At 42.8% G+C, this 72089-nt stretch overlaps 1 protein-coding gene and 1 non-coding gene across 3 annotated transcripts; both read right to left on the bottom strand.

Annotated features, from left to right (window-relative positions):
- Window positions 1–13174: 13174 nt before the first annotated feature.
- tmf1 (TATA element modulatory factor 1) lies at window positions 13175–65989 on the bottom strand. 2 transcript variants are annotated; one of them, XM_086001469.1, is made up of 17 exons: window positions 65555–65987; window positions 57635–58962; window positions 55773–55876; window positions 54521–54647; window positions 52224–52329; window positions 48145–48287; window positions 47576–47742; window positions 46627–46783; window positions 45126–45218; window positions 42205–42361; window positions 36840–37032; window positions 29511–29580; window positions 29336–29428; window positions 29016–29135; window positions 26152–26304; window positions 19397–19522; window positions 13175–15610 (listed from the first exon to the last, which is right to left on the bottom strand). In XM_086001469.1, the coding sequence occupies exons 1-17, from the start codon at window positions 65697–65699 to the stop codon at window positions 15467–15469; spliced, it is 3426 nt and encodes a 1141-aa protein (XP_085857595.1). In that variant the 5' UTR covers window positions 65700–65987; the 3' UTR covers window positions 13175–15466. The 2 variants fall into 2 exon arrangements, with proteins under 2 accessions (XP_085857595.1, XP_085857596.1); XM_086001470.1 differs by lacking the exon at window positions 19397–19522 and having other exon boundaries at window positions 65555–65989.
- Window positions 19958–20098, bottom strand: LOC147111025 (U4 spliceosomal RNA). The gene has a single exon (XR_015080130.1). It is a non-coding gene; the product is annotated as a U4 spliceosomal RNA (small nuclear RNA).
- Window positions 65990–72089: the final 6100 nt, after the last annotated feature.

Here is a 72089-nt window from a genome sequence, read left to right as displayed (position 1 = left end):
TAGTGTTTTGCTCTTCTGGAAAGCTCGACTACATTCGTCACTCCACTTCCATGGCACCCCAGTTTGCAGTAGGGTGTTCAGTGGGTGTAGTATTGTAGACAAATTTGGCAAGAACTTATGGTAGTATTTTACCAGCCCAAGGAACGACCTCAGTTGTGACACATTTTCCGGTGCTGGAGCCTTGACTGCTGCCTCAATCTTCTCTGGGGACTTATGTAACCCCTCTTTATCGATAACGTGGCCACAATACGAGATCTGTTTTCTAAAAAACTCGCATTTGGGGCAGTTAGCTCGGAGTCCATATTCCTGCAATCTAGTGAGCACCTGCTCCAGATTGGCAAGGTGATCACTGTCATTTTCGCCCGTGACCAGGATGTCACCCAAATAACACTGGGTCCCTGGGATCCCTTGCAGGACTTGTTCCATTGCCCTCTGCCAAATAGCCGGAGCTGATGCTACCCCGAATACCAGCCGGTTGTATTGGTAGAGACCTTTATGGGTGTTGATTGTGAGGTATTTTTTTGATGCTTCTTCTACCTCCATTTGCAGATACGCCTGGGCCAGATCAATCTTAGTGAAGCGTTTCCCTCCAGATAGCGAGGCGAAAATATCTTCAATCCGCGGAAGTGGATATTGTACGGTGTGAAGGACCGGGTTCACTGTTACCTTAAAGTCCCCACAGATGCGAACCTTCCTTGGTTCCCCAGGCGTGCTGCTCAACGACTTTTTCATCACAGGGACGATGGGTGTAGCCCACTCGCTCCAGTCTACCTTGGACAGGACACCTGAACGTTCCAGACTCTCCAGCTCTGCTTCGACGGCTGGGCGGATCGCCTTAAAAAAATTTGGGGCTTGCGTTTTCTTCCATTTTAATCGTCGCTGTCATGCCTTTTAGTGTTCCAAGTCCTTGCTGGAACACTTCTTTCGCGTCCACACTCTTGGCCTGAACACTTCCCTCTGCAACTGGACCCTGGACTTCCTAACAAACAGACCCCAGTCTGTCAAATTAGGTAACCACACCTCCACCCCCCCCCCACCCTGACCCTGAACACGGGGGCCCCACAAGGATGTGTGCTGAGCCCCCTCATCTACTCCCTCTTCACCCACGACTGTGTGGCTGTTCATGGTTCCAACACCATCAAGTTTGCGGATGATACCACGGTAGTAGGCCAGATCACCAACAACGATGAGTCAGCCTACAGGGAGGAGGTCCAGCATCTCGTGAAGTGGTGCACCGATAACAACTTGGCCCTTAACATCAAGAAAACCAAAGAAATCATTGTGGACTTCAGGAAGTCTAAAGGCGGAAGTCACACCCCCATCCACATCAATGGGGCTGTGGTGGAAAGGGTGGACAGCTTTAAGTTCCTCGGAGTCCACATCACGGAAGACCTCTCCTGGTCCCTCAATACCTCCTCTCTGGTGAAGAAGGCCCAGCAGCGCCTATATTTCCTAAGGAGGCTGAAGGGATGTAACCTGTCACCCTTGATCCTCTCTAACTTTTACCGCTGCACAATAGAGAGCATCCTGACAAACTGTATCACAGTATGGTATGGCAGCTGTAGCTACTATGACCGGAAAGCCCTGCAGCGGGTAGTCAAAACTGCCCAACGCATTACTGGCACCCGGCTACCGACCATAGAGCACATATACCAGAAACGCTGTTTACGGAGGTCACGGTCCATCATCAAAGACCCTACCCACCCCAGCCACAGTCTGTTCGCCCTCCTGCCATCTGGGAGACGCTACAGATGCATTCGCACCCGTACGACCAGATTTAGGAACAGCTTCTTTCCCAGGGCTGTCATCCTACTGAACTCCACAAATAAACTCTAAAGCCTGCACATCTGCCAATGCACTTTATTATGGTTATGTTTATGTTAATGTATTACAAGCCAAATGAATGTTGAATGTTTAAATGTCTTAATCTAAATGTACACTCTCGGGAGCCGCAAGCCTACATTTCGTTGTACTGCACTTGTGCACTAACAATGACAATAAAGTTGATTATGATTATGTCAGTTAGGATCTTTGACAGTCGCCCAGGTGTGACGTCGTCATCCTTTTTGTCAGCCACAGTCAGTGCCTGTATGGAATGCCAATCCAGTTGTATTTTCCGGATCCATTCACGTCCCAGTAATGGTGGTCCTACATCTTGCAATACATACAGGTCTAGTTTTGGTGTTTCCTTACCATTATATATAACGGTCACCCTTATTTTTCCTTTGGGGTAGACTTTTTGCCCCGTGTACGTCTTCAAAATAATTTTTGTGTCTCTCAAGGGTATGTGTGAGAATAGCCGCTCGTAGTCCCGTCGGTTTATGACTGTTAGGGCTGATCCTGTGTCCAATTCCATCTTTACCTGGACTCCTGCTATCTTGAGAGTGACCCAAATGGTTCGGTGATCCTCCGTTGTGATCACATTATGTAGTTTCAGACAACTCAGTTCCCTGCTTTCGGAGTCGTTATCACTCTTTTGTTCGTCTGAACTATTCTCCGTCATCTTATGTACCTTCTTGTACTTTCCTTTGGTAGGTTTCTTATTGCTGGTTTTCTTTCCCGACCTGCAGACTTATGCTATGTGTCCTACTTTTCCACACTGTCTGCACACTTTGTCTTTGAACCAGCAATCATTCTGGTCGTGTGTTGTTCTGCCGCAGCGATAGCACTTCTCTGTTCCATATGACATTTCGTTTGTGCCATATTCTTGCGGTCTCTGTTGTATCTCTGCAGCGCCCCATGCTGCTGCGTCATATGATACCGCAATGCTGAAAGCCTTTTCCAGCGTAAGGTCCTTTTCAGATAAAAGCCGTTTCTGGGTTCCTTAAGGTATCTGCCAGTCCCGCTCCAAACTGGCAGTGTTTCGATAGTTTGCGCAGTTCTGTTAAATAATCAGCATTGCTTTCATCCTTATGCTGGTTCCGTTTGTGAAACTTGAATCTTTCTGCTATCAGCAGCGGTGTGGGGTTTAAATGTTCCTGTAGTATCGTTACTATGTCTTCAAAACTCTTTTCCATTGGCTTCGTTGGGGTTACTAGATTTCGTAATAAACCATACGTCTTTGCACCCATTAAATTTAACAATACCGACGCTTTCTTGTCATCTGACATCTCATTTGCCTTGCAGTACACCTCTATTCGTTCGACATATGTAGTCCAATCTTCGACTTCATTGTCAAATGCGGTGATACTGCCACTCTTCGGCATTTTGGGTGTGGTTTAAAATGGCGTCTCCCAATGGCTTAAAATGGCGTCTCCCGCGCTTTCCTTCCTCCCCCGCTGCTGCCAACGCCGCTCCCGGTGGTTCTCGTGGCAATGGTGGCGCCCTGTAGGTTTCGCGCGCTTCTCCTGCGCTGCTGCCAACGCCGCTCTCGGCGGTCCTCGTGGCAATGGCGGCGCCTCACGGGTTTCTGCGTGTCTCTCTCTCCCTCTCTCCGATGCTGCTCGGCCCCTGAACACCGGCTGCGCCCTGTGCGCTCTGCCCTCTCTCTCTCTCTCCCCCGTCGACGCTGCTCGGCCCTTTGCTGTGCCGCTCGGTCGGGCTCTAGCCCGCCGCTGTCCGGGAAGGGTCTGCGCACTACCTGTTGCCAGCCCATTTCGCTGGACCGCCTCGACAGCCTCCCCCGCAATTCTCGAGTCTCTGCTGGATGACTGGGCAGTCGCCCGTGGTCGACGCCCGAGTCTCTGGCCTTGACCTCCAATCCACTGATCTCCAGGAACGAATCCCCGGGAGGTGATGCAGAGTTGCAGGTAGGTTCGAACTTGCCTTGTCGCCAATGTTGTGTCCGGGTATAATAAGACACAGAATGCAGGAGAAACAGTACAACAGGTGTTTACTCAACGTGGCTCACAGTGGACCTGATCTGTACAGATTACTACTCAGTGTTATATACAGGTGTGGTCACTGCCGGTACTGCAGTATACATGAGCTGTAAAAGATAGTTCCCCTTAAAGGTATGTGCATTACAGTATGCATGGAATTCTAATGAAAATTTTACACCCAAGATTTATCCAGTGAAGTTCTGGCAAAGCAGTCACTGGCCAAGAAAACAGCAAATGAGCAATGGCAGGTGTTCAAGGTGGAGATAGTTCAGAAACAAACCAAGCGATTCCCATAAGGAGGAAAGATAGGCCATCCAAAGCTAGAGCTCCCTGGATGACAGCGGAAATAGAGATTAAAATAAAGGTTTATGACAAATGTCAGGTACAGAATACAGTAGAAAACCTGGCAGAATACAGAGTATACAGGGGTAAATTGAAAAACAATATAAGAATGGCAATGAGAGAATATGAGAAAAGATTAGCAGGTAACATAAATTGGAACCCAAAAATTGACTTTGGTGAACCTTCTCTGTATCCAGGTCTCCTTTAGGTGGAAAGTCTAACCATAAATATCTTAAGCTACCATAAAGAGAATCCCACTTAAGGACTTAACCAAAGGTCAATTTAGTTACATAGGCCCCTTTCTAAAGTGTGACTTAAGTAGACCAACATGTCTCAGAAAGGTGTGACTGTCTTTTTAGCAAGAAAGCATGCTATACTGATAACATAGTCATGAAGACTATGTTAGACAATGCCCTCAATCATAAGGCTGTCTGTTTCTTAGTTCTTATCACCCAAGGTCCATGTTTGCTTGACCCAAGGAATTTTAAGTCCTTCTTTGCTTGGGCAATGCCACCTGTTTCTATATGAACTGCCATGTTGTCTGAATGCTAAAAATTACAAAGAATTTAACTCCTTTGGCTGGACTACAACTATTCTACAGGACTGAATTAATAACCTTCCAATTGACACAATTTAAAAATAATTTCACTTCAACATCGTCTAATTGACGACAGTTCAATATGTGTCATCCTTTAAAATCAAAATCAACAAATAGGTGGTCCAGGTGCACATGACTCCATCATAGAAAAATATCAAATACAACAGAAAATGTTTTAAGACTGGATTGGAATAAAATACAGTAATATATCAAATACAGCAGAATTTTTTTTAATAAAAGACTGGATTGGAATAAAATACAGTAATATAATACTATATTAATGTGATGTGTAAAACCTGAAGTGATCCAATCCAGGTTATTAAAATGACAGGGCTCCCTACCCTCTACCTGATCTTGCACATACTATTCCTGCTAAATAGAATGTACTGTACTGTAACATTGAATATAATTAAGATCCCCCACAATGGTTATCCAACTTCATTGCAACAGTTATTATTTCTTAAACCACACTAACATTATTGCAACCATCATTATTAAAACCATAACTCAAACTTTATGCTACATCTAAAAAGCAACAGAAGCCCACATGTTGCTCTGTTTAACCATTTACATTGTTACACTCATTCTGGTGTTTCCCATAGTCTTCAGTCCTTGCTGAGTGAAATCCAGGAGGCCACATGAGCCAAAATAAAAACGACTCTGCCCAGTGCCTACTCAACCTTCTACGAGGAATACATGCAGTACACAGGCTGGCAGATTGATGCTCAGTGAAAAGATTTAATCCCCTTACTATGACACAACCCAACCCTTCTAATTCACAACAAAAATTATTTTTAATTTTGTTTGTTGTTGTTTCCATTTCTAAATATCTTTTCCCATTTTTAATTGTTGCTCTAATGGATAGTAAGGATCCTAAGTAGAATTTCTTTAGGCAGCCTGTTTTCCAGTGAACATTTAGCATAATTCACAATTAGGCTCATAACAGTTCTCTTGAAGAAAAAAAGGTGTTTTAAAAAGTGTATTTCAGAGATCTTAAAAAGTGAATAATTTGCAGCACAGCAAAAGCCAATAAAAATCTCCAAAATATTTTTCTATAAGCATTGTACAAACTAGTTAAGACATGAATAGTGCAAACCACAAAAGGTTGTTGGCTGAACAACCGACTTATTATAAATAATAACCGGGTAGTAAGAGGAGGGGTGGGGCCGATTAGGGACCAAAAAGGAGACTGCGCGTGGAGGCAGAGGGCATGGCTGAGGTACTAAATGAGTACTTTGCATCTGTCTTCACTAAGGAAGAAGATTATGCCAAAATCATAGTGAAAGAGGAGACAGTGGAGATACTGGATGAGATAAAAATTGATAAAGAGGTACTAGAAAGGCTGGCTGTACTTAAAGTTGGTAAGTCACCAGGACCGGATGGGACGCATCCAAGGATGCTGAGGGAAGTTAAGGAGGAAATCGCGGAGGTACTGGCCGTAATCTTCCAATCCTCCTTAGATACGGGGGTAGTGCCAGAGGACTGGAGAATTGCAAATAGAAGCATAGAAGATAGGAGCAGGAGTAGGCCATTCGGCCCCTCGAGCCAGCTCCGCTATTCAATGCGATCATGGCTGATCATCCAAATTCAGTACCCTGTCACTGCTTTCCCCCATATCCCTTGATCCCTTTAGCCTTAAGAAATATATCCAACTCCTTCTTGAATATATTTAATGAATTGGCCTCTACTGCCTTCTGTGGTAGAGAATTCCACAGGTTCACCACTCTCTGGGTGAAGAAATTCCTCCTCATCTCTGTCCTAAATGGCTTACCCCTTATCTTTAGACTGTGACCCCTGGTTCTGGACTCCCCCGCCATCGGGAACATCCTTCCTGCATCTAGTCTGTCTAGTCCTGTTAGAATTTTATAAGTTTCAATGAGATCCCCTCTCATTCTTCTAAACTCCAGTGAATATAAGCCCAATCGACCCAATCTCTCCTCATACGTCATTCCTGCCATCCCAGATATCAGCCTGGTGAATCTTCGCTGCACTCTCTCCATGGCAAGAACATCCTTCCTCAGATAAGGCGACCAAAACTGCACACAATACTCAAGATGTGGTCTCACCAAGGCCCTGTACAACTGCAGCAAGATATCCTTGTTCCTGTACTCAAACCCTCTCACTACAAAGGCCAACACACCATTTGCCTTCTTAACCGCCTGCTGAACCTGCATGCTTACCTTGTGACTGGTGCAGAAGGACGTCCAGGTCTCGTTGCACTTCCCCTTCTCCCAATCTATTGCCATTCAAATAATAATCTGCCTTCTTGTTTTTGACACCAAAGTGGATAACCTCGCATTTATCCATGTTATATTGCATCTGCCATGCTTCTGCCCAATCACCCAACCTGTCCAAATCAGACTGGAGTTTCTCGGCATCCTCCTCACAGCACACACGCCCACCCAGCTTTGTGTCGTCTGCAAACTTGGAGATATTACATCTAGTTCCCTCATCCAGGTCATTAATATATATTGTGAATAGCTGGGGTCCAAGGACCGATCCCTGTGGTACCCCACTAGTCACTGCCTGCCACTTGGAAAAAGAGCCGTTTATTCCAACTCTTTGCTTTCTGTCTGCCAACCAGTTCTCTATCCAAGTCAATACCTTGCCCCCAATCCCATGTGCCTTAACTTTACACGCTAATCTCTTATGCAGGACCTTATCGAAAGCCTTTTGAAAGTCCAAATACACCACATCCACTGGTTCTCCCTTATCTATTTTACCAGTTACATCCCCAAAAAATTCCAGTAGATTAGTCAAGCACGATTTACCTTTTATAAATCCATGTTGACTTTGTCTGATCCGGTCACTGTTTTCCAAGTGCTCTGCTATTACATCTTTTATAATGGACTCTAGCATTTTCCCCACCACCGATGTCAGGCTTACTGGTCTGTAATTCCCCGTTTTCTTTCTACCGCCTTTTTTGAACCGTGGGGTAACATTAGCTACCCGTCAATCCATGGGTACTGTTCCAGAGTCTATCGAATTTTGGAAGATGACCAGCAATGCATCTATTATTTCTAGGGCCACTTCCTTAAGTACCCAAGGATGTAGATTATCAGGCCCTGGGGATTTATCGGCCTTCAATCCCATCAATTTCTCTAACACCATTTCCCTACAAATACTGATTTCTATCAGTTCCTGCCTTTCATTAGACCCTATGTTCCCCGACATCTCTGGGAGGTTATTTGTGTCCTCCTTTGTGAAGACAGAACCAAAGTATGTATTTAATTGGTCTGCCATTTCTTTGTTCCCCATTATAACTTTCCCTGATTCTGACTGCAAGGGACCTACGCTTGACTTCACCAATCTTTTTCTCTTCACATATCTATAAAAGCTTTTACAGTCAGTTTCTATGTTCACTGCAAGCTTACTCTCATACTCTATTTTCCCCCTCTTAATTAATCTCTTTGTCCTCCTTTGTTGAATCCTAATCTGCTCCCAATCCTCAGGTTTACTGCTTTTTCTGGCCAATTTATATTTGGATCTCTTTGGATCTTATGCTATCCCTAATTTCCCTTGTTAGTCACGGTTGAGTCACCTTTTTTGTTATATTTTTATGCCAAACTGGGATGAACAAATTCTGTAGTTCATCCATGCGATCTTTGAATGTTTGCCATTGCCTATCCACCGTCAACCCTTTGAGTGACATTCCCAATCAATCCTACCCAACTTGCGCCTCATACCATCGTAGTTTCCTTTATTTAAATTCAGGACTCTAGTCTCTGAGTCAACTACTTCACTCTCCATCTTAATGAAGAATTCTATCATATTATGATCGCTCCGACCCAGGGGGCCTCGCACAAGATTGCTAATTAATCCTTTCTCATTACATAATACCCAGTCTAAGATGGCCTGATCTCCAGTTGGTTCCTTGACATATTGGTCCAGGAAACCATCCCATATACACTCCAGGAATTCCTCCTCCACAGTATTGTTACTAATTTGGTTAGTCCAATCTATATGTAGATTAAAGTCACCCATGATAACTGCTGTGCCCTTATTGCACGCTTCTCTAATTTCCCTTTTAATGCCATCCCCGACCTCCACATTACTTGTTTGGAGGTCTATATACCACTCCCACTAACGTTTTCTGCCCCTTGGTATTTCTCAGTTCTACCGATACAGATTCCACATCATCAGAGCTAATGTCCTTCCTTACAATTGTGTTAATCCCCTCTTTAACCAGCAATGCTACCCCACCTCCTTTTTCTTTTTGCCTATCTTTCCTGAATATTGAATACCCCTGGATGTTGAGTTCCCAGCCTTGGCCACCCTGGAGCCATGTTTCCGTAATCCCAATCATATCATATTCATTTACCTCTATTTGCGCAGCTAATTCATCCACCTTATTACAAATGCTCCTCGCATTCAGACACAAAGCCTTCAGGCTTGTTTTTTTTAATGCTCTTAGATCTTTTAGAATTATTATTTACTGTGGCCATGTATGATTTAAACCCTTGATTTCTCTGTCTGCCACTTTTGTTTTTCTCCTTCCTGTCTTTTGCTTTTATCCTGGTTTCCCTTTCCTCTGTCTCCCTGCTCCGGTTCCCAACCCTCTGCCATTTTAGTTTAAACCCTCCCCCAGAGCACTAGCAAACACTCCCACTAGGACATCGGTCCCGGCCCTGCCCAGGTGCAAAGCGTCCATTTTGTACTGGTCCCACCTCCCCCAGAACCAGTTCCAATGTCCCAGGAATTTGAATCGCTCCCCCTTGCACCATTCCTCTAGCCACGTAATCATCTGAAATATCCTTCTATTTCTACGCTGACTAGCACGTGGCACTGGTAGCAATCCTGAGATTACTACCTTTGAGGTTCTATTTTTTCATTTACCTCCTAACTCCCTGTATTCAGCTTTTAATAATAATAATAATAATTCAACTTTATTGTCATTGTACAATGCACAAGTACATGAACAACGAAATGTGATCTTGCAAGCTCCCATGAGTCCAGTACAAATAACATTAACATTAAACGTAAATAGCACCGTCCTGGGAGAAGCAAAGCCGCTGCGTCTGTGCGCGCCGCCATTCCATTTCCACCATTCCTCCTGTCCGACAATCTTCAGCCCAACGCCCGGGCCTGCTCACCAGCCGCCCCTCCCGTGACCTTCTCACCAACCGCCCCTCCTCGGGGCTCCTTCCGTGACCTTCTGCACCTAGTCTTCCCTGATGGTCACCCCTCCAGGTACTAACCAGGCCTGGCTCTGCTTAGTTTCCAAGCCTTGCCAGTGACCCTGTCCCTAGTCCCAGGAACGGGACCACATCCCGGTTTTTACCTATATCGTTGGTACCTATATGCACCATGGCAACTGGCTGTTCACCCTCCCCTTCCAAAATGTTCTGCAGCCGCTCTGAGACATCCTTGGCCCTTGCACCAGGGAGGCAACACACCATCCTGGAGTCTCGTTTGCGGCCGCAGAAACGCCTATCTATTTCCCTTACAATAGAATCCCCTATCACTATAGCTCTCCCACTCTTTTTCCTCCCGTCCTGTGCAGCAGAACCACCCCTGGTGCCAGGAAGTTGGCTGCTGCTGCCTTCCCCTGGTAAGCCGTTCCCCCCCCCAATCAGTATCCAAAGTGGTATATCTGTTTGAGAGGGGGATGGCCACAGGGGACTCCTGCACCACTTGCCTGCGCCTACTACTCTGCCTGTTGGTCACCCATTGCCTTTCTGCCTGTGCAACCTTTGCCTGCGGTGTGACCAATTGCTTAAACATGATATCAACGATGTCCTCAGCATCGCAAATGGTCCAGTATGTATCCAATCGCAGCTCCAGCGCCGCAATGCAGTCTGCCAGTAGCTGCAGCTAGATACACTTCCTGCACACATGGTTGTCAGGGACACAGGAAGTGTCTGAGTTCCCATCGCGCAGGAGGAGCATACCACGGGGCCGAGCTCTCCTGCCATGACTTACCCTTTAATTAATTCAAAATAAATCAAATCAATCCCACCAATTAAACTACAGTTAAATGATATATTTAAGGGCCTTGGTTTACAAACAGTCCCCGCTACACCACAGAGAGCTTAGAAACTATAAACCACAGAGTTTAAGTTTAAAAAAGAGAGAAATACCAACCAATCACTTACCTGCTTTCTGGTGACGTCACACTTAGATTACTTTTTACTTCTCTCCCTCCCTCCGAGCTCGGCGATTGGTAAGCCTACCTGCGCTCTGCCGCCTCACCCAGGTCCGCCGCCGCTGTGGGGCCTACCTGCGCTCTGCCGCCACCGCCTCACCCAGATCTGCCGCCGCTGTGGGGCCTACCTGCGCTCTGCCACCTCACCCAGGTCCGCCGCCGCTGTGGGGCCTACCTGTGCTCTGCCGCCACTTCTTGTAGCCACTCCTCTGCCGCCGCCACCGCCTCACCCAGGTCCACCGCTGCTGTGGGGCCTACCTGCGCCGCCGCCGCTGTGGGGCCTACCTGCGCTCTGCCGCCGCTTCTTGTAGCCGCTCCTCTGCCACCACCGCCTCACCCAGGTCCGCCGCCGCTGTTACACACTTGTTCAAAAAAGGGGGCAAGAATAAGCCCAGCAACTACAGGCCAGTCAGTTTAACCTCAGTAGTGGGGAAGCTTTTAGAAACGATAATCAGGGACAAAGTTAATAATCACTTGGGCAAGTGTGGATTAATTAAGGAAAGCCAGCACGGATTTGTTAAAGGCAAATCAGGTTTAACCAACTTGATCGAGTTTTTTGATGCAGTAACAGAGAGGATTGATGAGGGCAATGCAGTTGATGTGGTGTACATAGACTTCCAAAAGGCGTTTGATAAAGTGCCACATAATCGGCTTGCCAGCAAAGTTGAAGCCCATGGAATAAAATGGACAGTGGCAGAATGGATACAAAATTGGCTAAGTGACAGGAAACAGAGAGTAGTGGTGAACGGTTCTGACAAAGGGTCATCGACCTGAAACGTTAACTCTGTTTCTCTCTCCACAGATGCTGCCTGACCTGCTGAGTATTTCCAGCATCCGCAGTATTTTGCTTTTGTAGTGATGAACAATTGTTTTTCGGACTTGAGGAAAGTAGGATGTTCCCCAGGGGTCGGTTCTAGGACCACTGCTTTTCTTGATATATATTAATGACTTGGACTTGGGTGTACAGGGCACAATTTCAAAATTTGCAGATGACACAAAACCTGGAAGTATAGTGAACAGTGAGGAGAATAGTGATAGACTTCAAGAAGACATAGATAGGATGGTGAAATGAGTGGATATGTGGCTAATGAAATTTAATGCAGAAAAGTGCGAAGTGATACATTTTGGTAGGAAGAACGAGGAGAGGCAATGTAAACTAAAGGGTACAATTCTAAAGGGGATGCATGAACAGAGAGACCTGAGGGTATATGTGCATAAATCGTTGAAGGTGGCAGCGCAGGTTGAGAAAGTGGTTAAAAAAGCATACGGGATCCTGGGCTTCATAAAAAGCAGCATAGGGTACAAAAGCAAGGAAGTTATGATGAACCTTTATAAAACACTGGTTCGGCTTCAACTGGAGTATTGTGTCCAATTCTGGGCACCGCACTTTAGGAAGGATGTGAAGGCCTTAGAGAGGGTGCAGAAAAAATTTACGAGAATTATTCCAGGGATGAGGAACTTCAGTTACGTGCATAGACTAGAGAAGCTGGGGTTGTTCTCCTTAGAGCAGAGAAGGTTGAGAGATTTGATAGAGATTTTCAAAATCATGATGGGTCTAGACAGAGTAGATAGAAACTGTTCTCATTGGCGGAAAGGCCGAGAACCAGAGGACACAGATTTAAGTTGATTGGCAAAAGAACAAAAGGAGACATGAGGAAAAACCTTTTTACGCAGCGAGTGGTTAGGATCTGGAATGCACTGCCTGAAAGGGTGGCGGAGGCAGACTCAATCATGGCTTTCAAAAGGGAATTGGATAAGTACCTGAAGGAAAAAAAAATTGCAGGACTACGGGGAAAGGGTGGGGGAGTGGGACTAGCTGAAGTGCTCTTGCAGAGTGCCGGCACGGGCTCTACTGGTCGAATGGCCTCCTTCTGTGCTGTAACCATTCTATGGTTCAGAGCCTAATTAGCCATATTTCATACCTCACCTGCGCAAGTGGAAGTTGGCCAAGCATTAAACCATAATTTTCGCTCGGAATCATTATTACACATATTACTATACCATAGGTAGCAATTGTGTACGTGAACTACAGACAGAATTGACATACATATGCTCTCTCTGTATCCTGTAAGTTGATGGCACCATTATTCAAGGATCATATGATCTAACACCAGTCCAGCTGGTTATCATCATAGGAAAACTTATTATGGACATATTAAACCAGGAACTTGAGGAAAATCTTTATGAAAAGGTCAGTGGAGGAAGTTTAAAAAAAAACTTTTGAAAAGCAATACAAATGCGAGAGGAAACACATACAAGAAATGGTCATTGTAAATAAAAATTGTTATGTGATTTATTCAATACCATCAATGATAAGGACATGAGAAATTGAAATTATGTGATACAGCAATATGATGTGGTTGGAGGAAAACATTTCACTGTCCTACTAACACCAAATATTCAGCAAAATAAATTGTACATACCAGCAAAGCAGGAAAATTACCAAATCACTTGAATCTACAGAAATAAAACCCTTCCCAAGTAACAGGATGGTTATCCTTTTAAATACTTCAGTTCCTAACTAACTCAAAATATACATGCTGTAATTTCTACCATACAACACCTTTCGAATGTCTATTTGGTGACATTTCAATGCTGAATATTGTAAACTACAAGGGAAATGGCCAAATATTTCTATGTTAACAGTATTTAACAATACCCTAGGAATAAATCAAAAATAAAATGTACTCAACATTTGTAGTTTTGTACATTTGGTAATTTTGCAGCAGAAAATTGCTACCGTAGTCATCTGAAACTTAAAATAGAAACGTATTCATATTGGGTCATCCATAGTACAGTAGTAGTAAATACTGTATCACCAAACATTCTGTCATTCATAATTGAACATTGCAAACACATATCTATGAGATAAATATACAAGTCAGTTGAACTGAAGTCAAAAATTATATCAAGATATGAACATAACATTGATAGTTCCCATTGCACAAGTCATATACATTGAGCTCCTTCATAATAAGCAAATAGTGGAAATCCCCCAAATTTTGCAGGTTCAATCTTCCTGAAGTTCAGACACTTGCTCTTTAGCATTTCACCAATGCACAATAACTAGAAAGAATTCCAGGATCAGATCAGAACACTGATGCTCTACTAATCCTACCAATCAGTAAAATGAATGTTCTTTAGAGCCAATCAACTTTGATATCAGACAATAAATGTGTTAGCACTTTGCTGTGCATAGATGCTGAAGGGTGGAACGTTGGTTTTGCCCATGATTTCCTTACATGGTCGCAGTTTTGGTGTTTGATAGGTACCAATTTGAGGCTAAATATTTCACAACGAGGAATGAGGAGGAAAACAAATGGAGCAAATTACCTGTCTTGCATCACATTCTGTCATAGCAGCTGGATCATAACAGCATTGACAGAAACCAGGAACAGGTTGCCTGCTTGCCTGACTTACTGGTCAGGAAATATGCATAGTGACAATAAAGTTACATTTATTTTGTACCCATTTTTAAAACTATATTAATAAGAACAAACTTATCCTCTTTAGGTTCCAGCCTGGAGGAAGACATGTAGCTGATGATTTTTCAGGTAATACACCAAATGAAAAATCAAAAGTTCATCCGTACCATAATCATAGTAAAAGACAGCAAATCAGTTAAGATACTTTATTAACCCAAGTCCCATCAGTGTTACACAAAGTAAATTATTTACATTTTAAATTTACAGTTGGAAAGTATAATAGCACAGATTATGGATTCAAGTTATAGAAAATTAGTTTAAATAAAGCATTTTTAACTTACTTTCAATGCACAGAATATAGCACCAAGAAAGATCTATTAATGTTATTATGTGCTTGTCGTACACAGAAGATGCCACTATTAGTCTTTTTCAAATTGTGTACTGAAATAAGTGCAACTATTAGCAAAAGTAGACCAATATGCAAGTTCTTCTTTTAGCCAATTATTAACAGCAAGGCAGCATCTTGTATTGTTATAAACTGCATTTTGTTTAAATGCCCATACTGAGTAATTCTGAAATCTTTGCATTTAGAGTTTATAAAGAGTGAATAAAATGCAACATACTTCAGTCTGAACTTCTTTCCAATTTACTTCTGTAAAGCAATTATCAGAGTGCCATGCAGTGTATGGGTATTTGATTTACTGAAACACTTTAGTTCTCTAGCAGACAATGTTCTGTGCAACTTAAAAGCTACTACTTTTGAGTTTGACAACAAAATTGGTCCATCTTGTATTCAGAAATACAGTTCTGCCCAGAAGACTGCATTTTTCAGAAAGTTAGATTTTCATCCTAAGGGTCAACTGTAAACCCATAATATTGCACCTGAATTCTACACTTCATACTATGTACTTCTATTACACCATCAGTAATTTTTTCAACACCGATAGATTATCATACTGTACAGTTTTTCCTCTAAGGCAACAACAGATGATTAACAAAAAGCACTAAAGAATACAGTATATATTTACAATCATACATTCACGCTTTATGCCAAATATTTGTCAGCAGTATTGCATTTCACATTAAGGGAAACTTGAAAAAAATTGAAGTGCCAAGTTTACTAAAATAAAGCAAATCAGGTGAGCCTCTGCTTTAATAATTCATCTATCTGGGTCTTGTACATGTTTTTTACATCTTCCAAGTCCAGTCGCAGTTCCTCGGCTTCCTCCGCCTTTTCACCATACATCTGCAGGATGGTGTTGTAGCGCTGATCAATATCCTGAAAAGCAAATTATATTAGCTTGGTCAGAAACTAGCATAATCTCAGTACAAGCACATTTATTCTGAATTTTACAACTTTTGTTTCTTTCAAAAAATCATAACAAAAATGTGTCTGTCTAGGCAAAATTTTATATCAACAGTTTTAAAATCATCCAGCATGCAACAGAACCCTAGTCATAACCCAAGTTGACCAAAAAGTACATTTTGTAGGCTACATGGCAATGTCATGTAACTATGTATAAAACACAACTTCAGAGTACTACAATTCTGAAATACTTGTATTTAAAATGAATACTCACAGCTAAATGTACATTATACAATTTCTACAATTTTCAGTAGTTCTGTGAAAGTCTATTAGCTATCTCATCAAAGTAGTTAATGTTCACAAAATATTACGGTGCCCACAATCATGGCAGCAGCCAAAGGAGAAGGTAAATGGGGGCCAATAAGTACTTTAAATATAAAAAGTTACAAAATAACTCTCCTACTTTGGTAGAAAACATCTGTAGGTTATTCATTTGTTCTTCCATAGTGGAAGACCCAACAGTTTTTGCTCTGTAGATTCAACAGGAGGAATTTAGCTGATACCAGCAAATGGCTTCATGGAACATGCTGATCAGAATCCTGTCCTGTTCTGGATGTGAATGGATGCAAGCCAGGAATCTTATGCAACAGTCACGTTCTGCAATTTTCTGGCTTGAATGGGAATGGACAAGATCACAAGATAAATACAAATGGGGGAGGCCATTTGGCTCCTCTTAGTTCACCATCCACAAAGAACTACATTGCAGCATCCAATTGTTTCATAAATAGTTCCAGGATTTTTACCTCCAGTACTTCCTCCGAAAATCCATTCCATATCTTATCTTTCAAAAGGGAGTTGGATAAGTATCCGAAGGGGAAAAAAAATGCACGGCTATGGGGAAAGGGCAGGGGAGTGGGACTAGCCGAGAGTCGGCACAGGCCTGACAGGCCGAATGGCCTTCTTCCGTGCTGTAACCATTCTATGATTCTGTGAGAAAGCAGCTAAAAAGGCTTACGGGATCCTGGGCTTCATAAATAGTGGTATAGAGTACAAAAAAGTGTGGAAATTATGATGAACCTGTATAAAACACTGGTTCGGCCCCAACTAGAGTAGTGTGTCCAATTCTGGGCACCACACTTTAGAAAGGATGTGAAGGCCTTAGAGAGGGTGCAGAAAAGATTTACGAGAATGATTCCAGGAATGAGGGACTTCAGTTATGTTGATAGACTGGAGAAGCTAAGGTTGTTCTCCTTGCAGCAGAGAAGATTGAGAGGAGATTTGATAAAAGTGTTCAAAATCATGAGGGATTTGGACAGGGTAGATAGAGAGAAATTGTTCCCATTAGCGGAATGGTCGAGAACCAGAGGACACAGATTTAAGGTGATTGGCAAAAGAACCAAAGGGGACATAAGAAAAAACTTTTTTACACAGTGAGTGGTTAAGATCTGGAATTCACTGCCTGAAAGGGTGGTGGAGGCAGACTCAATCTTATCTTTCAAAAGGGAGTTGGATACGTATCTGAAGGAAAAAAAATTGTAGGGCTACAGGGAAAGGGCGGGGGAGTGGGACTAGCTGAGAGCCAGCATGGGCTTGATGGGCCAAATGGCCTTCCATGATCAGCCATGATCTCATTAAATGGTGGAACAGGCTCGAGGGGCCAAATGACCTACTCCTGCTCCTATCTTCTATGTTTCTTCCGCGCTGTAACCATTCTATGATTTATTGATCACTCTTTATATGAAGAATAATTATCTGATATTGGTCCCAAATTTGTCTTCTACTAGTTTAAACCTGTGTCATTTTGCCTGACTTCTCACAATTTAGTTTGAAGTAATTTTCTGGATTGACATTTTTCATACTATTTTACTATCTTATATACCTCACTTGATCACTTCTCAGGTTCCTCCTTTCAAGACTGTAAAGTCCAGGATTCTGCCATCTTTCTGCTTAAGTCAGACCTCTAACACTGAGGATCAACTTTGTTGCTCTTCTCTGCACTACCTCCAGTGTTTGAATGTCTCCCCTGTGTCTCGGCAGCCAAACCTAGACACAGTACTCAAGGCATGGTCTGACCAGAGCGCTATACAATTTGATCATGACTTCTTTTGACATGTACTCTACCATTTTGGATATATAGTTCAGCATTCTATTAGTTTTGTTGATTGCTGCTCTACAGTGGTTGGCCATGCTGAGTGTTGAGTCAACTAAGATTCCCATTTCTCTTTCAACTTCATCCCTAGTTATTTCAACACCATTCATGAAGTATGTATGTTGCTCATTTTTCTTTCTACATGTGCAGTACTTTATACTTGTCTGCATTAAATTATTTGTTCTTGTAGGAATGTCTAGTTCCTATCAAAAGACTGAGGTCCACTCAGGCGATCAAATAAACGAGGTTGAATGAAAACTAACAGAGTTTAACGGATAATTACAGGAGAACATCGAATATAGGTCTAGTCAGTTCGGAGGCTCCACGAGGACTGCTTGGGCGGTCCCGTGGCTGACGTCATGACGTCATCACGTTTTTCCTGCCGGTGGGGGATCACGTGATGAACGGCGTGACGTCATCGCGTTTACCCACGCTATTAAAGTGATCACGCTCTGTACATGTAAACAGTGAAAACAAAGATACAGACTCAGGCTGTAGCTAACATATTATTAAAGGGAATTATATACAATTGATCAGAGTCCCTTAGTGGCTCCGCCACATTCTAATCATTTTTTGTAACTTCTGAGCTGCCTTCTCTGAATCCACTGCCCCTTGTAGTTTGATAGTGAAAATTTGGCCAATTTGCAGTGAGTTTCTGAATCCAAGTCATTGACATAAATTAGAAACAGACATGGGTCTTGATACTGCTACCTGGGGCATCCTATTCAGCACTTCTCCCTTCACTCCCCAACATAACTCCTCTAACAATTATCCTTTGTTTTCTACCCTTCAGCCAATTTCTTATCCATTCCCAAGATATGCCCTGAATCCCCACAATTTTGAGCTTAATTAATGGCTTTTAATCTATGAGTAGTTCTGTAAGGAATCATTCCAACATGTAAGCGTTCAACTGCAGACTGTGATGATATGAACTGGTAGGAACCAGAGGGTAAAATAAACTCAAATTTAAAATATATCTTTAAAAAAGATACATACACCTAGATTTTGGGGTGGAGGGTAGAAGAAATAATACTTGAATACTCTTACCTTCTTCTTTTAAGTGCACAGCATGAATCAAGTACAAATTTCAAAGAAGAAGCCTCACTGTAAAGTTAGTGGCTCAGGTTTGTCCCTCTGCAAATTATTTTTCTTTCTTTTGCCGATGATGTCCTCCTTCTATCCCATTTCCCTCTATTGTGCCAAAGGAATTGAGTCCTTGCTGGGATACATTCCAGGGTTCCAGGCGCCCTGCAGTATCTCACCCAGGTAATTAATATTCATGAGTGAACCGTGGCAGTGAGAATCAGAAAGCTTTTCAGAGATTGCACCACAGAAAAGTCTGACACTGTATTCACCCAAGGTCCACACACATGCACTTCCACATTAGGTCCCTGCAGTGACCAGGGGTGGGAATTCACAAGAGTTTTCCTTATCACATTCCAGAAGCATGAAACCAGTTGCACTCCACCACCATGAAAGAGATATGCTAATTCAGTAGAGGCGAGTGAAGGAACTCAAGACCTTCTAAACTGTATGACTCAGCAACTCACTGAATACAATACAGGTGCTATTACAACTTTTTTTTTATGCAATAAATAAATAGTACGCACCCTAAGCTGTACACGTAACTTGGGAATTTCATTTACTTTCTCTTCTAGTTCATCATTCTGTGTAGTTAAATTGACAAGTTCCTCAGCCATGATAGCTCGAGTCTTTTCGAGGCTGGAGATTTCAAGCTGCAAAAGAAGATAAAAGACTAATTTAATTTATTTGTAAATTTCTTACTTGGGGACAAAAATGATCAAAACAGATTACTTTAATTATAAAATTTGGCTTTTGCAGTCTACAAAACAAGAGATGCAAGTGTCTCTCTTGCTCACTCTCAACAGATCAGTTTCTTTAGCCAATTGAAAAAGTGGGGTTAATTTTTTTAAAAATTGGACCACAGAACAACAGAAATTACCGGTAAATAAAATTGAATCCTCATTAAACCTCAGAGACAACGATACTGCCACTGCGCAATACAAGACCAGAAAAACAGAGCAACTCTGAAAGGCAAATGCAGTGGCTAAAGCATATGGAACACCATGAAATACTGAAATACAGCTCCACCTAAAGAAGCAGAAAATGTGGAGTGTACTTTTTCAACTGTCTTTAAAAGTGGAAAACCGTCTCCGCAGAGACAATCAAAAATTGCCAATGCTGACTATATTTCAAGTCATCACAGCAGGGTATTGGGAAAAGTTTTCAAAAAGCAATAATCGAACCTCGGTTAAACCTCATTGACAACGATACTGCCACTGCGCAAAGCTAAATGGATTCTGCCTGACGAGCCAGTGTATCTCACCTTGATTCCCTTCACACTGATAGTGAGTTAGCTTAAATCATTTCAAAAGAACTTTTTGTGCTTTAATCAGGATTCAAACCATTACCCTAAGTTAAATCAACAAAGAAAAGCAATTTGGCGGCAAAATGTTGAAAGAGAAGCCAAAGCATTCTGGGATGCAAATATACGGAGTGCTGTCATTGAGCACTATCAAATAGAATGCACGCATAATATTGGCATATAAATACCTAGTGCGGCTCAGCATGGAAAGATCTGTTTTTTTGGCAATTGAAAAGCAGGGTTTAATTCAAGAATAATTTTGGAGCAAAATCTACAAGAAATAATCTATTGAAAAAACTGCAATGCAAAAAACCAAGGTAAATTTTGCAAAGACCAGTCAAAGCCAGTTTTCATTTTTAACATTGCTGAAACTCAGGAAAACAAGCAAGAGATTTAAAAAACAGTAGTCAAAGTAACTGACAACCCAGAACCAGGTGCACAGATCAGGGGCACTACTTTTATGGGGCTCACCATGAACGTCTCACTAGATACTTAGTTCATCTTACAAGAACAAGTCCAAGAAGCTATTCTCATTCTTGTGGTTCCAGACACATACTTTCCACTATGAAGATGCAGTGATAGAAATTTTTGGTGTTTCCGGAGAGAGGAAGAGTTGTAATCATGCTTTTGGTGCGCGACTTGAGTAAACCTTTGGTTAACGATCTTTAGCCTAGAAATTCAGTGGGCTGCGCCACCAGTTAGCGCCTAAAGAGGGCGCTCAGTGGCTTTAGCGCCACTGGCCACGCCTCCCGCGATATTTAGCTGGGGCGCTAATGGTGGCGTTAGCCTGTTGCGCTGCGCCGCCACCGATGACGTCATCGGTGTGCGCAGCGCCCCGCTACCGCCCCGATCGCGATATTTGGCAGCGACCGCCTCTGTAACGCCGCTCGCTAATCGCGCCCGGTTCACGGGGCCTACCTGTGTTGGCAGTGGCGCAAATTAAGGTGGAGGTGCGGGACGGCCGTTTTTTTCAGCGGCAGCCTGCCAGCACCTCCGTCCCCGGCCTCCTGTTCTCCCCCCGCGGCATTGCCGGCTGTTTTCCGAGAGCCCGGCACTTCTCCTCGGTGCCGGGCTCTTTTGCCGGCACTCGCGATCGCTCATTGCGCTGGTGCAGGCCCCTCCCCCTTAAGAATGGGAGGAAGGCCTGCAGTACCGCAGCGCGCCGTGCCGCAGCGCTACACGCTGCGGCATGTTGCGATGCGATATTCAGTTTCAGCGCCCTAAGAGGGACGCGGAGCGCCTCAAGCCTCGCCCCGTGTCCCTCTTGGGGCGCTCAAGCTGAATTTCCGGCGATCGCTGCTGCTCCGATCGCAGCGCAAAATCTGGCGCCCAGGCGAGCTTGGCGCCCCGTTTGCGGCTCCACCCAATTTCTCCCCCTTTGTCTTCAAGGCACTGTCGCTGAGCTTAATGCATCAGTATATTCTGGGCATTCCTAACTGGGAATGAAAGAGCATTGCCAGAATACCCTTTCAGTCTCTACAACCTCTTCAATATGGCTTTTCTCTCTCTGGTTCCCCAAACCAATAAGCTTCTTTCTTTCCCGCTATCTCTTCAAAAGGGACACTTTTTCTACCCTGGCTGTTGTTGTGCATCTCTTGCTGACCCTTCAACAGACTTTCTTCCTCCACTACCCACCTCCTGCCTTTTCAACAGGGTCAACTCTCCCTGGCCCCAACAAATTCTCTCCATCTCTCAAAGCACAAAACAGTTGATCCCTCAATTGTTTATGCAGTCAAAATGTTGTTGCAGTTTGAAGTAACCTGATGTCTGACATAACGTCACTTGTGTGAATCGAGTGTTGGTAACGTGAAGCCATCTTAGTTGTCAAACATCGTCTTCATATACATTGTTAATTTTGGTCCCTTTTCCCCTCTCCACCCTCTGCTTTCTGAACAGAGTTTTTATGTTGGTGAAATTTGACGAATAACAGAACACCAAATTCAGATGAATCTTGCAGCACAGAAATACAGTGCTGAACATACTGTTCCATCTCCTGTTGTCTGTCCCACATGCTGAGTTAGAGTCAAGAGAGTGCAAGAGTCACAGGGGGAAAAATTGGGTATCGCCCATGTTGGGGCATTAATATTGGCCGGGCGCAAATTTTAGCACCCAGCGCTAATTATCACCTCCGACTGCAAAATTCGTCTCGATCACCCCTGGAGGTGATTTGAGCGCTAAATTAGGCGCTACACACCTCTGTTAACGCGCAAACGTCAGGAAGTGAGGCGCTACCTCAGAACACCACTGAAGCTCAGGCGATGCCAGTTACCATGGAAGCCAGACACACTGGCGCCGTCCAGTTCTTAAACAGGAGGGGCCATCTTGCTGGCTAGCCACACCCTGCTCATTGCAGCCTTGTATCTTAGCCTGGAGAGACCTCAAAAGCAATTGTGTTGGAAGCACTAATGGATAGGCCCAGGGAAAGAGATCAGCGCTTAGGAACCTCAAAAGTGGTGCTGAGGGCCAAAACTCTTTAGACAGCGTTAAAACCAAAAATTTTGCCGACAAGAAAAGGCAGGAAGCGCCCGCCTTTAAATTGTGCTCAACCCAGCCCCTTTCTGACTTGAAAACGTTCCTCTCTACCTGTCGTTCCTAGCTACAGGCGCTAAGGCTGGGGGCACGACTCAATATCCAGTCCGGAGCGCTACACACTCGACTGATGTCACGATCTGTGGGCGCAGGAGATCGAGGCGGTAGTGTTTAGCGCCGCCACAAAACGACTGGTCAATTTTGCGTGCGGCGCTAAAATCGCCGCACTCAGGCGGTAAGTTCCTAGCGCCCCCCGGAGGGGCTAACGGGAGGCACTAACCAACCGAATTTTTCCCCCACATAGTCATAGGGCTGCATTTTGACAGCCCTGGGGAGGTGGGACTGCCGGGAAAATGGCACAATTTGGGGGCGGGTGCCATCTTGCCAGGAGGCAGGTAGCCGTCCCGCGCCAGGTCCCGTCTCATTGGAGGCGGGAAGGAATTACAGCCACTTAACTGCCTGTTAACAGGTAGTTTACAAGCAGATAAGAGGATTATCTCCATTTTGCCCACACAAGTGAGGGCTTCCCAAAGGCTCCGAAACCCACCAGGGTCAGCGAGGCGAGTAGTGGGTCTGCGGGGGTCAGAGGGGGACAAAAGTGCGCTGTGAAGGTAAGTGATGGGTGCAAGTGCGGAGAGGTGAGTATCTGAGGTAAGTGGAAACTGTTAAAAAAAAGTGTATTTACCTTTGTTTCTTCCTGCAGGCTTCAATCGGTGGGTATGCGGAGAGTCTCGCACCTCCGCGGTAGAGATGACAGATGGCCGTTGCATTCTCCAATGCAACAACCATCTAATTTCTGCAAAAGAAAGAGGTTTGATGAGGTCTTAAATTCAAGAACTCATCAAACTACAGAGAATGTCAGTGTCTGACAGCTGCACAGAGCTATCAAACGATGACAATTCATCTGTCAAAGATGAAACGTCATACGTTGACGATCTCTGTAACTGGTTTTCCCTTAATTGGCCTGCTAAGCCCGCTGGGCGAGTTTAACAAGGTCAATCAAGGGAAAATTGTGTGGGTTGGCCAGACGTTGATGGAGGCGGGACTGAAACCTGACAAGTGGGAATCCCACCTCCAAAAGCTCCCCATTGGTAAAATCAAGCTCCAACATCATAACGGCACAGAAGGAGGCCAGTCGGCCCATCGAGTCCGTGTCGGCTCTCTGTAGGGCAATCCAGTCAGTCCCATTCCCCCGTTCTATCCACGTAGCCTTGCAAGTTTATTTCCTTCAAGTATCTATCCAGTCTCCCCTTGAAAACATTGAGTGTCTCCGCTTCCACCACTTCCGTCGGCAGCGAGTTCCAGGTCACCACTCGCTGCGTAATAAAGTTTTTCATCACGTCCCCCCTGTATCTCTTGCCCAAAACTTTAAATCTGTGTCCCCTAGTCCTTGTACCATCAACTAGTGGGAACAGCCTTTCCCCATCTAGCCTATCCAAACCCGTCATAATCTTGTACACCTCTATCAAATCACCCCTTAACCTCCTTTGCTCTAATGAAAACAAATCCAGCTTCTCCAACCTGTCCTTGTAACGAAGATCCCCAACCCCAGAACCATTCTGGTAAATCTCCTCTGCACCCTCTCAGGGGCCTTCACATCCTTCCTAAAGTGTGGTGACCAGAACTGGGTGCAATATTCTAGTTGTGGCCTAACCAGCGCTTTATAAATGTTCAGCATATCTTCTCTACTTTTGTACTCAATACCTCTATTTATGAAGCCCAAGATCCCATATGCTTTGCTAACCACTCTCTCAATATGTCCTGCCACCTTCAGGGACCTATGCACATTAACTCCCAGGTCCCTCAGTCCCTGCACACTCTTCAAAAATGTGCCATTAACTGTATATTGCCTCTCCCTGTTCCTTCTGCCAAAATGCATCACCTCACTTCTCTGTATTAAATTCCATTTGCCACTTGTTTGCCCATTCTGCTAGCCTTTCTATGTCCTGTTGCAGTTGACTGGTATCATCCTCACTATTTGCAACACCCCCAAGTTTGGTGTCATTGGCAAACTTAGAAATTCTACTCTGTATTCCAGGTCATTTATATATATCAAAAAAAGCAGTGGCCCCAGCACTGACCCTTGGGGAACACCACTGTCTACCATCCTCCAGTCTGAAAAACAGCCATTTACCACAACTTGCTGTTTTCTGTCTTTAAGCCAATTCCTTATCCAAGCTGCCACTGACCCACCTATTCCATGAGCCTCAATTTTGTTAACCGGCCTTTTATGTGGCATTTTGTCAAACGCCTTCCTAAAATCCATGTAGACAACATCCATTGCATTCCCTTCATCAATCCTCCCTGTTACTTCATCAAAAAATTCAATTAGATTAGTCAAACACGATCTGCCTTTTAAAAATCCGTGTTGGCTCTCCTTAATTAACTTAAACCTCTCCAAGTGCCCGTTAATTTTTTCCTTGATTATTGTTTCTAAAACGTTACCCACCACTGATGTTAAACTGGCCAGCCTGTAGTTACTAGGATTGTCCTTACACCCGTTCTTGAACAATGGTATCACATTTGCCACTTTTCAATCCTCAGGCACCTCCCCCGCATCTAGGGAAGATTGGAAAATTATGGCAAGCCCTTCCGCTATCTCCTCCCCCAATTCCCTTAGTAACCTGGGATGCAAGCCATCTAGACCAGGCGACTTATCCACTTTAAGCAAATCCAGCCTTTCTAGTACATCCTGTCTATCAATTTTCACCCCTTCCATTGCTTCTACCTTTTCCACTTCTACTGATATTTTGTCAGCATCCACCTCCTTAGTAAACACCGATACAAAGTACTCATTGAGTATTCTAGCCTTGCCCTTTGCCTCTAAGCATATATCACCTTCTTTATCTCTAATAGGCCCCACCCCACCTCTTACTACCCGCTTACTGTTTACATGCCGGTAGAAGATTTTTGGGTTCCCTTTTATGTTAACCGTCATTCTACTCTCATATTCTCTCTTTGCCAATCTTATTTTCATCTTCACTTCCCCACTCAACTTATTGTATTTGGTCTGGTTCTCCCTTGAAGAATTCACCTGACATGCATCATACACCCTCTTTTTTTGTTTCATCATCTTCTTTATTTCCCTCGTCAACCAAGGAGCCCTTGCTTTGGTTCCCTTACCCTTCCCTCTTGTTGGAATGTACCTAGCCTGTACTTGGAACACCTCCTCTTTAAATATCACCCATTGTTCCGTTACAGTTTTTCCTGTCAGTCTTTGGTTCCATTTTACCCTGGCTAGATCCTTTTGCATCCCATTGAAGTTAGCCCTATTCCAGTTTAGAAGTTCCACTCTAGGTTGTTCCTTGCTCCTCTCCATTGCTAATGATGTATCAAAGTAAAATTCAACATAGATTTTGCGAGAGCGCAGTCAAAATGTTCCAAATTTAGATGCAATAGTCTATTAACCACTTTATTTCTTCCTGCATTAATCACTTTACAGATACCCACCTGCAACTGTGCAATTTCTCCTTCTCTTTGCTTTAGCTGAGACTGTAGATTTTCAAAGATGCTTGATCCTGCTCCCATTCTAAGGACTTCATATAAGTTGTTACCACTAGCTGACGTAGTCATTGGTGCAAACGAATGCTCAAATAAGTCATCCTGTAAAATGTACGTGACAAGTTACTATTCAAATTCTTTGTTAAGTGTTGTTACTCGATTAGGTTTTCAGCAGAGACTGTATTCTATGATAGTTCAGTATCAAAACATTTTGATTTGTACTTACTTCTAATTCATTGTTGTTCAAAGAATGGATTTTTGAACGGTCTATTTTTTGGGCACTTTTACACTAAAAGTTTAAAGTAGGCATTTATAAATGGATCTTATATATTCAAGAAACATGTTACTTACACCCTTTATTCATTGTGGAGTTATATCATCCCTCACTCTATTCTCAACTAAAATTAAAATGCAGCTCAAAATGCTTTTTTGCTCTTTCTTTAGCAATGCTCTCCTTTCCTTCCGTCATTCTGTCATTACTTAATTCCATTTTCCTTTCACTATTTCTCCTTTCTTTTGGTTTCTTTTCTCTTCCACTTTGTTGCTTTCATGTAGACACTATGCCTGAGAATCTCTCAGATTAATTCCCAAAATTGCTCGACAGCCCACTGAAGCAATAGAAATGGACCTAAAGCTCCAGGCCACCTGAATGGCTCCAGAAGATGTTTAATGCTGGTAATGCCCACCCTGCCGACGAGAGCATTTGACAACCCCATGAGAGACATAGCATGCTGACCAGAAGCTTCCCTCTGTCTCCCTGTTGAGAGGATTTACTGGCCCTGGATGAGGCAGAGTTCAAAAGAGAGGGCAACCCCTCTCACCAGAGAGAGATTATTTTCCCTCAGCTAAAGAAAAAGTGGTCCTAAGGCAACCATCTACTTTAAGAATGGAACAGACAGCCACAAGAATGTCGGGATGCTGGCACCTCATTGCCGATGAGAGGGTTGGAAGGGAAGCCTGAAGTATCCCCGGCTGGACTCCCCCAATCCACCATCCATTTACACGGAGCTTGATGCCCCCCTCCAACTAAATGAGAATGCCGGGCCCCCTTCTCTGCTGAGGTACTTTGCTGGCCCTCCTAACCACCCCCATACTTAGAGTTCGCCAGCATTTCCCACTTCCCGACCCTGCTTGGATATTTTGACAGCCTCTTCCCTCAGCCACCACACCTCCTGAAAGAGTTTGTTGGTGCCGAGGTACATCGGAACAGGAGTAGGCCATTCAGCCCCTCGAGCCTGTTCCGCCATTCAATTAGATCATGGCTGATCTGTATCCTAACCCCATTTACCCCCCCAGCTCCATATCCCTTAATACCCTTAGCTAGCAAAAATCTATCGATTTCAGATTTAATTTTAAAATAATTAATTAAACTAGCTACTGTTTCTTGAGGAAAACAATTCCACACTTCTACCACCCTTTGTGCGAAGAAGTATTTCTTAACTTCTCTCCTGAATGGCCTGGCTCTGATTTTAAGGTTATGTCCCCTTGTCCTCGACTCCCCCATCAGCAGGTAAAGTTTCTCTCTATTTACCCTATCAATTCCTTTCAAAATCCTAAAAAACCTCAATCAAATCACAGTTAAATGTGTCAGCTGTGGCTCAGTTGGTAGCACCCTCGCCTCTGAGTCAGAAGGTTGTAGGTTCAAGTCCCACTCCATGGACTTGGAACACATAAAGCTAGACTGACACTCCAGTGCAGTGCTGAGGGAGTGCTGCACTGTTGGAGGTGCCGTCTTTCGAATGAGACGTTAAACCCAGGCCCTGTCTGCTCTCTCAGGTGGACGTAAAAGATCCCATGGCACTCTTTCGAAGAAGAGCAGGGTAGTTATCCCTGGTGTCCTGGCCAATATTTATCCCTCAACCAACATAACAAAAACAGATTATCAGGTCATTATCACATTGCTGTTTGTGGGACCTTGCTGTGCGCAAATTGGCTGCCGTGTTTCCCACATTACAACAGTGACTCCACTTCAAAAGTACTTAATTGACTGTAAAGCGCTTTGAGATGTCTGGTGATCGTGAAAGGCGCTATATAAATGCAAGTCTTTTTTTCTTTTCTTGGAGCCCTGGTAACATTCTGGTGAATCTGCGCTCACTCCTTCCAGGGTCAATATATCCTTTCTAAGGTGCTGTGCCCAGAACTGTACACAGTACTTAAGGTGTAGTCTAACCAGGGTTTTGGAAAGCTGTAGCAAAACTTCTTCCACTTTATATTCTAGCCCTCTAGTTATAAAGGCTAACATTCCATTAGCCTTTTTGGTTATTTTTTGTACCTGACCACTACATTATAGTGATCTGTGTACATGGACCCCTTAATCTCTTTGGACCAGCACTGTTCCTAGCTTTTCATCATGTAAAAAATACATAGATCTATCCTTTTTTGGTCCAAAATGGATGACCTCACAATTACCTGCAAGGAAATCCATCTGCCAAAGTTTTGCCCACTCACTTAATCTCTCAACATCTCTTTGTAATTTTATGCTCCCGCCCACACTACTTAGTATACCACCTATCAGTATGTCATCAGAAAACTTGGATATATGGCTCTCTATTGTGTTATCTAAGTCATTAATAAATATAGTGAATAGTTGAGGTCCTAGCACAGATCCTTGTGGGACACCACGAGTCACCTCCTTCTAATTTGAGTACATATCCATTATATCTACTCTCTGTCTTCTACTGCCTAACCAGGCCAGTAATTTGCCTTCAATTCCAGGTAGCTTCTCCTCTTTGCTCCCCTGTCCCCTTCCCAGTCACTTATCACTCCTGACCTACCTCCCACAAGAACATTGCTGTAACATCACATATTCCTACCTGTGAATGAATGGAGGCCTGCAAGGATGCCATCTCAGCACCGCTGACAGAACTGGATCGAGAGAGTGTTGGAGTGCTTGACACTGGCTCCAGCGTCTGATTAGTAAACAACTTCCGCTCCTTTGGAAGAAACATACAACTAGTGAAACTGCAATAAAATACACATAAAACGTGAAAAACATTGAAATTCATATAAGGTCCAAGCACTTCTAATTCATGTCAATAAGTGCAATACCAAGTAAATTCACAGCATCCAATTATCGATTAGATATACCAAATGTTCATTCTGATCGGGAATTAAAAAGGGTTCAGTTAAATACCTTCTCTTTTAATGCGTCTTGTGCAAGAATTGCTTTTTTTCTTTCCTGGTCAACTTTCAACTTCTCCATTTCCAACTGATTAGTCAAGATGGTCTAATATGAGAAAATATCATGAAAAGGATTGAGAGACTCTGATCCAGCTAACTAATCAAACTGATTGCAGTTTTGTTGTTACCTTTTCTTTCTTGGCTTCTTCAAGGGCCTTAGTGTATTCGGTCTTCAGATTGTCAAACACCACATGATGCCTGAAATTAACAAGCACATATTTTCTAGCAATGCTAAGTATACATGTGAATATCTAGTGAAATAAAGCATTGTCTATTTAGACTTTATATCTGTGCAAAATCTTTAATTTTCTAATTTGGAACCATATCTATCTATATCTTTCTTTATGTCTCATTAAAGATCTTACACCTGCAAGCACTTCCTGTCTACAAAACCTGACTTCCTGTTGTCACATTTTTGTATCAACTTTTTATAATTTCCTATGTCCACATTTATAATGGAGTTTGCCTGTGCAAATTCATCACCCTGTAATTATACAATCTGACAATCAGGTAGCATTTCCCCATCACTCAAAATGATTTCTGAAAAACTTTGATCCATGTCCAAAATCATCATCTTCTTAGGCAGTCCCTCGGAACCGAGGATGACTTGCTTCCACATTAAAAATGAGTTCGCAGGTGGCTGATGAGTCCAATGTGGGACCTACAGTCTCTGTCACATGTGGGGCAGGCGGTGGTTGAAGGGGCGGGTGGGTGGGGTGCTTGGGTTCACGTGCGCTCCTTGCGCTGCCTGCACTTGGCTTCCACTTGCTCCCGGCGAAGAGACTCGAGGTGTTCGGCGCCTTCCCAGATGCTTCTCCTCCACTTTGTGCGGTCTTGGGCCAGGGATTCCCTGGTGTCGGTGGGGATGTTACACTTTTTTAAGGAGGCTTTGAGGGTGTCCTTGAAGTGCTTCCTCTGCCCACCTGGGGCTCTCTTACCGTGCCGGAGTGCCGAGTAGAGCGCTTGTTTTGGGAGTCTCGTATCAGGCATGCGGACAATGTGACCCGTCCATCGGAGCTGATCGAGTGAGGTCAAAGCTTCGATGCTGGGGATGTTGGCCTGAGCAAGAACACTGACGTTGGTGCGCCTATCCTGCCAATGGATTTGCAGGATCTTGCGGAAGCAGTGTTGGTGGTACCTCTCCAGTGCTTTGAGGTGCCTGCTGTACACGGTCCATGTCTCTGAGGCATACAGCAGGGCGGGTATCACTGCTGCTCTGTAGACCATGAGTTTAGTGCCGGGTTTGAGGTCCTGGTCTTCAAACACTCTCTTTCTCAGGCGACCGAAGGCTGCACTGGCACACTGAAGGCGGTGTTGGACTTCGTCGTTGACGTGTGCCCTTGTTGACAGTAGGCTCCCGAGCTATGGAAAGTGGTCCATGTTGTCCAAGGCCTTGTCGTGGATTTTGATAATCGGGGGGCAGTACTGTGTGGCAGGGGCAGGTTGGTAGAGGACCTTTGTCTTACGGATGTTTAGTGTAAGGCCCATGCTCTTGTACGCTTCGGTGAAGGTATTGACGATGGTTTGGAGTTCGACCTCCGAGTGAGCGCAGACGCAAGCGTCGTCTGCATACTGTAATTCGACGACAGAGGATGGGACGACCTTGGATCTGGACTGGAGGCGATGGAGGTTGAACAGTTTCTCGTTTGTTCTGTAAATTAGCTCCACTCCAGTGGGGAGCTTACTGAGGGTGAGATGGAGCACTGCAGCAAGAAACTTTGATCCATGTCCAAAATAAGGGTTAAAACAAAAGTTAAATAAACAAATGTTGCTTATCTCACAACAACATATTTGAATGTATCTGCTAGATTGACGTTTGTGCCTTTTAATGCCTACATTAAAGATTTTACTTCAAGATCTCAGCCTCTCACAAAACCTGGGCTCGGACTTATTATTTTTGTCCAGAGTCCTGATGACATGAGCTGAATTTAGATTGTGCAATCTGACCACAGTCAGTGTACCTAATTTCTCAAGATGCTAAGTCAGCAGTACTGAAGGAATATTTTTCTTATAATTCTAGCAATTTCATAGAATCATAGAATGGTTACAGCACAGAAGGAGGTCATTTGGCCCGTCAAGCCCGTGCCGGCTCACTGCAAGAGCACTTCAGCTAGTCCCACTCCACCACCCTTTCCCCGTAGCCCTGTAAATACTTATCCAATTCCCTTTTGAAAGCCACATTTGAATCTGCCTCCACCACCCTCTCAGGCAGTGCATTCCAGATCCTAACCACTCGCTGCGTAAAAAAGTTTTTCCTCATGTCGCCTTTGGTTCTTCTGCCAATCACCTTAAATCTGTGTCCTCTGGTTCTCGGCCCTTCCGCCAATGGAAACAGTTTCTCTCTATCTACTCTGTCTGGACCCCTCATGATTTTGAACACCTCTATCAAATCTCCTCTCAAACTTCTCTGCTCCAAGGAGAACAACCAAAGCTTCTCCAGTCTATCCACGTAACTGAAATCCCTCATCGCTGGAATCATTCTTGTAAATCTTTTCTGCACCCTCTCTAAGGCCTTCACATCCTTCCTAAAGTGCGGTGCCCAGAATTGGACACAATACACCAGTTGAGGCTGAACCAGTGTTTTATAAAGGTTCATCATAACTTCCTTGCTTTTGTACTCTATGCCTCTATTTATGAAGCCCAGGATCCAATATGCTTTTTTAACCACTTTCTCAAACTGCCCTGCCATCTTCAACGATTTATGCACATATACCCCCAGGTCTCTCTGTTCATACACCCCCTTTAGAATTGTACCCTTTAATTTATATTGCCTCTCCTCGTTCTTCCTACTAAAATGTATCACTTCGCTCTTTTCTGCGTTAAATTTCATCTGGCTCATGTCCGCCCATTCCACCAGCCTGTCTATGTCCTCTTGAAGTCTATCACTATCCTCCTCACTGTTCACTATACTTCCAAGTTTTGTGCCATCTGCAAATTTTGAAATTGTACCCCGTACACCCAAGTCCAAGTCATTTCTTCTCAGTTAGAACGTAAATTTCAAAAGCTTCATCGGGTAAAATTTAATTGAGTAATTTTCTATTTTTTTTTCTAAAGTGGATGCAAGTGTTTGAGAGAGTGAACTGATAGCTTACTGATTAAGCTGAGAAGAGAGAGAAAGCAATACAGTGAGAAAGCATGTCCGTCTTCAAGTTAATTCATTTTTAAAAAAACATTTGAACTCTGAAGCCAACTAATTATCTCCACTATGTTTTGTTGACTTATTGCTAACATCTGTGAGAAACAAAGACATGGACAGACAAGTGATTTTCCTCACTTTAATTTTTTTCAAAGGTTGAATTTTTGAAGCAAACAGATAAGAAGGAAGTAGAAAGGGCAAAGGGAGAAGGGAAACAGGTTTTTGGCGTAGGTAATTTGGCTTTTCGCCACCCACCTTTGGGGAGAAAGTGGCAGTGGATGGAGGAGTAAGGGTGAGATGAGTCAGAAGGGATGAAGTAGTGTCACTGAGGGCCATATTTTACCCGCAAACCCCACTCAAATGCATCCTGCAGCTATTGTTGTTTCTTTTCCCCAACACAGTGAGCTATGCCACTCACCACCTCCCACCTAAAAGAAAAAAAATGAAAAAAGCAGAAGCGGACAGAAAGAGCAACACAAAGACAGCAGAGACAGGTAAGAAAGTGACCAAATTCTCCGACTTACTGTACACAACGCCAAAGTAGATGGATTAGTAATATATTAAACATCTTACGTCTGCATTCACTTCCTGACAAATTTTTCCATGAAATTTTTATGTCCACATTCATTGAAGGTAACTGTCTATAAAAACCGGTCATGTTGTGCTTATACCCTCCTGCCAGTGGTGGTGCTATAGTGCCTAATTTTTGCATTTTCCAGCTCCTCAGCCTGTACTGCACGGATGGGCTTCAATTTAATGCCTCATCCAAAAGATGACACCTCCAACGATGTAGCACTCTTTTAGTATCAGCCTAGACTGGAGTATCAAAGCTTTTGTCTTCATGACCACATAGGTGAATTACCAGGGAGCCTTGGGGACTACATGTGGAAGTTTAAGTCTATGTTCCTATTATTTTACATACCTTTTATGTTGCAGATCTTGACATTCTGATTTAGGGTTTATCTACCACTGAGATAACACTAAAAGCAGCCATTCCAAACTTCTAGGCCCACAAAATTCAAATAGGGCAAACTAGTGAATAAGCAATACAAGTACAAAGGGACTGGGTTGTGAAGATTGAATTTCCCTGGGATTGGGGATTTTATTCCGTTGAAAAGCCACAGGTTGGCCTCCCCTATGTTAAATGCTTAAGTCCTAGAGTGTAGAAACTTTATATTCACCATTAGGAAAACATCATTTTGAATGTATAAATTAATATTTTTTGTTGTAAAACATGCATTACCCGGAGTAAAACAGTCAGAAGTACATCATACATCAACCAAAAACACATCATATTAGAGCCAAGTGTTCAGCATGTATAATCTCTAGAGATTATTGGAAACATCTCTAAGGATCAGTTCCCATGTTCCATATCAAATATTTAAAATGATCCTGGAAAGAAAGGGTTATGTATTATTGAAGCTTTTCTGCACTTTGAAGAGACATGGGAATGTATGAATTACTAAGGAGATCCAACAGATGGCACTGTACTGTGTAAAACAGAGGCTGTTTATTCAAGACTAACCTAAAGGGGTCAGTAATGAGATGCAAGTTTGTCCAATATTGTATAAACCCATATACATCATTTTTGTTTCATATACATCACTTAATAATGCAATTATGAAATAACAATGATCAGGAGTGGAACTCTTGTCAATTTTAGTCCATCTAACCCGAGGAGATTGAGGCCAATTTAAGTGCCCCAACGCCACCCAGTTGCGATCAGCTAATTCAACATAGATCAAAACTGAGATCTGTATGATGTATAATTCAGCTACTCATTGGATAAACTCTCAGCCATTGGGGAGCAACAAAAGAACTTCCATCAAAATCATTCTCTAAAAGTCACTGCCTAGTAATTTGGAAAGTGAGTAACTTTCACATGTTTCTAAAAAGTGTGGTCTGGCAACCTTCAAACTAAAATATTTACACATTATTCGTAATCCTTACCAGTACTATTTCCCTATGAGATATCCTGTTTTAAAAGGCTTCCTTCCTCAACCACCTTCACCACTGCTCCTTTCCTTTCTTTGCCTTATAAACTGACTCACTCATGACTTAATCATTCAATAGTTACTCCTCCTTACTTATTGAAAATGGAGTTGTGCTTCACTGCTATACCCTCTCTGTATTTTTAAAAAAATGAATCAATGTTAAAGGTAGAATGTAATTCTGACTTAATTATTGCCATGGACTCATAAGAGTCCTTTAGTAGCCCTGATGTCATATCATGTGGTATTTGATATTGCTACTGGTGTGACACAAATGTCACAAGAACTCAAGGCATATTCAACAATGATTCATCTTTATACCATTAAGGATAGCACGTTTTGGATGTACAATAAATATCATGATAGACAACATGAAGAGTGCTGTGCTAAATATATACTAGATTCCAGAAACATGGCTTGGTAGTTTACATCTTTCATAAAAAGTGCAACTCAGAAATTAGACATGGCTATCTCTTTTAGGAGCTCACTACAAATGCTCACTGTTAGATGTGTCAAAGGCCATGAATATTGGAGGGGTGGTGGGTTGCATACTAGAGACATACAGGAAACTCTTTTTTATCCGGCACCAACGGGACCGGCGTGTTGCCGGTTGATCAAAAAGTCCGGATTACAGAGAGGTATAGTTACCAAGGTACGAGAGCCCCGTACATGGCCACAGGTGCAGGAGCCCCGGTTACACGGCACTTGTGCAGGAGTCCCGGTTACACGGCCACAGATCCAGGAGTCCCTGTTGCACGGCCACAGGTGCAGGAACCCCAGTTACACGGCCACAGATCCAGGAACCCCGGTTACACGGCCACTAATATATAGTAAAACTTACCTGAACCTACTCCTGCATTTTGCCGGTTAACAGAGATTTCCGGATATTTTAGGTGCCGGTTAAAAGAGTTTCCTGTACTTGTAAGTTGCACTGTGTATGCTTCACAAATCAAATGCTGTCCCTTTCTTGGTGTCCCTTGTCCCAAACTTGGTTCAGTTTGAGAAACTATTTCTGGGATGGGGGGAAAAATGGGACGAGAATGCATATCCTTTATTAGGCCAAATTACTGTTGATAGCTCTTGTGGAAAATATGACCACAATAAAACTTACAGCTTAAGGCAAGCCCCACAATCCAATTTATATGCTATTCAGTATTCTGCAATACATATTCTAAGATGGACAGAATCCTACTCCCATTAATGGCAGATTATATGGATATATCTATATCTCTCTAACTATACACCTATTTTTTTTTAATTAGTATACAGGATCCCACTTTATAGCAATTCTTGTGCTTAGGTCCATGGCACAGGGATTAAACAAATAACATTTTAATAAAGTTCTTCTCAAAACTAGGAATTTTTCTAATAAATACAATATTTTAATGAAACTCTTAAATAAATCCAGAAATTTTCCCCAAAATGTTACCCAATAGTAGATAGCCAAGTATTTAATAACATTGGGGTTATTGCAGCCACAATATAGAAAGCAGCCTAGTTTTCCTTGTATTTTATCTTATCCTCAACATAAAAGGGGTAAGTAAAAATGTATTAATGGGACATTTATTAAACTTATTAAAATTGCTGCACATTAATTCTTAAGCGTGGAATGACATCTAGCAGTGCATATACATAGATCTTTAAAACTGGAAGCACAGGTAGAAAAGACTGTAAAAGGCAAATTGAATTCTGCATTATATATTCAGAAGCATTGACTATAACAGCAAATGATGCTGAATTTGTACAAGACTTTGGTTACACCACTGTTGGAGTATTACATGGCTTCTGGGCACCCCATTACGGAATGAATTTTCAAGCCTTTTAAAGGGTACAATGAAGATTAATTAGAATGATGCCGGGAGCAAGAGGTTATAGTTATGAGGGCTAATTCAGTGATCCACACTCCCAGTGGGGAGCTGCACTCACAGGGAGCACAGCTTCCCCACTAAGAGCATCGAATTAACCCAATGAAAAAAAGACTTGAAAAACTGGGGCTTTTTTTTCCCCAGTGGAAGAGACAGTGATTTTCAAAATGATGAATGTTTTTGGGTAATAGTGAAAAACTGTTTACACTGATTTGTGATATTGGTAACAAGGGGTCCATCACTAAAAGGGGAAGTTAGAAAAACTTTTTTGAAAGGATTATTAGAACATGGAATGCCTTACCAAAATTGCTACTAAGGCCAAGACCATCACATTATTTAAAAGGAAATCATTTGAAATATTAAAGGATTCCATTTGATGGCTCCAGGTTAGATTGACAAATGGCCTCTTTCTATGTCGTAATTTCTACAATTGTAAATTAGCCACAAAATTTTCAATTTACTCACCTGTTGCTTTCATCTTCAGTCTTCTCAAGCCTGACTCTCTCGGACTCCAATTGAGCTTGCAGCCTGCTCTTCTCCTGACGCAACAAGCTGTTTTGTGAATCCAATGAGGAGACTTGGGTTCTAAGAATAAGAAGCTCTTCTGAGATTGACCGTTCCTTTTCCACAGCAGCAGCAAGCTGGGCATGACCATCAGCTAACAGAGAAAAATTAAGATTTTTTGTGAAAAAAACCCAATGACCATGGATGAACAGTTCTTGGATTTCAATTTGCTGCCCGTTTGACAAGTAAGCACATACAAACTGCTAGATATTTCAATATATCTTTATAACAACATTTCTTGTGTCTGTCATATAGATTGTGGCCACTGAATCTGTCATCATGACCATCAAGTCTGCGTGTCAATTTTCTTCACCTTCACTGCTTACATCTTTGTGTTTAATAGTTTTTTAAAATTTGTTTTATGGAATCTGGCTGGCAAGACCAGCATTTATTGCCCATCCCTAATTGCCCTTGAAAGGGTGGTGGTGAGCCACCTTCTTGAACTGCTTCAGTCCGTGTGGTGAAGGTACTCCCACAATACTGTTACGTAGGGAGTTCCAGGATTTTGACCCAGCGACGATGAAGGATCGACGATATACATCTATGTCAGGATGGTGTGTGACTTGGAGGGGAACTTGGAGGTGGTGGTGTTCCCATGCACCTGCTGCCCTTGACCTTCTAGGTGGAAGAGGTCACGGGTTTGGGAGGTGCTGCCGGAGAAGTCTTGGCGAGTTGCTGCAGTGCATCTTGTAGATGGTACACACTGCAGCCACAGTACACCGGTGGTGGAGAGAGTGAATGTTTAAGGTGGTGGATGGGGTGCCAATCAAGCAGGTTGCTTTGTCCTAGATGGTATTGAGCTTCTTGATTGTTGTTGGAGCTGCACTCATCCAGGCAAGTGGAGAGTATTTCATCACACACCTTACTTGTGCCTTGTAGATGGTAGAAAGGCTTTGGGGAGTCAAGAGGTGAGACACTCGCCGCAGAATACCTAGCCTCTGACCTGCTCTTGTTGCCACAGTGTTTATGTGGCTGGTCCAGTTAAGTTTCTGATCAATGGTGACCCCCAGGATGATGGGGGATTCGATGGTAATGCCATTGAATGTCAAGGCGAGGTGGTTAGACTCTCGCTTGTTGGAGATAGTCATTGCCTGGCACTTCTGTGGCGTGAATGTTACCTGCCACTTATCAGCCCAAGCCTGAACGTCGTCCAGGTCTTGTTGCATGCGGGCATGGACTGCTTCATTATCTGAGGAGTTGTGAATGGCACTGAACACTGTGCAGTTCAGCGAACATCCCCATTTCTGACCTTATGTCAGAGGGAAATAACTGCCAGTGAATGGAGCAACAGCTGGATTCAACAGCATGAACTCTGCTCACAAACATTTTAAATATTCTTATTTCAAATTAGGCTTCCAAATGTTTAACGTGTTGATAAGTAGAATGCATTTTTAAAAACATGCGGTTTCTTGAGAAAATGAAGTAAGACTGCACAAATGGAGCCAGTAGTAAATTTGGATGGGAAAGTGCAACCAGAGCCAGTCAGATGCTGGAGGGAGATCCCCCCAGATCTCATGGGTCTGCTGCTGGCTTGGATATCTGAGCTATTTTACAGAATGTGAGCAGCTATAATATAGTGGAGATGGAGCAGAAGAGTGAGCTGTTACTCAGCCCTATTTGAACCTGGCATTAGAAAAGCATTAAATTTATCCACAACTGCCATGTGACCTTTGTTAAGACCTTAATGGCAAACAATTGGCAAGCAAGCAGAAGAGTGAGTTTAGACTAGGTGGTTCATGTGGAGAAAAGCATCAGCATTAAATTGATGGGCCAAATGGCATGTTTTTGTGCTGCAGCATTTAATCATTCTCTGATTCTTCTAACTGGTTATTCAAAATATTTTCTAATTTTGTTATTCACCAATCATATTATGCAAAATCTTTTAAATTTACAGCACAGGAGGCCATTCGGTCCATCTTGTCCATGCCGGCCCACAAAGAGCTATCCACCCTAATCCCACTTTCCAGCACTTGGTCCGTAGCCTTGTAGGTTACGGCACTTCAAGTGCATATCCAAGTACTTCTTAAATGTGATGAGGATCTCTGCCTCTACCACCCTTTCAGGCAATGAGTTCCAGACCCCCAGCACCCTCTGGGTGAAAAAAGTTCTCCTCAAATCCCCTCTAAACTTCCGACCAATTACTTTAAATCTTTGCCCCCTGGTTATTGACTCTTCTGCTAAGGGAAATAGGTCCTTCCTATCCAATCGATCTAGGCCCCTCATAATTTTATACACCTCAATTAGGTCTCCCCTCAGCCTCCTCTGTTCCAAAGAAAACAACTCCAACCTCTCCAATCTTACCTCATAGCTAAAGTTCTCCAGTCCAGGCAACATCCTCGGAAATCTCCTCTGCACCCTCTCTAGTGCAATCACATCCTTCCTGTAATGTGGTGACCAGAACTGCATGCAGTACTCTAGCTGAGGCCTAACTAGCGTTTTATACAGTTCAAGCATAACCTCCCTGCTCTTATATTCTATGCCTCGGCTAATAAAGGAAAGTACCCCGTATGCCTTCTTAACCACCTTATCTACCTGTCCTGCTACCTTCAGGGATCTGTGGACATGCACTCCAAGGTCCTCTGTTGCTCTGCACTGTTCATTATTCCTTTGCCTTGTTAGCCCTCCCCAAATGCATTACCTCACACTTCTCCAGATTGAATTCCATTTGCCACTGTTCTGCCCACCTGACCAGTCCATTGATATCTTCCTGCAGTCTGCAGCTTTCTTCTTCATTATCCACCGCACGGCCAATTTTCGTATCATCTGCAAACTTCTTAATCATACCCCCTACATTCTAGTCTAAATCATTGACATAGATCACAAAAAGCAAGGGACCTAGTACTGAGCCCTGCAGAACCCCACTGGAAACAGCCTTCCAATCACAAAAACACCCATCGACCATAGCCCTTTGCTTCCTACTTCTGAGCCAATGTTGGATCCAACTTGCCACTTTGCCTTGTATCCCATGGGCTTTTACTTTTGTGACCAGTCTGCCATGCGGGACCTTATCAAAAGCCTTGCTAAAATCCATATAGACTACATCAAACGCTCAACCCTCATCGACCCTCCTTGTTACCTCCTCAAAAAATTCAATCAAGTTAGTCAGACACGACCTCCCCTTAACAAATTCATGCTGACTGTCCTTCTAAATGAAGATTTATCCTGTCCCTCAGAATTTTTTCCAAAACTTTTCCCACCACTGAGGTTAGGCTGACAGGCCTGTAATTACTCGGTCCATCCCTTTCTCCCTTTTTAAACAATGGTACCACGTTAGCAGTCCTCCGGCACCACACCTATAGCCAGAGAGGATTGGAAAATGATGGTCAGAGCCTCTGCTATTTCTTCTCTTACTTCTCTTAACAGTCTATTATACATTTCATCCAGACCTGGGGATTTATCCACTTTCAAAGATGCTAAACCCCTTAATACTTCCTCTCTCACTGAGTTTATTTAATCTAATATTTCACACTCCTCCTCCCCGATTGCAATGTCTGCATCGTCCCTCTCTTTTGTGAACACAGTCGCAAAGTATTCATTAAGGACCATACCCACGTCTTCTGCCTCCACAGATAGATTACCTTTATGGTCCCTAATAGGCCCTACTCTTTCTTTAGTTATCCGCTTCACTTAATGTATTTATGAAACATCTTTGGGTTTTCCTTGAGTTTACCTGCCAATATTTTTTCATGCTCTCTCTTTGCTTTCCTAATTTCCTTTTTAATTTGACCCCTGCACTTTCTATACTCCTCTCGGCTTTCTATGGTATTGAGCTCTCGGTAACTGACATAAGCCTCCCTTTTTTTCTTTATCCTACCCTGTATGCCCCTTGACATACAGGAGGCTCTGGATTGGTTAGTCCCACCCTTTTCTTTAAGGGAACATACTCACGCTGAGCCCTCACTATCTCCTCCTTGAATGCCTCCCACTGCTCTGACACTGATTTACCTTCCAGTAGCTGCTTCAGTCCACTTTGGCGAAATCACATCTCAGCTTAGTAAAATTGGCTTTTCCCCAATTGAAAACTTTTATTCCTGGTCTATCTTTGTCCTTTTCCATAACTACCCTAAATCTAACTGAATTATGATCACCACCCCCAAAATGCTCTCCCACTGATACCCCTTCCACCTGCCCTGCTTCATTCCCTAAAATTAAGTCCAGAACTGCCCCTCCCTTGTTGGGCTTGCCCAATTACTTTCCACTAAATAAAATCTATCCAATCATCTAGCAGCAAATAAATTCCGAGCTTTAGCTGCCATGACACTCTCCAATCAGATTCAGGTCAAACAATGTTTTTGATAACAGTTTTGCATTGAATATTTAAATTCGGAGGTGAATGGATTATCATATGCTACTGTGAATAATGATGGCAATTATACAATTTACATCATGTTGACGTAGAGGCGCCTAGGCCACCATCATCCTCAGACTCAATTTTAGGAGTCTGTGCCTGCCTGAACCTAAAAATGAAACTGAATTAAATCAATCCGCCCTCACAACACCCTACACACCTCACATCTCAACCCAATACCTACATTACTCTAAACCTCAGCACTGACCTCCACTGGATCCACATTTAATCCTGCCAGGCACACAGCCCAACTTCCTTTTCAGTGCATGTGATCGACTGGTATATTACATAATAGATTGTATATTACTGGAGTATAACAATTCTGTACTAACCATGTGCTACCATGGGCCACGCACTGGGTTAAAATTAAAAATCCTTTTTCAGTCACCATGACAGTTCCTACCCATCTCACCATATCTCCGAAAAGCTACATAATTACTTAAATTTTTTAAACTAGCAGCCTCAACTGTGACTGTACTCTCGCTTGCACCTGCCCACACCCCGTATTCCAGGGCACTGCTGAACTCAGGCCTGGCATGAACAACATACACACACAAGCAGCATATCAAACTCATGTGCATGCTGTGGGGTCCCACTCCACAGTGCAAAAATTATGATTCGGGAGGAAGTGACAACAAAGTTGGGACGCTGCAGCTTAAAGTCTAGGCCTAAATTTCTTATGAATGTATAATGACTGTAATGAAGAATACATATTAAACATGCCGCTTCAAGCCCAGACAACCTATGAGCAACCCCAAAGGAGATCTATTAGCATTCTACAAAATCTTACTAACAACAATATATATGTTCACACTTTTGGAAAATGCTCAAGTGACTAGCTGGTAAATAAGCTCGAGGTTCATATATTTTGTGTGACAATCGCTGTGGTCAGAACTTTAATGCATATTTAATCCTTACCTAGTCGATTAGACAGGTTTTTTTCCAGTTTTTCCCAGGATGCTGACTGTGCCACAAGCGTGGCCTGGAGGTTTTCAATCTGTCGTAGCAGTGGTCTGCTTGCAGATGTAACACTTTGGCTCAGCTCTTGGTTGCGATTATCTGCTTCTTGAAGTCTCTGTTAAAAATTCATACTTGTTAAAATTTCAGATTAAATGGTACTTTGAACCTCTTCAAACCAAGCAAACATGTGGAGTGATACACATTTACATTTAAAAGTAAATCAAACTACGTGCATGGGCTGATGGAAAGAATAAAAACTGCAGCAAGAATCTGATTGGGCAGATGCATGGCAGATGCAGTATAATGTGGATAAATGCGAGGTTATCCACTTTGGTGGCAAAAACAGGAAGGCAGATTATTATCTGAGCGGCAATAGATTTGGAGAAGGGGAAGTGCAACGAGACCTGGGTGTCCTTGTGCACCAGTCGCTGAAGGTAAGCATGCAGGTGCAGCAGGCGGTTAAGAAGGCAAATGGTATGTTGGCCTTCGTAGCGAGAGGATTCGAGTACAGGAACAAGGATGTCTTGCTGCAGTTGTACAGGGCCTTGGTGAGACCACACCTTGAGTATTGTGTGCAGTTTTAGTCGCCTTATCTGAGGAAGGATGTTCTTGCCATTGAGGGAGTGCAGCGAAGATTCACCAGGCTGATACCTGGGATGGCAGGAATGACGTATGAGGCGAGATTGCGTCGATTGGGCTTATATTCACTGGAGTTTAGAAGAATGAGAGGGGATCTCATTGAAACTTATAAAATTCTAACAGGACTAGACAGACTAGATGCAGGAAGGATGTTCCCGATGGCGGGGAGTCCAGAGCCAGGGGTCATAGTCTAAAGATAAGGGGTAAGCCATTTAGGACAGAGATGAGGAGGAATATCTTCACCCAGAGTGGTGAACCTGTGGAATTCTCTACCACAGAAGGCAGTTGAGGCCAATTCATTAAATATATTCAAGAAGGAGTTAGATATATTTCTTAAGGCCAAAGGGATCAAGGGATATGGGGAGAAAGCAGGGACAGGGTACTGAATTTGGATGATCAGCCATGATCTCATTAAATAGCGGAGCAGGCTCAAGGGGTCGAATGGCCTACTCCTGCTCCTATCTTCTATGTTTCTATGTTTACATCAGTCTTCACTGTATATTGTTTTAAGGTTCATCACATGTACAGATATACATTACGGACAGCTACTCCACTGCTCTCTCCCTATTTTTAAAAAGCTATTTTGTTTCCCATTTTAAAATCAAACAGCCACAGATCAGCACTGCTAGATGTCATGAAAAGTGCTACCTTCACATTTGTCCCCCTCCCCCAAGGTCTAGTGCATATGAGCCAGAGAAGAAAACAGTATATGAATATATGAAATTAAAATGTTAAAAATTCCACATTGACACCAGAGGTATTTTATGGTATTTCAACATACAAATCCATTACACAGTTCTCCCAATCTCCCAATTGTACACATGCCAAGTACTAAGCTGTGATTGACAATAACAGTGGTGCACTGAAGTTTCTTTCTTCACCTATTCATTTATTTGGGATTAGAGTACAGTCCTGATCAGATACAGTCCTGATCAAATCCTGATGATTTACTGAAGAACATAAATAGCACAAATTGAGCGAAATAACTAAAGCCTAGAAATTCACTATAGCCCCGTTTGGGGCGCCAGCCTCGCCAGGGCACTAAAAGTAGTGCCCCGGAAGCAGTCGCGGCCGCCCGCCGGAAATTCAGTTTGCGCGCCCCAAAGGGAAGCGCGGCGCTACTGGAGGCGCCCCACATCCCTCTTGGGGCGCTGCAGCTGAATATCGCTGCACAACGTGCCGCAGCGCCACACGTTGCGGCACGGCGCGCTGCGGTACTGCAGGCCTTCCTCCCCTTCTTAAAGGGGAGGGGCCTTGTGCAGCGCGATCGAGGATCGCGAGTGCCGGCAAAAGAGCCCGGCACCGAGGAGAAGTGCCGGGCTCTTGGAACGCAGTCGGCACTCCGCGGGGGGGCGGGGGCTCAGGAGGCCGGGGACGGCAGCGCGGAGAGGTGCTGGCAGGTGGCCAGCAAAAAAAATGGCCGCCCCGCACCTCTCCTTTAATTAGCGCCTCTACTGCCGCAGGTAGGCCCCCCTGAACTGGTCGCAAATAGCGTCCGGCGTTAAAGCAGGGGGCGCATCTAAATATCGCGATCGGGGCGTTAGCGGGGCGCTGCGCACACCGATTACGTCATCAGTAGCGGCGCAGCGCTAACAGCTAGCGCCGCCATTAGCGTCCCGCTGAATTTAGCGGGAGGCGTGGCCAGTGACTTCCGACCCACTTAGCGCCCTCTTAAGGCACTAACGGTTGGCGCAGCCCACGGAATTTCTAGGCCTAAGTCTTTTCTTTCTTTGTCAATATACTTCCCCTTCTCCTTTCCTGAAGATAGTCCTTTCTGATTGAATATAGTTCAACAGGCATCATTCACTGTCAGTACCTCATCCAAGTGACCATTATTCACGTGTGAGCATTGACCGTGTGTATCAGCAGGCTATTTTACAATGAGTATCACAGCTAATCTCTCATCGATTTCACCCAATGTTCACATACATGCACTTCCAGCAGGGTTCGTGATAGCGATTTTCCCCTTTCCTAATCCAGGTGCGCTAAAGCCAATCACAGTGCCCCTACCATCACCGAGCTAACTGCATAAATCAGAGATTAAATTGGAGACCTTTCTGGTCTGTATGGCTCAGCTGCTCACTAACTAAACTTGCTGAGCCATTAGCAGAGCCACTAAACATATCAATTTGATAGGAAAAGACTTTCCAAAATGCAAATTTACTGTTCTTGCTTTCTTCCTGATTTCCCTCTTCCAAATCCCCCAACTCCAAAATTTGTATATAAGTGAAAATGTATACCTGCTGTAATTCACCAATTTCTTGACGTAAGTAGTCCTCTTTCCTGGCTTGTTGTTGTTCAGCCCGTTGAAGACCCATTCTAAGGTCGGCCACCTGTATCACAACCAAATAGAAACAAGTTTACTACCCCATGTAAAATGTATACCAGATACACATCACTTCTTAGTGCTACATTCACTTTTTGTAATTTAATAATTTGACTATAAATTGAAATGTACAAAATTCTCATTTATAAATTGTCTTTGACAATTAACTTACAAATTTAAATATTTTGGCAAGTACTGAATCATATACAATTAATTTTAATTTAAAAAAATAGCTTTTAGGAGGAATATGTAAGCATACAGGAAACTCTCTCTTAACCGGCAAAATTCAGTAGGTTCAGGTAAGTTTTACTATATATTAGTGTCCGTGTAACCGGGGTTCCTGCACCTGTGGCCGTGCAACAGGGACTGCTGGATCTGTGGCCGTGTAACCGGGACTCCTGCACAAGTGCCGTGTAACCGGGGCTCCTGCACCTGTGGCTGTGTACGGGGCTCTCGTACCTTGGTAAGTATACCTCTCTGTAATCCGGACTTTTTGATCAACCGGCACCACGCCGGTCCCGTCGGTGCCGGATAAAAAAGCGTTTCCTGTATATCACTCCTTTCGGGATGCTTGCTCTGTCTGCCTTCTCTTCTCCCCATGCCAGGTATCAACTGGGGAGGAAAGGCCAACTAACTCTCAAGCTCCATCAGTGCCATTCTAAGCCTGTTACCAGCAGGTGCACTGGAGCAAACCAGTGACAACTTTCTCTCCAGTTTTCCCTCCCAACTGTTGGCTGCTGCTTTGTTGTGCTAAGACCAGAAGCTCGCCATTTTGGAAGAGAAAAAGCTATCTACATTTGTAGTTAATAGTCCACTGATATTACTTACAATCTAAGTACAGAAATAAAACTTAAGGTGCTTTTGAGTGAATGTGTATGCTTCTAAGATGTCATCTTCCAAAACTGATTCTTCCCCCCTGTGATTTTTATCTTCTTGGATCATGGACAATATGGTCAGATGCATAGTAAAGCTGTCCCAGTTTTGATTCCTGATCTGTGCTGCATTACTTATTTTTAGTTTAGGCATTAGGGGGGCACTAGGAAAGGCATCAGTGTCCTTATGCTGTCCAGTTACATCTGCTAGAATGCAAGTGAGATTGCAAATTGGATCAGGACCCCGTGGTCAAGTAGCCTGCGAACAATCACCTCACTGCCTAAGCTCACAAGTGGCTACGTCACAGTATCATAAGGAAAATTTTAATTAGGTGGGTTGAAGAAGTTTTTTTGGATAAATATTCTATAGAACATAGTGCAGATTTTCAAAAGACACATTATATATTGTTCAATTTTTGTAGCTTGTATAATAATTAAATCATTGGCTACTGTATAAAATGAATTTATAAATCAAAATTGTATTTGCAGTATGTTAATTTGACTTTTTAACATAAAAACAAACACCAAAATAATTATACTGACTTGAACTGCAAGTGCCTCCTGTTGCTGCCTGGCCTCTTCCTGGGCTCGCTCCAGTGCCACTGATAATGTTTCTTTGGTTTTTATCTCATGACTCAAAGCTGCCTCTTGGGCTTCACTATCCTTAGCTGCATTAGCCCTATGTAGCTCAGCAAGCTCTCTGAAGATAAGAAAGTTAAGTTAGGCAATGTGATGAAGCAAATTACAAGGTGTCTATAGTGAACCATTTTACTGGAAGAAATATACTGGGGACCAAAAGCATATTCTGAAATGCAAAACTGTTTTATGAACTAAAGCAGGCAGCTACAGTAGTATTGATGTTTTGTTCTTCTCAAAATAATAGTGCAATAATTCTGTGATCCTGTGCTTCCAATAGGAAGCTGCACGCGTGGGAGCAGAGGTTGGAGACAGGACAACAGCATTGTGGCCCTGATTCTCTAACCAGTGCACCCTGTGAACACAGCTCCCTACTAGGAGTGTTAGATTGCAGAATTACCTGATAAGCTTGCGACTGGTAGCCCAGTACAAACCTCTTTGCTGTGTTACAAGAGCCAATAGCCTCAATCCCATTTATTGCAAGCTTTCAATGTCAACTAGAAGACAGTCCCTTGAAGGGAGAGGAGGGAAATATGAACATGGACGGATCTTGTGTATTTCCAAGCAACTGGTTGCAGAGAGCACGAGGAGAGGCCTAGAAGTAGGTTGCTTTTTGTCTCTCTTAGCTGGGAAATGCTACAGCTTGGGGGACCTAAAAGCAGAAGGACAAGGGGAAGCAGCTTCCAAAATTGGGGGAATAAATAACTATTCACTGTAATGCATACAATCCTTCTCTGAACGTTTAATAAAGAAATATAACATGCAATATTTAACTTTCTCTTCCTCCTCTCAACTTTGTGATCTGCAAACCCTGTCTACCAAAGAAAACCAATCCATATGTACACTATTCTCTTACTTGTAGGAACTGTCAAGTGTAGACTGAAGGCTGCGATTGTTTTCCTGTAGCTCATCTAAGTTCATTTGCAACTTGCTAATCTCTTTTTCCTGTCTCTCTACCACACCATTTAGCTTCTTGATGTTCTCCCGATGCTGTTTCTCCACTTCCTCTTTACCATCAAGCACCTGCAGCAAAACCAAAAAATTGTCACGTGATTTTGTGTTTTAGCTTAGCTGTCCATGAACATAAAAATCATAATTAAATGTAACCTTGTTAAAAATGTCATTTTTTGACGTATAACTTCCGGTAATTGCCCATTACTTCTGAAATATCCTACAATGTTTACCTTTGTCTATTGCCCCAAACAATTACAAAAACTGAACATAAAGCTAGAAAAAAACTTTGCGTAGGATAACAGGTGGTTTACTGGCCTTGACTGAGATATAGCGTGTAGACTTCAATATCAACCAACCTTCTTATCAAACCACTTGTGGTATTTCAGAAGTGCTTATATTTCTCATTAATTAAAAGAATATTTTAATATCGTGGGCCAATTTCTGTCAACAGTATGAATCTTATTCGCTGACCTGCTGCAGATGCTTAATTTCATCCTCTTGCTCTTTGGTCTTCTTGCTCTGTTTTGCGACCAGGGTCTCATTTTCTTTCTCTTTAACCCTTAGTTTCTTTATTAAGTTTGAATTGTGCAGGTGTTGTTTAGAAAGCTTCTCTCCTGAAATAATTAACATTGTATTAAAAATAAAGTGTGTGTTGCTTTGTCTCATAGCTTCACTACCAAAAGAAAAAGCTTCCCAGAACCAAAAGCTTACATAATTTTCTAGCAAAATCAAATTGCAACTGAGGTCCAATTATTCCTTTACTAAAATATCTGGTAGTGAACAAAAGGAGATTTCCTTTAGTTCAGCCTGTTCTTCAGCACCTTCTTGACATGCTCTTATGGAGATGGAAATTCCAGGTCCATTGTTCTGGAGAGAGTATATTTGAATGTTTCCATCAACTGAAACAGATTTAGAATGAGTACCCCCTAGGTGTCAACGAAAATGCATAGCAAATATTTGTACCATTTACTGTGATAAGGCACAATCTTTGCAAATTGACCAATGGAAGTTATTTTCATGCTCACTTAAGAAACAAGCAGAGAAGAATTTCAATATCCAACCTAACCTTAAATCAAATAATAGCATTTCTGGTTGCTCCCAAAATGGGCACTTCTAATTATGTAAACAAATTTGCTCTAAAACAATTAGCCGGATTTTGCGGTCAGCGACGAACAAACAGAACCAGCTGTTTGTTCATTACACTTGCCCACAGACACTCTATGGGATTTTGCACTGGAACTTACTGTAAATTAGAGAGCTAAATGGGCATGGCGAGCTCTACAGGGGATCTGGGACCTGTGGGAATAGGGCAAGCTACGGTGTAACGTCTTAACCAATCAGATTGAAGAATCATTAATGAGGAGCACAGAGTCTGAACCAGGAAGTGCATTAGGGTTCAATGTCAAATCAGATACAGAAAGCAAAATAAAGAGAGGGAAAGAAAGATGGGATTAAGAGATAAAAGAGACTGAAAGAAAAAGTTTTAAAAAAAATAATTTCTATTTTTTTATAATCTCCAACAGTGGCCTGTAACTTCCGATAGGAGGCTTCCTGCGTGTGGAGGCCTCCTATTGGGAAAAAATCTATGCCCTTACCTGAGGGCTCCCTCGGTCCGGCCATTTCTGATCCTGGGTCTCTCCACGACGAAATGTGCAGGGCCCACGTATCCCAGGGGCGCATGCGGTTCACAAGCATCCCTGGGATCACGTGGGCCAGGTGAGCCAATGGGAGAAGGGAATCTCCCTTCATACTTTTGACAGATAGACCTGTCAAAAGTATGAATGGGGATCACTGAAAAAAGACATCAAAACATTTAAAAAAAAAAAAAATTTAATCACGTTTTTAAAAGGAGTTCAAATTACATTAAATTAAATATTTTAAACAAAAATTAAATTTTTTGAAAAAAATAATTAAAGTTTTTTACGGGGCTAAAAATAAACTTACCTTTTTTAAACATATTTTTAAATTATAAATGAGTGAAAAAAAATTTTATTTTACTTTTTTAAACTCTTTACCAGGCATAAGATTTTTAAGTGATTTCAGCGGGCGGAGGTTCTGCAGAAAGCGGAACTCTCCACCCACAGAGGCCCTTCTCCAGGGCAGGCGTCCGATCTGTCAAGAGGATTCTTGACAGATTGGAAATGCCGGTTTTCAGCGCGTGCGCTTCGCATGCCTGAAACCGGCATTTACGATGTCCCTATGGGTGCGTACACAGCCCGTACACACCCGCAGGGATCGGAAAATATGGGCCATTAATTAAAATCTGAAGGAATGAGACTCCACACTTGCAAAAGTTTTTAGTGCCAGAGTGGTTGTTTGGCAATAATTAAGACTTATCACGCCATTAAAAATTCACTTAGACTGGAATGGACAAGCTCTAACATTTTCTGGTGAATTTAGTGGATATCTATCATGTAAGTACAGCAACTTCACACTGTTCCATGTACTGTATTTCAACACCGATTCTCATGGCACTAAACCACTTTCGCACAGCTTCCAGAGGAGCATGGCAACTCGGACAGCAACTTCCGGATTTCTGCATTTAACTGCGCATGTGCGGTTGCCGGAAAGTTGCTGTCCAATTTACACTTTAATAATGGTGAGCGCTGTTAGCAAAATCAAGCCCATTGTCTGTTGCAGACTTAAATAGGTTTGCGTCCTAATACAAATTTATGACCCGGAATTTGCAGTCGGAGGTGTACCTTGGGAGTACGCCTCCAACCCACTAAAAAGTTACGAACCTGCCTTCAGGCTCCCAGGCTGCGGAGAGTTCAGGTCTCAGGCCTGCAGGCGTCCACCTGCGTAAAGGCCCACGGATTCCAGGGACACAGGCAGTTCGGAAGCGTCCCTGGGATCATGTGGGCCAGGTCCTCCAATCAGAAAGGAGGATTCCATTGCTGTCATTTCTGAACTGAATTCCCTGATGACAAGCAATGGAATCCCCAAATAATTAAAGAATTTACACAATTCTAATAAAAATAAACGTTCCCATTATCAAATTTAATTAAAAGTCCCTTCAATACATCAAATACAATAAAAATTTAATTTTTTGAAAAGTAATTTTAAAATTTTAATCCAGGCCAAAATTTGCATAAAGTAACTTTAAGTGTTTGTGCATCATTTTTAATTTTTAATTTAAGATTTATATTAACCCTTACGCTGGTGAAAGCAGGCCCTACGCCTGCTGTTACCAGCCATAAGAGTTTCATGGGCATTGCTGGGTAGTAGTTGGGTAAATAGCCCAACTCTACGCTAGCGAAAGTGATTTTACTTTGGTTTTGGTAGATCTGTCAAGGTGTACCTTGACAGATTGCAAGTTCCGGGTTTTCGCGCATGCACAGCACATGCAGAAACCCCGAACTTGCGAGGGCTTTCAGAAGACTTACGACTTCATACACTGAGCATACGCCGTGATCGGGGGCACAAATTCCGGGCCTATGTTTCTAAGACAACAAATAAGTTGATATGTATAGAGATACCTACAGTAAGGATACATGATAAATAAATGAGAGGATTGAGAAAGAAATTTCTCCCCACAAGGTTATCTTTATCCATATTAACATTATTTCTCCTCTTAGAAGTTGCCCTATATTACAATGGTAATTACACTACAAAAGCACTTCATTGGCTGTGAAGTGCTTTGGGACATCCTGAGGATGTGAACTGCTCGATACAGGAAACTTTCTGGTATCCGGCACTGACGGGACCGAGCTGGTGCCGTACCATCAAAACTGCCGTAGAAACCAGCGCTAATGTTAAAACATACGGAGCTTTTGAGCTCCGTGTGAATCAACAAACCCTGTTGCTTAGCAGCAGCTTCAAAACAGTTGGCCGCAGCTTAAAAGCGTCTCTGTAGCTAAGCAACAGCTTCAGCTAGACCTTGCAGAGCCTGACTGGAAAAAAAAAGCAACGAGAAGTAAAAAATCTTATAGGAAACGGCTCCTGAATTTTGCCGGTAGATAGAGCTTTCCGGACATTTAACCTCCGGTTAAACGAAAGTTTCCTGTATAAAAGTCTATTTCTTTACAGTACTGTTAGAAAAACCAAAATTAAATGGTCTTACGAGGTTTTCTGGACAGTTGTAATATTAAACTTATTTGTCGGTTTTCAAATGCAATTTGTTTCAGAAGAATTAAATTGTGATACACTAAATATGTACTTAAAAAAAACTTGAGCTGGAGTTTTCTTTATACACTTCTTGACACACAGCCAGATTGAATGTTTTGAAACAGCTGAAAACAAAATGCATGGGTCTGTTCAGTACTGTATCATTGCAATATCTGAGCTAGTCAGTGAGCTATCAGACCATGCTAGCAGATATCAGTGCAACATTAAAAGCAATTCAGATATTGCTACCTTACAGTATACTTCATTAGTACAGGTCTGAAACTGTGGGCTGGTCAATTTTTGGGGGTATTATTCAGGGATCTTTTTCTGCTTATTAAGGTGTGGAATGTCAATGCTGGGGAATATTACAAACATTGAATGTGGTTATGCTTTAAAATACCAAGTGATTTCAATACTTTGATATTTATATCACATTTTCCTACCTTCCTCCAGTAGTCCTTTGATCTGCTCATCTTTCTCTCGCACTAGATCTGCTGTTTCATTAGGGGTAAATCTAGTGGACAGCTCTGCCTTCATAGCCTTTAATTCCTAAAAGCTCACAAATGACATAGAAGAAAAATAATAATTTTAACAAAAAATTACATCTATACATATACGTATAAACATTCACATCCTTTCAAATATTACAATTTTTTTCTATTTCAACTGTTGGTAGTCCAGCAAAATCAAGTGTCCCTTTAATAAATTAATTCAGAATTCCCTCTTAAAGCTGTCCTCCCAGTTGCCCCAGAATATATAAAAAGAAAAAGGGTGGCTAAAGTGAATGTTGGTCCCTTAGAGGACGAGACCGGGAAATTAATGGTGGGGAACATGGAGATGGCAAAAACGCTGAACAAATATTTTGTATCAGTCTTTACAGTAGAGGACACTAAAAATATCCCAACACTGGACAAACAGGGGGCTATGGGGGGGAGGAGCTAAACACGATTAAAATCACTAAGGAGGTGGTACTCGGTAAGATAATGGGACTAAAGGCGGATAAATCCCCTGGACCTGATGGCTTACATCCTAGGGTCTTGAGAGAAGTAGCGGTAGGGATTGTGGATGCATTAGTGGTAATTTTCCAAAACTCCCTGGATTCAGGAAAGGTCCCAGCAGATTGGAAAACTGCTAATGTAACGCCCTTATTTAAAAAGGGAAGTAGACAAAAGGCTGGAAACTATAGACCAGTTAGCCTAACATCTGTGGTTGGTAAAATGTTGGAGTCCATTATTAAGGAAGCAGTAACAGGACATTTGGATAAGCATAATTTAATCGGACAGAGTCAGCATGGTTTTATGAAGGGGAAGTCATGTTTGACAAATTTGCTCGAATTCTTTGAGGACGTAACAAACAGGGTGGATAAAGGGGAAACAGTGGATGTGGTGTATTTGGACTTCCAAAAGGCATTTGACAAGGTGCCACACAAAAGATTACTGCACAAGATAAAAAAATCACAGCATTGAGGGTAATATACTGACATGGGTGGAAGATTGGCTATCTAACAGAAAACAGAGAGTTGGGATAAATGGTTCATTCTCGGGTTGGCAATCAGTGACTAGTGGTGTTCCACACGGGTCAGTGCTGGGACCCCAACTCTTTACAATCTATATTAACGATTTGGAGGAAGGGACCGAGTGCAACGTATCCAAGTTTGCCGACGATACAAAGATGGGAGGGAAAGCAGTGAGTGAGGACATAAAAAACCTGCAAAAGGACATAGACAGGCTAAGTGAGTGGGCAGAAATTTGGCAGATGGAATATAATGTGGAAAGTGTGAGGTTATGCACTTTGGCAGAAAAAAATCAAAGAGCAAGTTATTATCTAAATGGAAAAAACTGCAAAGTGCTACAGTACAAAGGGATCTGGGGGTCCTGGTGCATGAAACACAGAAGGTTAGTATGCAGGTACAGCAGGTGATCAGGAAGGCCAATGGAATCTTGGCTTTTATTGCAAGAGGGTTGGAGTATAAAAGCAGGGAAGTCTTGCTGCAGTTATACAGGGTACTGGTGAGGCCACACCTGGAATACTGCGTACAGTTTTGGTTTCCATATTTAAGAAAGGATATACTTGCTCTCGAAGCAGTTCAGAGAAGGTTCACTCGGTTGATTCCGGAGATGAGGGGGTTGACGTATGAGGAAAGGTTGAGTAGGTTGGGCCTCTACTCATTGGAATTCAGAAGAATGAGAGGCGATCTTATTGAAACATATAAGATTGTGAGGGGGCTTGATCGGGTGGATGCGGTGAGGGTGTTTCCACTGATGGGTGAGACTAGAACTAGGGGGCATAATCTTAGAATAAGGGGCTGCCCTTTCAAAACTGAGATGAGGAGAAACTTCTTCACTCAGAGGGTAGTAAATCTATGGAATTTGCTACCTCAGAGAGCTGTGGAAGCTGCGACATTAAATAAATTTAAAACGGAGATAGACAGTTTCCTAGCAGATAAGAGAATTAGGGGTTACGGGGAGCGGGCAGGGAAGTGGACGCGAGTCTAGGTTCGGATCAGCCATGATCCTACTAAATGGCGGAGCAGGCCGGAGGGGCCGTATGGCCTACTCCTACTTCTTATGTTCTTATGTTTATGTAGAATGGATAAAGTGCAGGAAAAAGGAAAGTTAGTAATTGTAACACTTTCTCTCTCTCAGTATTGCCCATTGTTTATGTTTTATTTCTCACACATTGCTACAAAAACTTTAACGTTGCATTTTAGATTTAAACACAAGATAACAACTCTGCTTACCTTTTTAATGTTATCCCTTTCCTTGCAAGCAAGCTGGGCTTTCTTTTCAGACTCAGCAATGCGTTGAGTGAACTCATCTTTTATTGATGAGATACTGGTGCTTTCCTCCTGCAGTCTAATCAGCTCACTTCATTAACAAAAAGATAAGTTTTTACATGAGGTAAAGAACTTTAGTTTGCTTACAACCATTACTGACGGTATTCAAAATGACAGACTGGCATTAATTACTGCATAACAGGAGAACTAAATCAGTATTTTTATGGTAAGTTATGAAATACAAACTCTGTGGATCAACAGAAACTAGCACAACTTTACCAGAAATGACAATCTTACTTTCCAGACAAAATTGAAGGGCAGTGGGAACAAGAATGCACCGTACTTGCAACTAGAAAGACTACAGACAACTTGTACCCTCTTTAACCAGGAAATTGAACTCAGGATGACTGAATCGGATTTTTCTCCACATTTACAAGGCACTTTGAGCCTTTTCATATCAAACTACTCTTGCATTATGTTGGACAGTAGCTGGTACTATGAATCAGTGCTATTAAAAAACTATGGAGGAACAGGACTGAATTGGCAATGGAGCTGTACAACACAACACACTTTGCCTCCTTATTCTTCCCTATTATATTTTTCTTGTAATATATAGGTGAAGCTCATATTATTAGCCCAATGCTGTACTAGGACTTTAGTGAAGAGTAATGGTGGACATGCATTTTTTTCATATCCCGAGTACTTGAAATACAAGAAACATCCACCAGCAGAATTATAGACTGTCTTTCCAAACTTCAGTTGTGCCTGAAGGGAGCTATCAAATGTTGAATTAAAGTTCTGGTTTGTCACTGGTCATGGAAGAGATTTGAGGTGATGAATTAAAGCCTAAGTAATATTGATACCAAGATTTTTTTTAAACTAGTAATAACGCTATAAACACATTAGATAAGTGCTTGATAAACCAAAGATTGCACTTAGTCATTGATACGAAAAACATGCTTTGGAATTTTTCTAGAACTAATATTAATACCATACTGAACACAAAAGGAAATGGCCTGCTGTTGGCTTCTACAGAGATTTGAGAATTTTACACAAGTGAGTGAATTAAGCTAATGAATAGTAGTTTGCCCCACTCTTTGTACTTTCTATGGTATATGAAGTCACTCAGTTTTTTGAAAGTATTTTGTTCTATAAGTCTTTGTAAGCTATTATCGTATACAGATAAAACAAGAACACTTCAATAAACCGTACTTACTCTTTCAGGTTATCAATTGCCTCCTCCAATGCTGCCTTATCTTTGCTAACAGACAATAACTGCGCTTCTCTCTTTTCCAGCTTGTCTGTCAGCTCATCAATTATCTGAAGACCATTAAAAGATAAATATTAATAATACTGCAGCTATGATATCAACTTTAGCAATATAAAGTAAGCAGCAAAATTCTGGTCAGGAAAGAATTTCAAAAACACACACTATTGCCAAAAGCTGGCAGTGAACCAAGCAGAGCAAGAAGGTTCCTGATTCAAATACTAATCTGTTTTGAGCTAATTGATCTCAGCCAGGGAAGCCGTGGGAACACTATAATTAATACCCCTTGGATTGGGAGTGGAAAATCAGCTAGGGTTTCTGTTCCCATTTGGTGACCAATGCTGCAACTGCATGTGTGTCAACATCAGGTGAAGACGATGGGACTTGGCTGTAATGTTCCCTGTGGTCAAATACCCTGCCAACACTCACACATGAACAGCCACTTGGACAAGGTGCTGGAGGGCAAGCAGTGCTGGCAAGGAGTCAACACCTTCAGGAAAGGAGGAGAGGGCAGAGTAAACTAGTGGAAAAATCTAAAAATAAATGACCAAAAACAGGGAATGAAAATATTGGCGATACTGTAAAAAAATCAGGCTGTATAACAGCAGCTTTAAATAGGTTTGACCCCTTTAACAGTGTGATCTGTAAAAAAAAAAGTACATTTCATGTTCTGTAATTTCATAAGCTAGGATTTATTATTTCTGTATAAACCATTTCACAAATCACTATTCCCTGTAACTGCTGGTTGCATGGTCATAATTATGCACTCCCAACTTTTTTGTTCTGAATTATACTATCCAGAAAGGGATGAGGGATTACAATTACATGGACAGGCTGGAGAAGCTGGGGTTGTTCTCCTTAGAGCAAAGAAGGCTAAGAGGAGATTTTATAGAGCTGTTTAAAATCATGAAGGGTTTAGATAGAGTAAATAAAGAGAAACTGTTTCCAATGGCTGAAGGGTCGAGAACGAGAGGGCACAGATTTAAGGTGATTGGCAAAAGAACAAGGGACGACATGAGGAGAAACATTTTTACGCAACAAGGGTTAGGATTTGGAACGCATTGCCTGTTAGGATGGTGGATACAGATTCAATGGCAGCCTTCAAAAGGGAATTGGATAAATACTTGAAGAGAAAAATTGGCAGAGATATAGGGAAAGAGTGGGGAGGGGGACTAACTGGATTGCTCTTCGAAAGAGCCGGCGCAGACTCAATGAGCCAAATGGCCTCCTTCTGTGCTGTAATATTCTATGGTTCTATGAAAGCTGTTTAGCCTAAACCAACCATACAGGGAGGTGAGCTCTGATTAACGTAGCTGTTATCCGCAGTAGGCTATTATACTCTCTGCTGTTTATTAATGAAAATATGACAATATTTACTCTTATGCCGACACCACCTTTTCCTCCTTCATCAAAAAATGAATCCTATCACACAGGAAAAAGTTTTGAGCGAAGAACTAAGACTCAAGATATGACAAATCCTATATATTACAAAAAATGGCAGAGGTAAACAGCCTGCACATAAATTTCAGCACTGACACAGAAATGAAGTTTTCCAGTGGGAAAAGGGAAATGACAAGAGAGAGAAAGAAAAAGAGAGAGAAAAAGAGACAGAAAGTGAGGAGAGAAAAAAGAGTAGATGAGAAAATATTTTTAATGAATATTGGAACTTCCTTGACGAAAAACCAGGTTGTATCCTGCGGAGAAAAAAACTCACACTGAAATTATTGTGAAGTCAATCCTGCACATAAAATCACCTTTTTAATATCAGTGAGGACTACTATATAAATTTATGGTAATATAAACAAGTTTACCTCTTGTAATTGAAATTTTTCAAATTCACCATTGGGTTGACATTCATCTCCAACAGTTCCTTCTGACGGCCTGTTAATTACTATACTTTCTGCATTTTGGTTCTCAATTACTGTTAGACCAAGTACAGGCAAGACCTCCGGTTGCTCACTATTCACTGGAGTTGCACTTCGACCGCTCTCTTCCATTTCACTTTCATCAAGTACGTTCTCTTTTTGAGTTTCATTTGTGCTCTCTTCAACATTCTTCACCAGCTGGTCAGTTGGCAAAGCGTTACAGACAGATTGAGTAAGAGACACCGAGGCCACATTACAGCCCCGACCTGACATTTCATCATCTGAGTTAAGTTCACTCACGCTCTGGCTGTCTAATGACTGCACACTAAAAGTGTCAATTCGCTCAAAAGCATCTGAAGAGCCACAGCTCTCAGTAAGTTTCTGATATTCATCGAGACGTTGATAGTCAGTACAGGCCGATGTTGATAGTAGCTGAAAGGATGTCTGCATCAGGTGCAGGCTGGCCTTTGAATCTACAGCCTCCTGTCTAGAACTAGCTGAGCTCTCACTAATGACACTCTCATGGTCCAATACCTCAATGTCACTGGTGGTTGATGTTCCTGATGAAAATGTACTAATGGGTGGAGAGGGAGTGTTACTTTGCCTGTCCTCAGATTTTTGCTCTTTTGCCTCCAAAACCGAATCCTTCACTGAGGGAGTGTGGGATTTTGATGGGCTGTCAAGTGGACTCACTGACTGCTCAGTTTTTACCGAGTTTTTATGCACCCTTTCATTACCGGAAGCAACCAATGCATTTGGCTTCATTACCTCAGAAGTCGCAGAGGCAGTCACATCTTCTGTCTCTGTTAATTTTACTTCATCCTTATTCTGCAACTCTTCACCTCCAAAAGATTCTGAACTTTCAGTTTCTGCACACAACTGGTTATCATTAGGTTGATCTGATGTCTTAAATTCTGTGTTATCTATTTGGGGTACCATTGTACAGTTCTCTTCGGAGTTTGCCTTTTCCGACACAATTAACTCAACAGATTCAGTAAGATGAACAGTCAATGTGTCTTCTACTTCTTTGGGCAGCTGAGATTTGGTTGGAGGTTTTGAGACAACTGGTGTTTGCTCAATAGTTTGAACATCTGTAGAGTTCAGAAAGGCATTGAAGAAGGTCTCGGATTCATCTACCACAGTCCGTGTAACTGGTGTGGTAATAGCTTTTGGTGAAGCCGCAGAATGAGGTTCGGGACTGTCCTCTGAAGGCGATCCCCATTGTGTGGAAACCCATCCTTCGCTGATGGAAGAGCTTTTTCCTGGCAGTGCTGCTGTAATTTAAAAAAAAATGATAGTGTGACGTCAATGAATACCGTTCAGCTTTCCATTTTAATGAACTTTAAAAGAAAATTACATATAATTTCATTACTAGAGCAATTTAAGGAACTACTTGATCAATGACACATTCATTCCCTCTGCAGCAACTTACATTTACATAGCATTCTTCATGCAAAACAGTATCTCAGAGCACATCATCGGGGGAGAGAGCAACATTACCATGAAAAGGAGATCTTTTTTGAAGGGTGAGGCAAAGGCATGTTGAAGAGAAGGGTTTTTAAGAAGGATTCTGAAAACAAACGAGCGGTAGCAAGGTGAAGAGTTTATGGGAGAGATTGCCAGGGACCAGGGGCTTAGTGGCTGAAATATTAGCCTCCAAAGGGTGTGAACAATGATGGCAAGGTGAGCATTTTGAGAAATCAATCCTCAAGGTTAATGAATGTGTGGAATAGGATTTCGGCCCCATTAGAGAAGAGTTAGGGGTATAAAAAGATATGCTGTGCAGGTGGAAGAATGGAGTCTTGGAGATGGTCTGGATTTGGGGTAAAATGATCAGTAAAGGGTTGAACAAAACACAAAGGTTGCACACCACATTGGTTCTAATAACAAAGCAATTGATGTACTTCATACAGGTTTCTCAATTTGTGGTTATTCTAAGTGTAGGCTAAGTTCAATGTAGATAGCTTTTTAAAAAAAATGAACAAAAGCAATTCTAAGTAATGTGTATGTCATGAATCTTATGACTCATGAAGTAACACTGGGCGGCCAGCTGGTGGCGCCGTCCAAGGAGTATAAATACAGGAAACTTTGGTTTATCCGGAGGTTAACTGCTCGAGCCACCGGCAAAAATCAGGAGCCGTTTCGTTAGGTTTTTTTTCTTTTCGTAGGTTTTTTTTCTTTTCGTTGCTTTTTTTCCCCACCAGTCAGGCTCTGCAAGGTCTCGCTGAAGCTGTTGCTAGGCTACAGAGACGCTTGCAAGGTACGGCCGACTGTTTAGAAGCTGTTGCTAAGCAACAGGGTTTGTTGCCAGATACGGAGCTCAAAATCTCCGTATGTTTCAACATTAGCGCTGGTTTGTCCGGCAGTTTTGATGGGACGGCAACAGCTTGGTCCCGGATAGCACAAAGTTTCCTGTACTCGGGCATGGGCCCAGCTTGCTCAGGATGTTTCTGTAACCAGGAACTAGTGATTGTAACTAGAAATCTCATGGTTTTGAAACCGTTGATTAAAGCCTTGTTTTATACTCAAACCAAGTGCTCAGTAGTCTTTTTACATCAGTCTACACACAAAGTTAAAAGAATGCTATACAATGGTGTTGGGATTATTTCCACAAGACAAAATGTTATCATACTCTGTTGTCATTACAAAATGTACACTAACATTGTAAGAAAAGTCCTTGCCCTTCCAAAGATATTCCAAAACATGGCATGATCACCGAGGCACTTACTGCCCATCAGCACCACAGCTACAAGAAACCCTCAATAACCTCAAATTATCCTTACTTAACAAACATACCCTTCCAAAAACAAACACACAAAAGCTACCAATATATCTGGAGTGGCAAGTATAACAAAATGGCTTTAAGAAATCCTCTTCACTATGAGGCCCGTCACAGAACATATTTTCGCTCAGACACTCAATAACTCACCCGCACTTAACCAGTTTCTATCCTTAAAACAAAAATCCCTAGCGACTGAATCGATCACTCCAGAAGTACTTCAAATTCACATAAAGACTGAACTATATTTCCACAACAAGAATCCTTGCCTAAAGTATAAAACTTTGCTCAAAGACTTTACCTATACAATAGCAATTTTGCTGTTGTTTTCTCTATGCCAAATTTTGCCTTGCTCTCCTGCTGTTGACTCCTTGCTGGGACAATTTCAATGGACACTAGTTCCCCTCCGGTACTTCAAAAAAGTAACTAGTATTCATGTCTTGGCGGTAAGGGGGTCATTTTAGCCTAACCCGCCTAGCAATTTCAGCAGGGGTCACTGGATAATGATCAATCTTCTCCATAACCTAATGATGAGCCCAACTGCACTGCTACTAAGGCAGTGTCATTCCAGCTTAGATCAGATGCCAGTACTTGCCAGGAATCAAACCTGGTCTATTTGACTTCCTAGACTGTATGGCTCAGTCACTGATTGCATAAACATGCTGAGCAACTAGGGTGGAGAAGGGAGAACAAAATGCTAATAATTTTAAACAACGAGCTTGATGAGAACATAACTAATATACTGATTAAACTCAGGAAGCCATGAGCACAAATTAATTGAAAGCCACTCATAAGTTAACAGGCTTGGCTGGTGTGTTATTATAAATTATCCTCTACTTGGAACAGCTTTCAAGGTCATATTTTAATTTTGATTAAGACTGCTATCGAGCAGAATTCAAGAAATAAAATACAAAATTCGATTTTTCCTTCAGGTCTATCATCTACTTTCTGGTTTAGAAACTGCTACCTTAGCCCACAAAGGGGGCTATGTGGATAAGTACAAGGAGTTTATTTTCAGCATTTAAAGTTTTTTCTCACTGGGGAACACATACTTTGGCAGCTTTTAAGGAGACACACAAATAGCAGCATTCAGCAGTTTACAGGCATCTATTTACAGCACCTACTCGACAGCATTTACTTCTGCTGGATAATACTAGTATTATTTTGTTTACATTTTTCAGGATACGGGTTAGGATCCTTTAGTTTGCCACTGAGTTTTCATATGATTTACTTACATTTCAACAACTAGTGGGTCTCCATGGCATTGTCTGTGGAAAGCCAGGACAAAGCATGTCCCTCAGTGCATTCGTGATGCTGTAGGTATAGTTTTGGGGAATCGATAATTTTTGGAGCTAATCAGGCTCCATCTAGTGCTACAAGTGTGTAACTGCAGGTGTGTCTGCACATCACCGAATGGTGATGCCTAAATAAGGACCGCATGACATCCATAGTGAATTTATTATAGATGAGACAAGATGTACGGGTTGTATTTGACAAAAATGGTTGTACAGCATTCAGATCAGCCTGAATGAGCAGCTAGGGAGGTCGTGTTCAAGTGCCAAAGGTATATAGATACTGTCAAGATTCAAACAGGATGGCTTCAGCTTTGCTAATGTTGAGTTGTGTCTGGAGTTGAAGATGGTGATGGAGAGGTAGAGTTGCATATCATCAGTGGATATGCTGAAGCTAATATTATGCTTGCAGTTGATGTCACTGAGGAGTAGTACGTAGCTGATGAATAGGAGGTGACCAAGAATGGAATCCCAGGGCACACCAGAGGATCTCAAAAGTTATGTGTGATGATATAGCGGCTGTGTTGGAGCAGGTAGAAGTGGAATTGTGAGAGATCAGTGCCATTGAGGTGGACCGGGGGAGAATACAGTATTCAACAGTGTCAAAGGCATCGGAGAGATTAAGGATGGACAGTGACCCAGAATGTCATCGCAGTTACATTCTATTTTCAGGTGGCGTGGTGTGTTTTTCAAAGTGAAATACATCAAAACTGCTCCTGTTTTTAAACTGAAATAAGAGTGAGAGTTGACAGTTTGGATTTAAATTAAGTTGGTCTTTTTTCTTGTGGGAAATACTGACATTTATTAGAATGTTTTGCTCTTTTCTTAAGTCTTCCCGTGACTTGCATCATTCATAGCCAAGCAGATCCGTCCATAGCTAACGTAACTCCCAAGCCTCCAAAGCAGCTGGGAGATGTGTGCAGTTGTAAGCTGGTTAAGAGTCTCCGTGTCCTGCTGTGGGATAGCATCTAGCCTCCACTCAACTCCAGCCCGCCCACAGTGGCACAACAGAGCTCAGTATATGAAGATAGATTGTCAGGGTGGGCCCCACCTACCAGTAATCTGAAAGCAAAATACTGCGGATGCTGGAAATCTGAAATAAAAAGCAGTAATCTGTCCTGCAGCATTATGATGGCCCAAGGCACTTTTTAGCTTTCTGCAAGTGAACAACAGTGCAGATGTGACTATTGGATGAATTGTTTGCTTTGAGGACATTGCCGTTAGCAATTTGGAAATATTTTGTGCTTTTCTTTACGACTCTAAGATCAGTGAAATGGAGCAACAGCTATCCATCTGAACTTTGAAGTCGGCGAAACTTTAAACAAGACTAAAACTAACGGCACTGCAGCACATACAGGCAGATTCTTCAGTGTAAACAGTACAATTACTGCAGATACACAGAGTTAAAAACTTTTACTTCTCCCCTCCACAATCGTTTACCTCATGCTATTCTAATCTTACATGCTCTGTGGAAATGTACTGTACCACTACTTTTGACCTAAAGCAACTTTTTATAAACTTTCCCCAGAAGTATATTGGAAAAGCTGAAAAAGCTGTTTTGATTTTGAACTTCTTTGAAGTGTTGACCAATCCCTACACCACACATCAAACTTCAGATATGTTTGTATAGTTTATCTTTTTAATTCCCATTTTAATTTACCTATTCATGCACTTTGAAGACTGCTTATTTAGTTTTGTGTTATTTGAGCGTAGATGCCTGCATGGCATGCACAACATTATAGTTTTAAAAGTACTGCATTTTCCTCAACTGAAATATTTCACAACTATTTCCCAGATAATTCCTTTAAGTTCATCATTCATTCCTCTCAAGTTTCATTTATAAAATATGATTTTGCCCTGCTTACTGCTGCTGTCTGCCAGATAATATTAAATTTAATCATATTGTGATGACTAGTCCCTAGAAATTTAACTGCTATTTTATGGATGGATCCTAATGACTAGTAAAAGTCAAATTTAGATGTGTGTCAAGGATTCCACTGTGGATAATTCACAAGAGTCAAAAAGCAATCTTGCACCACCTAATTCTGATTCTACTACCTCGCTTCCATGAATTCCCAGTTTATAGTGGGTTCATTAAAGTCAACCATTATTGCAATATTGCCTTTACCTCTTCATATGTTAATGGATTTCCCATAGCGTTATTTACAGTCCACACCTTTATATTTTGTCTTTCCCAGAATATTACTTCACCCTTCTAAATTTCTATTTTTTTTCTAAACACATAACGATGGCTTCTTTCTCTCACATCTTTTCTAACCATCCAGAACATCTGAAGCGCCCAATACTGAATGAATTCCCAGTTTGTCAATCAAGCCTGCATTATTTTGTGCTGCTGGATTTGCCTCTAACTCAAGCATTTTGTTACAAATGCTTCTAGCGTTTTAAATTAGAGCACTACAATCATCTAATAGTAGAGAACCAATAAAATTCACATAGCTGCATATACACAGATAAACACTAAATTTAGCAGATGCCATTCCACTTCAAAATATTGTTCCGTTGAAAGTGTTTTATTCTCTCAAGTTTTGCCTCACTTGGTATCAAATATGGTGGTACGCCAGCATTCTTAACATTTAGCTCCATTCTCATTTTGTTTTGATTACACGTTTAAAGAGTATCTAAAATATTCAATTATAGCATTGTCTTCATACGTATTCCCAATGTGTGCCGGTCATGAAGGAGGAAGCCAATAGGAAAAATCACTCCCAGTTTTTGGAGCAGTGAAACTGCACTTCAAAGCATTAAAAACAGATGATGCCCTCCTTTTAAAATGCTAATATTTAGTTTCATTTCCAATTTTGCTTGATTACATTTTTAAATGTTTTTAAAGTATCTGCAATCTTCAACTGCATTTTCAAATGTGCAGTCACAAATAAGAATGAGGTGAATGAAATTGCATGGGGAAATGTCATTGAAAAAGTCAAATATGGGGCACAAAATTCTTTCAAAGTGTGGGTTCTGATGAAGTCACAAACCACAGGGCCAAAGCTTAAGTGGTTTATATCTCTGAATTTCATTTCAATTAAAGTGTGCTGTTAAAACTTTGTGATCAAATTATATTGATTGAATACTGTCAGCTCACTATTAAATACTTTCAAAAAAAATCACAGAACAGTAAAAGTGAATCTGTTTGCATTTCAAACAGCCAAATTACAGAATTCTTGAGACCAGTTTGGCAAAGCTCCACAGCTGCAAAGCACTGAACAAATATATATTCTGTCAAAACACTGCCTGCAATTCTTTCTCTTCATCAAGGTTTTTCCTGTACTGATGCTTTTGGCAATACAAAAAATGAAAATTACATTTCTCTTACAGAATGCTTCTCCATCGTCAAAAACAAATTAAATTTTCTAAATATGCATATATGATTTAATATTCCAAAGTTCAATCTACAGGTATACTAACAAACAGCCTGCTTGCAGACCCATTTGAATAAACAGCAGAAAGTAATCTATGGAACGGGTTTAAATTATTATTTATATATATACACACACATAATAAAAAATAATTCGCAGCAAGTGACATGACAAGCACAATGTCAACATCAGAGCAACTCCCTCTAATTATTGCTCTGGCGATAAACTGGAGGGAGAAAGAAAGCGGAAAGGCAAGAAAGACATGAACTGGGCATATAAAAACAGAAGCCATACAGCTGGCTATTTAGAGTCCACTGATGTGACACTGATCTCGGACTGAGCTGCATGTTATGAGAATCGAGTAGTCACACTGAGGACTGAGTGCACGGTCTAGGAACACTGCTGGGAGGCACTGTACCTTCCTCATATCCCGCGGTTATGCTGCCAGCCCAGGAGCCCCCCTCATCTTCCTGGATGTCTAACACCCTGTCGATCGATTTCTGAGCCTGTGACAGCGCCTGTTTAGCGAAACTCGACAGATGCGAGGCATTGAACCAACTCATCGTGCGGACAGCCTCCAAGCGCAGACGCCGAGGCCTTTTAAACAGTCCGGGCCGGGCCTGCGCCGATCGTCGCTCTACACCTAACAGCCTCTGCCGCTCACCCAGGCCCCACCCCAGACTCCGTTAGTGGCGCGGTGTTTAGCAGTAGTGGCCGGCCGGGACAGGGTTGGGATGCTGATGGCGGGACCCAATGTGTGTCTCCAGCCTCCCCCGCAGCTCCTCCACGTCGCAGCAAACAACCCGCAGTGACGTGACGTGACCTCCCACAGTACCCCGCGCACCACACTGCCCCTCAATCCCAGCCTGCCCCGCGCTAATGCCCCACACTCCCAGCCTGCCCCGCGCACCACACAGCCCCTCAATCCCAGCCTGCCCCACGCTGGCCGCTGCCCCGCGCTAATGCCCCACACTCCCAGCCTGCCCCGCGCACCACACAGCCCCTCAATCCCAGCCTGCCCCACGCTGGCCGCTGCCCCGCACTCCCAGCCTGCCCCGCGCCGGCCGCTGCCCCGCACTCCCAGCCTGCCCCGCGCTAATGCCCCCCGCCACTTCCAGCTCACTCCGTCAATTGCTCACCTAGAGGAATGATTTCTCCAGTGTTTTCCTCGTGCCAACTCATCTCTACCCTTCACAAACTTCAGATAATCCAGCATTCTGCAGCCAATGTCCCAGTAAATCAACAACAAGAGTTTTGTCCTCGTTTTAAAATCACCCATCCTATTTGGGTAATATCCTCCGATCAGGACTATCCTGGTCTCTCACAGAATCATAGAATGATTACAGCACAGAAGAAGGCCATTCGGCCCGTTAAGGCCGTGCCAACTCTCAGCTAGTCCCACTCCCCACCTTTTCCCCATAGCCCTGCAAAAATGTTTCCTTCAGATACTTATCCAACTCCCTTTTGAAAGATAAGATTGAGTCTGCCTCCACCACTGTTTCAGGCAGTGCATTCCAGATCTTAACCACTCGCTGCGTAAAAAAAGTTTATTCTTACGTCGCCTTTGGTTCTGTCAATCACCTTAAATTTGTGTCCTCTGGTTCTCGACCCTTCTGCCAATGGGAACAGTTTCTATCTACTCTGTCCAGACCCCTCATGATTTTGAACATCTCTATCAAATCTCCTCTCAACCTTCTCTGCTCTTGCAGTCAGAATCAGGGGAATTTATAATGGGAAACAAAGAAATGGCAGACCAACTAAATTCATACTTTGGTTCTGTCTTCACAAAGGGGGACACAAATAACCTCCCAGAGATGCCGGGGAACATAGGGTCTGATGAAAGGGTGGAACTGAAAGAAATCAGTATTTGTAGGGAAATAGTATTAGGAAAATTGATGGGACTGAAGGCCAATAAATCCCCAGGGCCTGATAATCTACATCCCAGGGTACTTAAGGAAGTGGCCCTAGAAATAGTAGATGCATTGCTGGTCATCTTCCAGAACTCGATAGACTCTGGAACAGTACCCATGGATTGGAGGGTAGCTAATGTTACCCCACTATTCAAAAAAGGTGGTAGAGAAAAAGCGGGGAATTATAAGCCTGACATCGGTAGTGGGGAAAATGCTAGAGTCTATTATAAAAGATGTAATAGCAGAGCACTTGGAAAGCAGTGACAGGATCGGACAAAGTCAACATGGATTTACAAAAGGTAAATCATGCTTGACTAATCTACTGGAATTTTTTGAGGATGTAACTGGTAAAATAGATAAGGGAGAACCAGTGGATGTGGTGTATTTGGACTTTCAGAAGGCTTTCGATAAGGTCCCACATAAGAGATTAGCATGCAAAATTAAGGCACATGGGATTGGGGGCAAGGTATTGACTTGGATAGAGAACTGGTTGACAGACAGAAAGCAAAGAGTTGGAATAAACGGGTCGTTTTCCGAGTGGCAGGCAGTGACTAGTGGGGTACCGCAAGGATCGGTCCTAGGACCCCAGCTGTTCACAATATATATTAATGATCTGGACGAGGGAATTGGATGTAATATCTCCAAATTTGCAGACAACACAAAGCTGGGTGGGAGGGTAAGCTGTGAAGAGGGTGTCGTGAAACTCCAGTACGATTTGGACAGGTTGGGTGATTGGGCAGAAACATGGCAAATGCACTATAATGTGGATAAATGTGAGGTTATCCACTTTGGTGGCAAAAACAGGAAGGCAGATTATTATTTGAATGGCAATAGATTGGGAGAAGGGGAAGTGCAAAGAGACCTGGGTGTTCTTGTGCACCAGTCGCTGAAGGTAAGCATGCAGGTGCAGCAGGCGGTTAAGAAGGCAAATGGTATGTTGGCCTTCGTAGCAAGAGGGTTCGAGTACAGGAACAAGGATGTCTTGCTACAGTTGTACAGGGCCTTGGTGAGACCACACCTTGAGTATTGTGTGCAGTTTTGGTCGCCTTACCTGAGGAAGGACGTTCTTGCCATGGAAGGAGTGCAGCGAAGATTCACCAGGCTGATACCTGGGACGGCAGGAATGACGTATGAGGAGAGATTGTGTCGATTGGGTTTATACTCACTGGAGTTTAGAAGATTGAGAGGGGATCTCATCAAAACCTATAAAATTCTGTCAGGCCTGGACAGACTAGATGCAGGAAGGATGTTTCTGATGGCCGGGGAGTCCAGAACCAGGGGTCATAGTCTAAGGATAAGGGGTAAGCCATTTAGGACTGAAATGAGGAGGAATTTCTTCACCCAGAGAGTGGTGAACCTGTGGAATTCTCTGCCACAGAGGGCAGTGGAGGCTAGTTCATTAAATATATTCAAGAGTTGGATATATTTTTTAAGGCTAAAGGGATCAAGGGATATGGGGAGAAGGCAGGGACAGGGTACTGAATTTGGATGATCAGCCATGATCTCATTGAATGGCGGAGCAGGCTCGAAGGGCCGAATGGCCTACTCCTGCTCCTATCTTCTATGTTAACCCAAGCTTCTTCAGTCTATCAACATAACTGAAGTCCCTCATCCTGGAATCATTCTCATGAATCTTTTTTCCACCTTCTCTAAGGCCTTCACATCCTTCCTAAAGTGTGGTGCCCAGTGTTATGTATTGTGTATTCTATTGTGTGTTCTCCTCCCACCTGTGGTGGCGCTGTCACGGGAGATAAATGGTTGGGTGTTCTCTGTTAAGTTTAGCTCTCTTTGTTCGGAACTTTCCAGAACTTCCTTTCCTTCCAATAAAGCACTTCATGTTTGAATCTCTGAGTTCTGAGTCCTAAATTGTGTCTAGGTAGAAAGGTACCGACACAACAAGTGGCAACGAGGAGCGGATGAATCTGCGTACGTTACGGGTGCAGTGAGTAAACAGAAAATTTAATTTGAAACGTGAGATGGCTACTATATTAGGAAACATCGGTGATTTTGATGAAAATGTGGAGCAATGGAGCGCATATACGGAACGTTTTGACTATTTTGTATTGGCAAATGCGGTGGCAAATGAAAAGGTCGTGCCTACCTTTTTGACTGTAATCGGGCCGAAGACATTCAATTTACTTCGCAGCCTCGTGCAGCCAGATAAGCCAGGAACTAAAACATATAAGCAACTAGTGGAAATTCTTGGAGTACATTTTTCACCAAAACCTCTGGTTATTGCTGAAAGATTTAGATTTCACAAATGGAATCAAGAGGAGGGGGAATCAGTGACGATGTTTATTGCTGCTTTAAAAAGGTTGTCGGAACACTGCCAGTTCAAGGAGGTGCTGAATGACACCATTAGAGACAGACTTGTGTGTGGTCTGCAAAATGCAGCCACACAGAAGCGCCTTCTTACTGAGGACAACCTTACTCTTGAAAAGGCCATTGAAGTTAGTGTCTCCATGGAGATGGCGGAAAAGGAGGCTCACCAGTTGAGTTCAACAGGGAGAGTTCACAAGGTGTCGTCTGAGCCTAAAGGTGCGCGGAACGGCACATGTTACCGTTGTGGGAAAACGGGCCATCACACTAATGACTGCTGGTGTACGGAGCTGGAATGCCGAAATTGTGGCAAAAAGGGTCACATTGAACGCGCCTGTAGAAGTAAAAAAAGAACAGACAGAGCTGGGAAGCATGGAAGCAAAATGTCTGTGTTTGGACAAGAGAGGAAAAAGAGTGTTCATTCAGTGCAGTATGATGGAACAAGCAAAACAGAGGGGAGCGACACCTCTGAGGAGGAAGAGGTGCACATACTGACGGTTGCAGGTGATTCAAATGGCTACTGGGTGTCACCACTGGTGGAGGGACAATCAGTGCGGATGGAGGTGGACACAGGCGCGGCTGTGTCCCTTGTTTCAGACACTGTCTACAACAAAATGCTAAAGCATCTTACCCTTCAGCCAACAAACATTGTGCTAAAGACGTATACCGGCGAACCTGTGGCCATGAGAGGCGTCATTGAGGTGACAGTTAAATTGAGCGGACAGACTGCAAAACTGCCACTATATGTGGTAAAGGGAAATTACCCATCGCTACTGGGACATGCGTGGCTAGAGAAAATCACGTTGGACTGGCCTGCAGTCCGCATGATGTCAAAAGGGGAGTCAGGTCTGACTGCAGTGTTAAACAAACATGCAGAACTCTTCAATGGGGAACTTGAGAGCATGAAAAAGATCAGCGTGAGACTGGACATTAAACCTGACAGCAAGCCGAAGTTTCACAAAACCCGACCTGTACCCTATGCAATTAGGCCAAAAGTTGAGGCTAACTTGGAGGCCTTAGTCGAGAATGGAGTCCTGGAGCCTGTGAGCGTGAGCAAATGGGCCACACCCATTGTTCCTGTCCTGAAAAAGGATGGATCTGTTCGAATCTGCGGGGATTTTAAAGTGACTATTAACCCGGTGCTGCCTGCGGAACAGTACCCTCTTCCCCTCATTGATGATCTTTTTACGGGCCTGGCCGGAGGGCAAAGTTCAGCAAAATAGACTTATGCCAGGCTTATCTACAAATGCATGTCGATGACAAATCAAAGGAGCTGCTGACAATTGTGACACACAAGGGGCTATACAGGTACTGCCGCCTTCCGTTTGGAATTACGTCGGCCCCTGCTCTATTCCAAAGGGCAATGGATCAGATTTTGAGTGGACTGCCAGGAGTCCAGTGCTACCTGGATGACATCCTTGTCACTGGGACAAATGAGGAGGATCATCTTCTGAACTTGGATGCAACACTACAACGACTGAAAGAGTACGGACTCAGAGTTCGTAAAGACAAATGTGAATTTTTTCAGTCTTCAGTTGAGTACCTGGGGCATGTGATTGACGCTACTGGCCTGCATAAGGCGCCGTCAAAGGTCAAGACGATCGTGGAGGCCCCAGCACCCCAGAATGTGAGCCAGTTACGTTCATTTCTGGGGCTACTTAACTACTATGGGAAGTTTATTCCAGACTTAGCAACATTGCTGAAGCCGTTACATCAGTTGCTATGTCAAGGCAAAACATGGAAATGGACTGAACTGTTCAACGAAGCTTTCGCCCAAGCAAAGAAAGCATTGCTGAAATCGGAGGTCCTGACACACTTCAACCCAAAGCTACCCGTGCAGCTAGCATGTGATGCATCACCATATGGTGTGGGAGCAGTCATATCCCACATCATGCCTTCGGGTGAAGAGAAACCTATCGCCTTCGCATCACGCACCTTGAACAAGGCCGAGAGTAACTATGCGCAGATTGAGCGCAAGGCCTTGGGAATTGTTTTTGGAATTCGAAAATGTCATCAGTACCTGTTTGGGAGAAGGTTCACACTCCTGACGGACCACCGTCCATTGACTTCAATCTTCAGGCCCCACACCGGAATTCCGTCTCTCGCTGCAAGCAGGATGCAAAGGTGGGCTTTACTGTTGTCAGGACACACATACGGCATCAAATATCGCAAATCAGACTTGCACGGCAACGCAGACGGTCTCTCGAGGCTACCCTTGCCTGTTACTCCCCCAGAGCCTCGTCAGATAGACATCTTCTACTTTAGACAAGTGGAGGGAGCACCTGTCACTGCAGTTCAGGTGCGAAGGTACACCCGCAACGATCCAGTCCTGTCTGAGGTAATGGACGATGTCATTTGAGGGAGAGCTATAGGCGATTCTCCTAGTTTGAAACCTTACGTTTCAAAAAGAAATGAGCTCTCCGTCCAGGCAGGTTGTCTTCTTTGGGGACGCCGTGTCATCATTCCACCACCTCTGAGGGAACCTATACTGCAACAACTTCATACAGGCCACAGTGGGATGGTTCGGATGAAGGAAATGGCAAGAAGCTACTTCTGGTGGCCAGGTCTCGATGGGAATATTGAAGAGAAAGCCAAAACATGTTCCCCATGTCAAAGGGTCCGGAATGTTCCGCAGCTGGCAACCCTACACCCCTGGGATTGGCCTGCAGAAGTGTGGCAGCGAGTACATGTGGACTTCGCCGGTCCTTTCGAAGAGAAGATGTT

This window comes from Somniosus microcephalus, chromosome 11 (genome assembly GCF_052327205.1).
Source record: "Somniosus microcephalus isolate GS21.2 chromosome 11, FLI_Smic_1.0, whole genome shotgun sequence".
NCBI classification, from domain to species: domain Eukaryota; kingdom Metazoa; phylum Chordata; class Chondrichthyes; order Squaliformes; family Somniosidae; genus Somniosus; species Somniosus microcephalus.
Note: the sequence above shows the minus strand (reverse complement) of the source record. Positions and strands in the feature narration are given on the sequence as shown.

Coding starts and splice junctions, on each gene's coding strand:
- tmf1 (XM_086001469.1), bottom strand. CDS start 65,699: ATGAGTTGGTTCAATGCCTCGCATCTGTCGAGTTTCGCTAAACAGGCG. Junction 45,219..46,626: donor AGGAGGCACTTGCAGTTCAA/GTCAGTATAATT, acceptor GTTGTGATACAG/GTGGCCGACCTTAGAATGGG. Junction 15,611..19,396: donor AGTTACGTGTACAGCTTAGG/GTGCGTACTATT, acceptor TTTGCTTTTCAG/GATATTGATCAGCGCTACAA.